Source organism: Lissotriton helveticus, chromosome 5_1 (genome assembly GCF_964261635.1).
Source record: "Lissotriton helveticus chromosome 5_1, aLisHel1.1, whole genome shotgun sequence".
NCBI classification, from domain to species: domain Eukaryota; kingdom Metazoa; phylum Chordata; class Amphibia; order Caudata; family Salamandridae; genus Lissotriton; species Lissotriton helveticus.
In genome coordinates this window covers 1,617,122,179-1,617,194,267 of record NC_136065.1, presented here as the reverse complement: position 1 = coordinate 1,617,194,267, position 72,089 = coordinate 1,617,122,179, and the positions used below count along the sequence as shown (strand labels likewise).

General features: G+C 44.3%; 1 protein-coding gene across 1 annotated transcript; it reads right to left on the bottom strand.

Annotated features, from left to right (window-relative positions):
- Positions 1–23,428: 23,428 nt before the first annotated feature.
- LOC144752735 (vomeronasal type-2 receptor 26-like) lies at positions 23,429–64,591 on the bottom strand. The gene is made up of 4 exons (XM_078640595.1): positions 64,406–64,591; positions 53,273–53,500; positions 42,440–42,563; positions 23,429–24,577 (listed from the first exon to the last, which is right to left on the bottom strand). Exons 1-4 carry the CDS (start codon positions 64,589–64,591, stop codon positions 23,661–23,663), a joined length of 1,455 nt encoding a protein of 484 aa, XP_078496721.1. The 3' UTR covers positions 23,429–23,660.
- Between the last annotated feature and the right edge of the window lie 7,498 nt (positions 64,592–72,089).

Here is a 72,089-nt window from a genome sequence, read left to right as displayed (position 1 = left end):
GCTGGACACTAAACTTAATACCTTTACTATTCCCATTTCAATTATTATTATTATTATTATTTTAAATTTATAAGGTGCACATTTACCCAAGGGTTTCCCGGCGAGTATTAATTCAGGGTAGGTACTGGAAACTAAACGTAATTAATTGACTATTCCCACTCCAGTTAGCATTAATGCAAGGTAGGTGGTGGACACTAAACTTATTTAATTTACTATTCCCACTCCAGTTAGCAATAATGCAGGGTAGGTGCTGGACACTAAACTTAATTAATTTACTATTCCCACTTCAGTTACCATTAATAATTGGTACATGGTGGACACTAAACTTAACTAATTTACTATTCCCACTCCAATTCGTACTTGTTCAGGGTAGGTGCTGGACAGTAAACTTAAATATTCTGCTATTCCCACTCCAGTTAGTATTACTTCAGGGTAGGTGCTGGACACTAAATGTATTTAATTTACTATTCCCACTCCAGTTAGCATTAAATCAAGGTAGGTGCTGGACACTAAACATAATTAATTTACTGTACCTGCTCTATAAAGTCAAATAATTGACAGACACTAAACATATCTAATTTTCTTTTCCCAATACAAATGATATATTATCACTTACTATACCCTACATTGAAATATAATTATTTAATAAGTCCTGTAATATTTTGGTACACTATATATTACAATTATTTTAAATATTAATGTTATAATATTAATATAGTTATTTTAAAATATGTGTATATTTCTCTAAATATTATAATTGACATATAAGTAATATGTTATCTGTATACTATACCGAATACTTAGGCCCCCATCCTCGCAGAAAACGGGACCACCCGCGAGCTGTGCGGCGGTCCTGCCTAGCATATTATGATGCGCCCGCCACAGTGGCAGACGCATCATGCATTTATAACATTGCGGCGGACAGCATCCGCCGCAATGCTATAGATGCTTATGATGCTTGTGATGCATACACAAAGCGGCAGGCACCGCGCGGTGCCTGCCGCATTGCGTATGCAAATGTGCACCCCCCTCGCTTTCACCATGGGGGCCCACAGGGGGCCCCCAAAGTGAAGACAGCATGCCTTTGCCACGGAAAGGAATCTGATCCTGGCCATCCTAATATGGCTGACAGTGTCTGAAAGACACCGCCAGCCATATGAACCCTTTTCTGCCTCGGCCGCAAGGCGACCGGGGCGGAAAAGTGGCGGACGGTGTTTACGTCCACGGCGGTCCCCCCGCCATTATAATATGGCGGGGGGGAAATGGGTGGCGGCCGGTGACAGATGTCGGGCGATCGCCACCGCCTGCATGGTGTTGGCCTTCCGCCCGCCATCCTAATGGGCCCCTTAATATTAAAATACTATATTTTTTACATATTTAATAAATGTATATTTTGTATTACATACTACAAAATAATACAAATTTATATATATATTGCTATCATGTTTTCATTAAATAATGTAACACTTCGGGCCTCATCCGCCCGCCATCCTTGCAGTAGTAGGGACCGCCCGCCATAAGGGTCGTTGCAAGGCGACCGGGGCGGAAAAGCGGCGGCCGGTCTTTCTGTCCGCCGATGTCCCCCCGCCATACTAATATGGTGGGGGGAAAACAAATGCGGATGTCGGGCGGATTGCCTCCGCCAGGATGGCGGTGGCCACCGCCAGCCTGGCGGGGGCAATGCCCAACATCATAATGGGCCCCTTAGTATTGTGCATTATTAATATTACATTATGTAATCTTTTAATATTTAATTATTAATATTAATTAATGACATTTAAATATTATTTAATTAAAAATATAGACAACGAACACATCTTAATTTGTAAATATATATATTTTTTATGATATATTTTTTTTAAAATATTTAAACACATTTTGTAACATACTCCCCAAACTTATAACCTATCAACACAACTTTTGATTCCTAAAACAATCATTTTAAAATTAAAAAAAAAAATTCTGAATTAAAATAAAAAATTTCGATTTTATGAAATATTTAAATAAAATATTTTAAAACACTCCCCACCCTTATCCCATATAAACCCAACATCCTGCTCCTAAAACAATATTTTTTAAATTTCAAAAATATATTTTCAAAATTATAATTTAAAATTTTAAATTTATTAAAAACATAATTCAATTATTTTAAAACACTTCCCACCCTTATCCCCTACACACCCAATACCCCGGCCCTAAAGCAATATTTACTAAATTCAAAAATATATTTTCAAAATTATCATTTCAAATTTCGAATTTATTAAAAATGTAATACAATTGTTTTAAAACACTGATCACCCTTATCCCCTATACACCCAACATCCCACTCCTGAAAAATATTATACACATTTTATTTTTATAACATTAACTAATTACTATTATACTAAAAGCAAACTTTACATAGATTAAAATATAGTATAATAATGATATTTTAACATAACAATATTTTTACAGTCGACATCACAAACTCAAAAACAATATTTTTAACATCGATAAACATTACATTTATATTTAATACTATTGATATGCTAAACTCGATATTTATGTATATCGATATTAAAACATCGATATTATGTCTACTTACCATCATGCCACTCTAGATAAAGCCCTCTTATGCGAATCACTACGGTACAACCTCCTCAAGGGAACAGAACATCCGGAACTTCGAGGTGAGCCTCCCTACAGACCTGACCACAAGGGAATGACCGTGTCTCCTTCAGTACCAGCTAGGGAATCATTAGTTTCCACAAAAGTGACTACTGCTCCACTAGTACCTGAGGAAATCAAAGTGGATACCATAATTGCCTTTTGAATTGCCTTCCTGTGGGTGATAAAAACTTCAATAAAAGCGAAAGGGCACAGCTTGAGTGTGTTACATGCCAGGAGGGCGTGGGAACTCTGATACGCCCATAAATCTGGGAAGTATATACAGATCTACCTCCACATTGCCATCCTCCCTTGCTACTTCACCATGTCAAGATTTGAGTAGCAGCCCAGTCTGCGTGCAGGAGTTAGATGATCTGCTGTCATAAGCAAAAGTAGGAATCCTATCATCTGATTGGCAGTATCCCAGCATCTTCCCAGTCCTGTTACTGGAAACCAGGTCTGGGTTGTAGGAACTCGGCAAATGATTGCTACTTAGTTCACACACAATCTCGAAATAGTGCCCAAAGTGCAGCATTGTCTAGAAGCTGGAGAGCACCAATATTTACATTTTTTGCAAATGCTTCCATAAGCATAAACAGTTCTTATTTTTAGGTGATCCAATGTGTGCCTACATTACCATGTTCTTGCATGTTATCGATTTTGCTTTCTATCATTAATGTGTTCATTCTATTTCAGTGCACACTTTGTTGCTTTTTGTCTGAAGGTGTCCTGCCTTTCATATCACATGCCCTCAGATCTCAACCTTCTATTCTAGCTATCCCTTTCTTAACTTTGATCATCTCTACAAGTGTAGATTCCAAGTCTTTGTTTTTCTCCTCTAATGTCCAGTATATGGTATCTGATTACTGTGAATTACATCAATATTTACCTAACCCGGAGTGAATAAGAATTGCCTTTGCTGGGTCCTAAATGCTCAGCCTGTGCCCTTGTATGTCCTCTGTCTTGCCTTTAAAGAACCGAGGGATGATTCAATATAATGTGGTCTATTTTCATGATTTTCATTCTATTTACATTGGTCACTCATTTTGAAATAATGGTGAATACATCTCTGCTTTGCAAAATGGTTATAATTGGTGTTTCTCTTGTCTGGACTCCTGGAAATGTGTTGTATTTTTGGTGGGAGTGTATGGGGGGGTTAAGAAAACATTAATATACATCTTTGTAAGTATGTATTGGTATTTATATAACACAAACCTAGCTAGAAAGCAACAGAGCGCTATACAGTACATGGAGGTTTGGGAGATGATCCAATAGAATGTGTACATCATTAGGAAATAAACAAACACATGCCATACATTACATTTCATATTTTGTATACAGGGACCTTGTTTGAGTTGCCCGGAATTCCTCTTTGTTAAAATTGTTGAAGACACAATTAGAACCTGGGCAGCAAGGGTCCAAAGTCAGCAGCTTTAACCACTAGGCCCCAACTACTATGTATACTTTAATACAATTCACTGTTTCTTTTTTGCTAATTTTTCCGCAGTAATACATATTTCCTAATTGACTAGAAACAAGAGTGTCTAGATCGCATTGCTAGTCTTCAGGTTGATTTGTGATCCATATGTGCTCTTTTCAGTTTTCCTTCTATAACCAATAGTAAAAAACTCATACTGTTGTGGCCTGTGCCCTAATTCTTGTTTTAGCTAGGCAGTGTCCATCTTTGCTCAGGTGCAATGCTTTCCATGCATTTCTTTTAAAGACAGGTGAGAAAGTGGTTCTGACCATATGAGCCAGTCAGATTTTTTGCTTTTTTGATCACCTGATTTTTTACCTTTTATTGTGGGAAAGTCTCTTAACCTGGGACTCACCCACAGTAAAATGGACTGCTTGTGTTTTCCACCAGTGCCCGGCTTGTGAAATAAGGCCACTGTAAAGCAGCAAGGGTAAGATGCACTGGGCTGGTTACATCTGAACATGTGTGCACACATGTGTGCCGATGTGTAATGGCTACGCAGGAGAGATTCCTGTCATGCGCAGCCCAGGAGCTGTGTAGAGGTAGCCTGGCATGGTAGGGACTATGCAAAGTTAAGTGGTGACCTGGAACAGGTTTTATAATGGGGGTACACATGTAAGGAAGCCAGTGTATTTTACTGTCTGAAAGGTAGAAACACTCCATGATATTTCTTTGGTAAAGGCTGCCTTCAGGCACAGATTCTGTTCCCTTGGGCCTACAAAGTACACTGTAAACTATGTGAAAACCCCAAATCTGCTATGTCCAAAGCATATCTGCACTGACTATGGGTCATCCAGAAATGTGACTTACCTCTGACTCAGCTCAAAACCAGAGCCATGACCTTGTGGGACCCTGCCAGGATGGATTAATTACTTTTGTCCCCATGCTTTAGCATGAAAGGCCTAGATATTCATGGCAAGCATTCCACAGGCCTAAGGTCAACACTCCAGGTGGAAGCCTGCATGACACCATATCGAAGTATCCCAGAAGTCTGTCCAGGAAGATGGACACAGGAGAGGAGCATGTGGCACCACAGGATAGGCCAGAGATGCATTCCTGTCAGCACCATGTGCCCCCTCCTTAAAAGGTCTTGCTCAGGCAGGGGGGCTCACTGTGATGTGCCCTTGCCAAGGAACACTGAGACTGGAGGCTGACGCCATAGCCAATTGAAAGGAGGAGCTCCCTAACTGTTTTCAGGACCTCTGCATCTGATTGCCTCCAGGACTGGTGGAAGAAGAGCTGGGCTTCCATGCAAGGAGAAGAGAGGCTGAGAAGGAGAGCAAGGTAAAAGTCTGGCGCAGGGAGCCAGTGAAATCAGCTCCCAGCTGAAATCGCCCTCTTGGAGGCCATGAAGGCAGAGGAAAGTGCTCCAGATGGCTACAGCTGACCACCAGGAGCAAAAAGAGAGGAAGAGCATTGAGATTGGCACACTGCGGCCTCAGACATGACCCCCATATCTGGGGCCTCAAAAAGCAGAGGTAGTCAAGAAACACCTTTGTGTTCCCAGTGAAACTGCCCAGCATGAGAGGGGAGGAGGGTGAGCAGTGCTGTGCTCTTCCAGGTGTCTGCTGGCCCAGCTGCCCAGTGCGCATCTTTCCGCAGGAGTGGTCCTACCAGATTAGAACAGGCTAGCTTCTGCAGCAGCACACAAATGTGCTGGCCACCCGGGGAGCTACCGAGAGCAGCTGGAGTGGGCTCCCCGAACTGCTGTTCAACATCCTACCTGTACGTGGGGTACCCTGTACTTGGGTGACCCAGAGAAAAAGTGAAACGTGAGGCAAGGCTACCCAGAATTCCAGTGCAACTTTCTCCAGAGCAGCAAGGGAGCTGCTGCTCAAGTACGCACACTCCTGATGGAGCGCCCCAAAATGTCCTGCAGGGACTGGTCCATACTATGTGAAAACACTGGTCTTTTGTGGCGTGTGATGACCCAGGAGGATGGAGTCACCAGCAAAGTGAAGCAATGGTGTGGGGGGAGCTGCAGGAGCAGTGCATACTCTCTCCAAAGAGTTGGAAATGCCCCAGCCTAAATCTCTGGTGACTTTTAGAATATAACTCTGTTAGAATAAAAATTGTTTGTACTTCTGCATTGCTCAATGTAAGTTAGCATTCGCTGCGCCATTTTCTTTGCATGTGCCATTGTAAGCTGTTCGAAACTGATCTCGTTTAATTCAGCGAAATATCCCCTTAGAGTTTCATTTCTTATACCGCTGTTCGGCCTCAGTAATAAATACACTGGGCCATATGCAGGTAAATACTATTTACCGATTCTAAAATACCGAATTTTACCGATTCGGTATTTTAGAATCGGTAAATGGTATGTAACTAATGATTTGGTAAATTTTACTGAATCGGTAACATTCGGTATTTACCGATTCGGTATATACAGAATTGGTAATTCCCATTCATTCCTATGGGCCTAAAGGCCCTTAGGAATGAATGGGAATTACCGATTTGATAAATACCGAATCGGTAAGAGGGTGGCAGGGTGTCACATTGACACCCTGTTGCACCCCTGAATAGTGCATCGGTGCACATGTGGCACATATACATGCCCTAAGCTTGCGGCTTGGAGGCGGAGCTTCCGGCTCGGAGGTGGGGATTTTTGCCATGCTGAAACCTCCAACTCTGGGCCAGCAAGCTCCGACTCCGGGCCGGAAGCTCCGCCTCCGGGCCGGAATTTACTCCCCGATTTTGGACTTAGAGTTAGTAGTCTTAAATCTATTCTGTGAATACCGAAAGTAGTAAGTTTATTCTGTGAATCCCGAAAGTAGTAAGTTCACTCTGTGAATCCCGAAACTGCATTCTGTGAATACCAAATAGTAGTAAGTTTAGGATTTAGTCTTAAGTTCATTCTGTGAATCGGGCCCAGTATGTCTACATCTTCTAATAAAGTTTAATAAAGTTTTTTCAAAAGGGCACTTCACAGAGACATTTTTATAATTTTTCCACATCACATAGAGCACTCACTTCACATCACAAAACCAGTGGTGGGTGGAATTTGCGTAGCCGCGATACGCCAAGCTCCACAACACGGTAAAAAATCTCTGCGAGCAATTAAAAGTTCCACTAACACACGGAATTGCTTGTTCCGCCCGTTCGGGATGCTTTTTTTCTGTTTGCGAACGCTGTTTGCATGCTCGGTAGAAATATCTCGCGTACATGCATTTTGAAAGCACGAACAAGCAAAAAATTATACCAAGCCGCGGATCGTTGAATTTTTGGCAATTTCGCGTTATCCACAGAACGTGAAATTACCCAAATTTAGCAAATTCCGTGAGCGGAACGGAATTTACCACCCGGGCCTACACAAATCCCGCTCCCCTGCTGCTCTGGAGAAACTTGCGCTCTCAGGCATTGTAGCACAGCTTGGTTGTATTCGGCAGCCCAGCTGGCACGTCAATGATAAAGCATGCCACGAACTAGGTTGGTAGGTGAGGGGTCTTTTTAATCCACTGGATTTCTGTGCTACTGTACAAATTAATGAGTCACCTGAAGTGACCATATTTCTTTGTGGGCTTGTCCAGGTTGTTTATTCTAATTAATTTGGGGAAGAGGACATAGCCCCACTTGTTTCTTTTCTCACCACCTTGTTGTTTATGATATAAGAAACGAAGTAGGCAGTCAATGCTTGGTTCTCTCCGAACTTGGCCGAAGGAAGCTAGGCTGAGATGGCTCATGATGGAGAGAGATGCACGGAAAGGGAGAATGCAATCATTGACACAAAGGCTGTAGCATAGGATAAAGAAAAACAGGAGACAGGAATAGAATGTGAAAATAGAAGGTTTCGGTTGCACATTGATAAGTCTTATTTGGCCAAAGAGGAAAATGACACTTTCAGGAGTTGTTAGATACTCGACTCTCGCCTCCCAATGCTCCGCAGAGGATATACCCCACTGTTCCTTCACAGTCACAGCAGCCTTTTTTGTCTGATTCAGTTGTTCCGTAACTACGGATGTTGTTTCCCCAGCTTTGGCTATGGCACCTTCCGCTCCTGTTTTGTCTTCATCGTCTTTGATGACCGTGACTTCTAGTACTTCTACTGTTCCAACCACTGTGTCCTCTGTTCTTTCTCCTCTGGTACACAGATGTTATCTTCTGTTATACCTCCTATCTCTGCCACTTCTCCTTCTATGGTTCTTAAGCCTCCGATAATTTTGGATGCAAACACGCCAGTAAGAGGGTTTGAGGACAGGGATTGGGCAAAAATTAGAGAACGAATGGGACCATTGGTGAATTCTGGAATACATGAGGATAAAAAAGATGTATTAGCGAGGCTGGCTATGAAGTGGGCCAGTAATCTGGTTTATGATACTGAGGATATTTGGCAAGCCATGGGTGACTTTGAGCCCTTTTTACAGCAGCATGTTCTTCAACACATGTCCACTAAATTGATTGGTCTTTGGCGCACACACATTAAGATGGAGGACCCACAAGTGTTATTTGATATTAAGGGTTGTGTTTATGTAGCTGATTTAGATCCAGGTCAGGTGCCTGCAAATATTGCTACTATTGTTTCTTACTGAGGTCGATTGTATGATGAGAGTCCCACTAAAATAACTCAGTTCCCTAAGAGTACAGTCTACCCCATTTATCATCCAGAGTTAACATATCAGCTCGGTAATGTCACTAGAGCAGGCGTAGTTGCTTGTTTCCAGGAGCAATGTATCTATACCCTGTGGAAAAGGAGTGAGGTTTTAGCCTTTGAGACTACTCTGTCCGACCATAGGAGAAATCCTACAGCTTATTATAAGGAATTAACAGAGGCTGCTCCTTCTACTGTTATGACTCTTGCTGATATTGAAATGTTTTTTGGTCTACTTGTTTCGGTTGATATGTGGAGACAGGTGCATACTCAAGATCATGTTTCAGAATTGTGCGGTACATGGGATGTTATTAAAAGATGGGTTCAGGAAAGGAAACCAGGTGATAAACCCCATGCAGAAATACTTGCTTTTCCTGGTCGTATTATTACATACATGCACACACTTATTCCACCTAAGAAGGTCAGTTGGGACAGATTGACGCCTTGTCGACATAAGAAGGATGAGAGTGTGTCTGATTCCTTTACTCAATTTGAAGATACCCTTTTGTCTACGGGGGGAGGAGTCCATTTGATGGTTGATATATTTGTTACTAATCTTCTTCCTGGGATAATGACTCATTTGCAGGTGTCAGAAAGTACATGGTCGGCCTCTTTCCCCTCTATTATTTTGAATATGGCTGAATATTATGAGCATCTATATCAGAAGGAAAAGGATAACACAGATAAGAAACATAAAGATCAAAAGACGAAAGTATTGTTGCAGCAGGCGTTTAGGGGAAACAATAGGGGGCGAGGAGGTCCTTCTAGGCAACTTCCACGTACTAGGCATCCTTCAACAACACCTTTGGGCCAGAATCAGTGTGCATATAGGAGAAAGGTCATTGGCATAGCCAGTGCCCTGTGCTTTTACAGAAGATTGCATCCCCTAGAGTACGAAGTTCCGGTGGAAGAGGCCATTGGATAGATAGAAATAAGACTGTTGCAGCTTCTCAGGGCCACTCTGATAATAATTATATTGATTACCCGAGAGATGGACAGTATTACCATGATGATTATGACCTGGATGATGTGATAGGTATGTCTTATAGCGAGGACAGCCAGGGACAGGGCAAGGGACCAGTTCTGATACCTGTAGATCAGCATGGTCCTTATGTCACCGCTGATTTGCAGGGTTTGACTAATGAATTTTTGGTAGATACAGATGTTTTTCTTCTCGACATATGGTCCCTGGGGTGGCTCTGTCTGGCTACAATAATGTTTTGGTAGGTTTTTCAGGTGTACCGGTTGTAAGCCCTATTTCTCGATCCCTTGTACTGACTCTTTGTCCTTTTACAGTAGAATCCCCATTTTTGTTGACATCTAAGTGTGGTGAAAATTTGGTGGGTTTGGATTTGTTGAAGAACTTGCATACTACTATTTCTTGTTCCCCTGCAGGTGTTTATAATACTATGGGTCCGGATGTCAGTATTCAACAGAGTTTGTCTCAAGATGCACCCCTCCCCACTGAATTTGCTGAGGTCCCATCCACACTGTGCAAAAACAACAAGTGATGGACTGAATGTGGATCAATGTCACACACTCCCCCAGTCAAAAGATCTGGGCCCAAATCCATCGTTTTTTTGCACTCCACACCACCCTGGGTTAGACAATGGCGATATGCAAATCAGCTCTGACCCTGTTGCCCCATGGGAACAGTCCAGTCCGAACTACAAAAGCCATGTCCTTCCCAGAACGGAATCAAGCATCCGAGGACCGGACCGGTTTCGAGGTAACACCTCTCTTCAGCCCGGCTAGCTTGACTCCAAGTGGTGTGGAGTGCCTGGGACCCACGTCTGGGCATCCCCAGCGCACTTAGGGCGGCAATTGCAAAAACAACAAGTGATGGACTGAATGTGGATCAATGTCACACACTCCCCCAGTCAAAAGATATGGGCCCAAATCCATCGTTTTTTTGCACTCCACACCACCCTGGGTTAGACAATGGCGATATGCAAATCAGCTCTGACCCTGTTGCCCCATGGGAACAGTCCAGTCCGAACTACAAAAGCCATGTCCTTCCCAGAACGGAATCAAGCATCCGAGGACCGGACCGGTTTCGAGGTAACACCTCTCTTCAGCCCGGCTAGCTTGACTCCAAGTGGTGTGGAGTGCCTGGGACCCACGTCTGGGCATCCCCAGCGCACTTAGGGCGGCAATTGCAAAAACAACAAGTGATGGACTGAATGTGGATCAATGTCACACACTCCCCCAGTCAAAAGATCTGGGCCCAAATCCATCGTTTTTTTGCACTCCACACCACCCTGGGTTAGACAATGGCGATATGCAAATCAGCTCTGACCCTGTTGCCCCATGGGAACAGTCCAGTCCGAACTACAAAAGCCATGTCCTTCCCAGAACGGAATCAAGCATCCGAGGACCGGACCGGTTTCGAGGTAACACCTCTCTTCAGCCCGGCTAGCTTGACTCCAAGTGGTGTGGAGTGCCTGGGACCCACGTCTGGGCATCCCCAGCGCACTTAGGGCGGCAATTGCAAAAACAACAAGTGATGGACTGAATGTGGATCAATGTCACACACTCCCCCAGTCAAAAGATCTGGGCCCAAATCCATCGTTTTTTTGCACTCCACACCACCCTGGGTTAGACAATGGCGATATGCAAATCAGCTCTGACCCTGTTGCCCCATGGGAACAGTCCAGTCCGAACTACAAAAGCCATGTCCTTCCCAGAACGGAATCAAGCATCCGAGGACCAGACCGGTTTCGAGGTAACACCTCTCTTCAGCCCGGCTAGCTTGACTCCAAGTGGTGTGGAGTGCCTGGGACCCACGTCTGGGCATCCCCAGCGCACTTAGGGCGGCAATTGCAAAAACAACAAGTGATGGACTGAATGTGGATCAATGTCACACACTCCCCCAGTCAAAAGATCTGGGCCCAAATCCATCGTTTTTTTGCACTCCACACCACCCTGGGTTAGACAATGGCGATATGCAAATCAGCTCTGACCCTGTTGCCCCATGGGAACAGTCCAGTCCGAACTACAAAAGCCATGTCCTTCCCAGAACGGAATCAAGCATCCGAGGACCGGACCGGTTTCGAGGTAACACCTCTCTTCAGCCCGGCTAGCTTGACTCCAAGTGGTGTGGAGTGCCTGGGACCCACGTCTGGGCATCCCCAGCGCACTTAGGGCGGCAATTGCAAAAACAACAAGTGATGGACTGAATGTGGATCAATGTCACACACTCCCCCAGTCAAAAGATCTGGGCCCAAATCCATCGTTTTTTTGCACTCCACACCACCCTGGGTTAGACAATGGCGATATGCAAATCAGCTCTGACCCTGTTGCCCCATGGGAACAGTCCAGTCCGAACTACAAAAGCCATGTCCTTCCCAGAACGGAATCAAGCATCCGAGGACCGGACCGGTTTCGAGGTAACACCTCTCTTCAGCCCGGCTAGCTTGACTCTAAGTGGTGTGGAGTGCCTGGGACCCACATCTGGGCATCCCCAGCGCACTTAGGGCGGCAATTGCAAAAACAACAAGTGATGGACTGAATGTGGATCAATGTCACACACTCCCCCAGTCAAAAGATCTGGGCCCAAATCCATCGTTTTTTTGCACTCCACACCACCCTGGGTTAGACAATGGCGATATGCAAATCAGCTCTGACCCTGTTGCCCCATGGGAACAGTCCAGTCCGAACTACAAAAGCCATGTCCTTCCCAGAACGGAATCAAGCATCCGAGGACCGGACCGGTTTCGAGGTAACACCTCTCTTCAGCCCGGCTAGCTTGACTCCAAGTGGTGTGGAGTGCCTGGGACCCACGTCTGGGCATCCCCAGCGCACTTAGGGCGGCAATTGCAAAAACAACAAGTGATGGACTGAATGTGGATCAATGTCACACACTCCCCCAGTCAAAAGATCTGGGCCCAAATCCATCGTTTTTTTGCACTCCACACCACCCTGGGTTAGACAATGGCGATATGCAAATCAGCTCTGACCCTGTTGCCCCATGGGAACAGTCCAGTCCGAACTACAAAAGCCATGTCCTTCCCAGAACGGAATCAAGCATCCGAGGACCGGACCGGTTTCGAGGTAACACCTCTCTTCAGCCCGGCTAGCTTGACTCCAAGTGGTGTGGAGTGCCTGGGACCCACGTCTGGGCATCCCCAGCGCACTTAGGGCGGCAATTGCAAAAACAACAAGTGATGGACTGAATGTGGATCAATGTCACACACTCCCCCAGTCAAAAGATCTGGGCCCAAATCCATCGTTTTTTTGCACTCCACACCACCCTGGGTTAGACAATGGCGATATGCAAATCAGCTCTGACCCTGTTGCCCCATGGGAACAGTCCAGTCCGAACTACAAAAGCCATGTCCTTCCCAGAACGGAATCAAGCATCCGAGGACCGGACCGGTTTCGAGGTAACACCTCTCTTCAGCCCGGCTAGCTTGACTCCAAGTGGTGTGGAGTGCCTGGGACCCACGTCTGGGCATCCCCAGCGCACTTAGGGCGGCAATTGCAAAAATAACAAGTGATGGACTGAATGTGGATCAATGTCACACACTCCCCCAGTCAAAAGATCTGGGCCCAAATCCATCGTTTTTTTGCACTCCACACCACCCTGGGTTAGACAATGGCGATATGCAAATCAGCTCTGACCCTGTTGCCCCATGGGAACAGTCCAGTCCGAACTACAAAAGCCATGTCCTTCCCAGAACGGAATCAAGCATCCGAGGACTGGACCGGTTTCGAGGTAACACCTCTCTTCAGCCCGGCTAGCTTGACTCCAAGTGGTGTGGAGTGCCTGGGACCCACGTCTGGGCATCCCCAGCGCACTTAGGGCGGCAATTGCAAAAACAACAAGTGATGGACTGAATGTGGATCAATGTCACACACTCCCCCAGTCAAAAGATCTGGGCCCAAATCCATCGTTTTTTTGCACTCCACACCACCCTGGGTTAGACAATGGCGATATGCAAATCAGCTCTGACCCTGTTGCCCCATGGGACCAGTCCAGTCCGAACTACAAAAGCCATGTCCTTCCCAGAACGGAATCAAGCATCCGAGGACCGGACCGGTTTCGAGGTAACACCTCTCTTCAGCCCGGCTAGCTTGACTCCAAGTGGTGTGGAGTGCCTGGGACCCACGTCTGGGCATCCCCAGCGCACTTAGGGCGGCAATTGCAAAAACAACAAGTGATGGACTGAATGTGGATCAATGTCACACACTCCCCCAGTCAAAAGATCTGGGCCCAAATCCATCGTTTTTTTGCACTCCACACCACCCTGGGTTAGACAATGGCGATATGCAAATCAGCTCTGACCCTGTTGCCCCATGGGAACAGTCCAGTCCGAACTACAAAAGCCATGTCCTTCCCAGAACGGAATCAAGCATCCGAGGACCGGACCGGTTTCGAGGTAACACCTCTCTTCAGCCCGGCTAGCTTGACTCCAAGTGGTGTGGAGTGCCTGGGACCCACGTCTGGGCATCCCCAGCGCACTTAGGGCGGCAATTGCAAAAACAACAAGTGATGGACTGAATGTGGATCAATGTCACACACTCCCCCAGTCAAAAGATCTGGGCCCAAATCCATCTTTTTTTGCACTCCACACCACCCTGGGTTAGACAATGGCGATATGCAAATCAGCTCTGACCCTGTTGCCCCATGGGAACAGTCCAGTCCGAACTACAAAAGCCATGTCCTTCCCAGAACGGAATCAAGCATCCGAGGACCGGACCGGTTTCGAGGTAACACCTCTCTTCAGCCCGGCTAGCTTGACTCCAAGTGGTGTGGAGTGCCTGGGACCCACGTCTGGGCATCCCCAGCGCACTTAGGGCGGCAATTGCAAAAACAACAAGTGATGGACTGAATGTGGATCAATGTCACACACTCCCCCAGTCAAAAGATCTGGGCCCAAATCCATCGTTTTTTTGCACTCCACACCACCCTGGGTTAGACAATGGCGATATGCAAATCAGCTCTGACCCTGTTGCCCCATGGGAACAGTCCAGTCCGAACTACAAAAGCCATGTCCTTCCCAGAACGGAATCAAGCATCCGAGGACCGGACCGGTTTCGAGGTAACACCTCTCTTCAGCCCGGCTAGCTTGACTCCAAGTGGTGTGGAGTGCCTGGGACCCACGTCTGGGCATCCCCAGCGCACTTAGGGCGGCAATTGCAAAAACAACAAGTGATGGACTGAATGTGGATCAATGTCACACACTCCCCCAGTCAAAAGATCTGGGCCCAAATCCATCTTTTTTTTGCACTCCACACCACCCTGGGTTAGACAATGGCGATATGCAAATCAGCTCTGACCCTGTTGCCCCATGGGAACAGTCCAGTCCGAACTACAAAAGCCATGTCCTTCCCAGAACGGAATCAAGCATCCGAGGACCGGACCGGTTTCGAGGTAACACCTCTCTTCAGCCCGGCTAGCTTGACTCCAAGTGGTGTGGAGTGCCTGGGACCCACGTCTGGGCATCCCCAGCGCACTTAGGGCGGCAATTGCAAAAACAACAAGTGATGGACTGAATGTGGATCAATGTCACACACTCCCCCAGTCAAAAGATCTGGGCCCAAATCCATCGTTTTTTTGCACTCCACACCACCCTGGGTTAGACAATGGCGATATGCAAATCAGCTCTGACCCTGTTGCCCCATGGGAACAGTCCAGTCCGAACTACAAAAGCCATGTCCTTCCCAGAACGGAATCAAGCATCCGAGGACCGGACCGGTTTCGAGGTAACACCTCTCTTCAGCCCGGCTAGCTTGACTCCAAGTGGTGTGGAGTGCCTGGGACCCACGTCTGGGCATCCCCAGCGCACTTAGGGCGGCAATTGCAAAAACAACAAGTGATGGACTGAATGTGGATCAATGTCACACACTCTCCCAGTCAAAAGATCTGGGCCCAAATCCATCGTTTTTTTGCACTCCACACCACCCTGGGTTAGACAATGGCGATATGCAAATCAGCTCTGACCCTGTTGCCCCATGGGAACAGTCCAGTCCGAACTACAAAAGCCATGTCCTTCCCAGAACGGAATCAAGCATCCGAGGACCGGACCGGTTTCGAGGTAACACCTCTCTTCAGCCCGGCTAGCTTGACTCCAAGTGGTGTGGAGTGCCTGGGACCCACGTCTGGGCATCCCCAGCGCACTTAGGGCGGCAATTGCAAAAACAACAAGTGATGGACTGAATGTGGATCAATGTCACACACTCCCCCAGTCAAAAGATCTGGGCCCAAATCCATCGTTTTTTTGCACTCCACACCACCCTGGGTTAGACAATGGCGATATGCAAATCAGCTCTGACCCTGTTGCCCCATGGGAACAGTCCAGTCCGAACTACAAAAGCCATGTCCTTCCCAGAACGGAATCAAGCATCCGAGGACCGGACCGGTTTCGAGGTAACACCTCTCTTCAGCCCGGCTAGCTTGACTCCAAGTGGTGTGGAGTGCCTGGGACCCACGTCTGGGCATCCCCAGCGCACTTAGGGCGGCAATTGCAAAAACAACAAGTGATGGACTGAATGTGGATCAATGTCACACACTCCCCCAGTCAAAAGATCTGGGCCCAAATCCATAGTTTTTTTGCACTCCACACCACCCTGGGTTAGACAATGGCGATATGCAAATCAGCTCTGACCCTGTTGCCCCATGGGAACAGTCCAGTCCGAACTACAAAAGCCATGTCCTTCCCAGAACGGAATCAAGCATCCGAGGACCGGACCGGTTTCGAGGTAACACCTCTCTTCAGCCCGGCTAGCTTGACTCCAAGTGGTGTGGAGTGCCTGGGACCCACGTCTGGGCATCCCCAGCGCACTTAGGGCGGCAATTGCAAAAACAACAAGTGATGGACTGAATGTGGATCAATGTCACACACTCCCCCAGTCAAAAGATCTGGGCCCAAATCCATCTTTTTTTGCACTCTGGGCAACAGGTGATACAGATGTAGGTTTGTTGCTTGTACCACCAGTTTCTTTTCAAGTTAAAGATAATGCTATTTTACCCCGCATTCCTCAGTACAAGATACTGCAGAGAGGAGAGCTTGCCTTGCTGCAGGTTATTCAGGGTTTGATATGGAAGAGATTAGTTGAAGAAACGTCTACCAACATTTGTAATAGTCCTCTTCTTCTGGTTCTTAAAAGGACACCCTCGGGTTCCTCTGAGACCCTCGACAATGTTTACCATTTTGTGATTGATTTACGCAAGGTTAATAAAATTGTATTTCTGCAGTTTCCTGTGGCTCCTGATATCACTTCACTTTTAACAATGATTTCTTCTACTGCTAAGTTCTTTTCTGTCACTAATCTGAAAAATGCATGTTTTAGTATTCCTATTCATTCAGACAGTAAGTACTTGTTTGGGTTTACACTAGCCGGCAAAAGCTTTTAGTTCTGTTGCGCTACTCAAGGCTATACAGAGAGTCCTACTATTTATAGTCAAGCATTAAAGAGTCAGTTGGATTTATTATGGCTTCCTCTAGGTAATGTATTAGTGCAGTATTTTGATGATCTATTAATAGGTTCCGATACAGAACAAGGTTGTAAAGACAGTACAGTTAAATTGTTGATGCACTTGGCTCATCATGGACATAAGGTCTTTCTTTCTAAAGTTCAGTATTATCGACAGAAGGTCACCTATTTAGGTCACCTACTGTTGGAGGAGGGTAGGTGACTGACCACCGAGCATATTAGTACTATTGTTAAAAAGCCCATTCCATACACTCAAAAACATGTACTCTCTTTTATACGTATTACTTCTTACTGTTACCTATGGATCCCAAACTACTCGCTACTAATGAAACCTCCGCTCACATTAACAACGAACTAAGTGAAGTGCCTTGGATGCCCGAATGTTAGCAGTCTTTTGAGCAAAGACAAACTGTGCTTTGTTTGGCTCCGGTGCTTTGGTGAAGCTGAACTATAACAAACCGTTTGTGCTCTATGTTCATGAAATATCTGGTTGTGCACTCTTTGTCCTAACACAGAAATTTGGGGATAAACAGAGGCCTTGTGCTTATTTTTCTGCTGTGCTTGACCCTGTCGCCAGAGCTCTCCCAAGCTGTCTGAGAGGGGTCGCTGCTGTGGCCAATTCAATCAGACAGGCGGCTTGACTCGTACTTGATACTGACCACATAGTAATAGAATATTCTGTGTTGCTTGATTACCTTGGCCAGTTAACAAAAGTTTACGCTCTATTCAACAACTGGTGTGGGAGTCCCCCCTTCTACACCAGAGGGACCCAGCCACGACATTTTGCCTAGTGACTATGGGGTCCATTATGATGACTGGCATTGGCGATCCGCCCAACATCATTCCCCGCCTGCTCTTCATTTCCCCCCACCATACTACAATGGCAGGGGTTACAGCGGCGGATTGAAAGACCGTCCGCCTCTTTTCCGCTGGCAAGCAATCATTCCGATTGCCTGTTGGGTGGAACTCGGGCTTGTATGATGGTGGTGTCTGGAATACACCGTCATCCATTACAGGATGCCTGGCGGAGAAGGCCTTTACATGGCATTGATGCCACCATGGCAGCCACATCTAATGGGCACAGCGGGACCGCCACACCTCTGGCGGTTGGTCACATTCACTGTTATGGGCCCCTAACTGTTGCTCCGCAACTTTCAGAGGAAGAAAAGTTTGGAGCAGTGCTGGAAAGGCCCTGAGCAAGTTCTTTTGGTGGCCGGACGGCTGCAAAGGTTGCTGGTCGGTAGAACTGGGTACATGCTACCCATTGCCAGAGGATTCCTTTGCCATATGATCAGTGGGTCAACGAAGGTGTTAGCGACACGGAGTGTGAACAGGTGGCCAGGTTTGTTCCTTCCAGTGATGCCTAGTTGATCTGGATGCAGACGGATTAAGAGAACATGTATGTGTTAAATGAGACTGTTCCCCCAGAAATATAGCTATCCAAGAGCCTCTGTTTGTTGATCACACAGTGCCTGGGGCTACGAGGTACAATTTGCACCCTCGGCTGAGGGATACTGAGCCCAAGGAAAAGAAATATTAGGGATGGACTGCATAAGATAGCTGGTACTGAATTACAGTACCAACAGAAATGAGTGAAGAATGTTGTGCTTATTTTGCTTTAGTTGTTTTGAACATTAGTTAGGTAGAGTTAAAGTATACCTTGAAGGTATACCATCTGTATCAACATGGGATACATTAAAAGAGCTTAGGACAGAGCAACTCCACTGAGGTGCACAAGAGCGTCAACTTATTGGTGGACAATAGGAGCCTGTACCAGTGAGGCTCAGACGGACACTAGGAATTTGTATATTTCCTCTGGATTTTCACCTTTCTTCTATAATGCATTATGCATCCCTTTGGTAGAAAAGTTGCTGACGAAGAGCAGCCACTGTTTCTTGTTACACAGTATAATGTGATATGGTCACGAAAAAACAAAATCATGTGTGTTGCTCCTTTGAATCTGTTGATAATAATATTATGTGGGGTGTCATGGGTTTTGGACAAGGAGCAAAGTGTGCCTTCACTTAACAAGAATAAGGTTATCTCCCTGAAAAGAAGCAAACAAGCAGTCCAGAGTAACGTATTTTTAGAGGCGCATGAGAGGTTCTTTGGAGAGGGGACTGCTTGTTACCCTACTGAATCTGTCACTAGTTTGTGGACTGCATACTCATTGTCACTTGTCAATTATTCTTACACTTGACCACCCCACTTTACAGAAGTGAGAGGAGTATTTGGTTTTGTTTATGCAGGACTATGTCTATATTCTAGAAAGCCTAAGGGAGTGTGTTATCCAGGTTGTGATAACAATACATATTGCGATAATTTCTATATGGAAAAACAAAATGTCACATTGGTGGGTAGGCATTACAATGAACTGATAGTACATGAGAGGCTGGTTACTACCCTGCTTTTTGCCCCATCATGAATAGTACTGAACACTTCGATGTACATAAATTGTTCAAGAATAATGATAAACAAAAATACGATTCCCTTAGTAAATGCTGAGGACCCAAGTACCTTCGGAATGAACTCCAGGTTTTCAGCAGTGGATTATGAGGCACCAATTTATGCACACCCAGGGTTTTTCTTTTTGTCTAATGGAACATATTCTAATTTCACAATGGTACAGATTATGTAGGTCTTGGAATGATATTGCCTTTGCCTGTGCCTTGTAAATATGCCAAACCTAGTATACGGTGGGTTAAACGGACACTGACTAAAGAATTCTGTGAGGGAGTGACCGATATAGAGGTCAATAATTATAACAATGGGATCACTTAGGTCAATCTATCTTTCATATTTACATTTGGTGGTAGTGCTATGGCCAGGGATGAGAAAGCCCGAGAATATTTTAGATGCAAGCTACAAATGTTATCCAATACTACAGTGGCAGCTTTGCATGACATCACCACTCAATTGGAGAGCATGCAAATATATTCGGAACACCCCAGATATGGAGTAGATATTATTTTAGCTTAGAATGGTGGTGTATGTGCGGTACTAGGCGATCAGAGTGTATTCAGGATCAAGAATAGGGAAAAGAATATCACCAAACACATATTAGACAGCCTTGAAAACATCAAGAGAATTGAGAGTGGGAATTGGAGCAGGCCTCTATTTGGCAGCTGTTGCTGGATTCTCGAAAAAAAGCGATTTATTTTATGGTGGTATTGGTTGTTGCTGTGTTCTCGTTCAGTGTCTTCCCTTTTGTTTTTCTTATCACACGACACTCCTCACGCCCAAAAAGAACATATCAATCCATGATACCAATGCCGCAATAATGATACAAAAGGATATTGAGGATCTTATGAATATCAACGATGGAATTTTTGAGAATTCCTCCCTCCTTACGGTTTCAGTTCCTGAAGTTTATAATATGGAGTGCTCATAATGCTTTATTATTGAGAATTCTTATTACTGTTAATGGTTCTTTGTTTTTTGTTGCTGTTAGAAAATGTTTTAGCTCATGCTAAAAGGAGGATCTGTTAGAATTAAAATGTTTGTACCTCTACATTGCCCTATGTAAGTTAGCATTTGCTGTGCCATTCTCTTTGCAGGCGTCATTTACACTGTTCAACACTGATCTCATTAACTCAGAGAAAGCTCTCCTTAGAATTTTGTTTCTTTTACCTCTGTTCTGCCTCAGTAATTAATACACTGTTCTTATTAGCACATACCTTTCTCACTAGCTAGAGGCCCTCTTCCCTTGTCTGGTGGCAGGCTCCAGATGGAGTGACCTTGGACTCACATTTCTTTTTGTAAAATATGAGGACGGAAACCGTTTTTTCTGTTTTTTACTGTTTAGCTGCAGCTGCCTGGAAAATTCCACTGTGGGCGTGTTCTTGCCCTGCTATGAAACATACATAATGTATCTTTATGCTTGTTGACTTCAGTCCTCTCTGTAGCACTCCTAGCGACTGTGCAAATGGGGCCCCACTCAGAGTGCACATAATAAACCGTTATTGATTTGTATTCTCTACTGATCGACTCTTCATTCGGTACAAAATGGAATGCTGAGTGGTGGTCATGCAGTGACCTGGCTGGCTCTAAACGGGGCACTTCATTCAACCCCTCAAGGGTTTTTAAATGTTTTTATGCCTTCCTGACGCTGGAGCTTTTGTTTTATAGCTGTGATGGATGAAGAGTATGGCTACACCGAGTTGTGGCCTGGAAACAATTGATATGAGTTTTCGTATTGGAGACATCCTCTGAGGTGTTAAATGGTAATTGCACAGGTGTGCATTTACATTAATGTTGTCCCTTGGGGACTTGGTTTCACATGCAGTATGTTATGCTAAATGTGATTTTTGAGTATATGTTGCTAGCATCCTTTATGGGTGCCTGATTATTATTGGCTAGTCATGTAATTGTAAATGTGATGCCGTATAGTGTCTGTGATTGAATTGCATTATTCATGCTAACAGTAATTATAAGTACACCTCACCTAAGTCATTTATTCTGGCTAATACTTAAATTGAATAACAAGACTGTCAGCCACTGGGAATAGAGTTTGTATATTTTATTGTAAGCATTAGGTGCTCTTGGTCAGGGTTATGTAGAACTATTGCATGTATTCCCATAGCGAAATGCTGGTTGAAATAATGTGGGGCAGCCGCTTGCTTGGTGCAAGTGGTGATGGCCCTCACTCTAAGTTATGGTCAACCCTTGGTATTTAGGGACAAAATAATATTTACACATGAGAGTGGTGATACTAAACTCCTCCCCTGTGTGTGTGTTGGGGGGGATGTTTACACAATGTCATCAAGAAGTATTTCCGTCAGCTTATGTATATTTGTAGATTGTTGCATAATATTGAGTTGTACGTGTGTAATAAATGTACTGTTCATTTTTTCTAAAGAAAATCCAAGACTGGACAGTCATTTATTGAGTGTTATTATTGTGTATGTGCGAATGGTGACTATTAGCCCACACAACCTCCCTTGAGTAGGCCTTGGACTGCTCTGCAACACTACCCTATGAGAGTCAAGCACTACAATGGGTTGTTTTGTTTTTAGTTAAGGACAAATGTAGACCCATTACTTGTGCAGGCCAAACAAGTAATGCCTCATTTGCCAAATTTACATTTGTTTTTGCTTAATTTTACCAGCAGGAAACATCACTCCCTTAAATTTTAGTGCAGCATTTGAGGGAATGTTGGGGAAGGTCCTCTAACCATTACCATTTTCTATGCCACTCAAGTCCTCTCATACCTTTTAATTTAAACGTTTTGCTGTACATGCTTTCTGACATAATCATGTCCTCTTTTCTTTCCTGAGAGTGGTCTAAGCTGCTTTTCATTCGAGATGCCAGTGTAGTGCAGCTTATCAGCCTCCAGGTCAGTGACTAAAAGCCCCAGACTTCCAACCCTCACACTGGTGCTTCTTGTTCCTCGCAACTACCTTCAGCTTTACTGTGGTTTGGGTCTTTGGGCATAGCAACTTACAGTGTATGGAGTGTGGAATCATGCATTTCCAGGCACCATAGATTGCAATTTCCAGTCTCAGTCTGGGAAATGAGGGGCATATTACCAACAAATATCGATATTTATCGCTAAGTAGGCTTAGCGGCAATATTTTTATCGCCGCGCATCACCGTTTTTTATCGCTGAGATAACTTGCTATTAGCAAGGTTTATCTCAAAAGCGATAAAAATCTAGGCGATAGCAGCGAAATGCGTGAATATCGCTGAGAATACAGCGATATTCACGCATTAGCGACAAAATGCTCTTAGCCATGTTATCCACCTCCCATTGGATAACGTGGCTAAGAACTGGTCTGGGCAGGTGTTAGTATTTGGAGATATTCGCGCTTAGCACGAATATTTCCATCGCTACGCCTGCCTTGCTAATAGGCGATAGTATCGTTATCGACTGCTTTCAGTCGCTAACGGGTTGGGTACGCCCACTTTGCATGTCATTAGCGATAAATATCGCTGACATGCAAAGCGGGCCCCAAACCGCTCGCTATCGCCTACAAGCTGTCGCTAACTGCTGTTAGCGACAGCTTGTGAATAGGGCGATAGAATTATCGCCGCTTAGCAGCCGAAAACGGCCGCTAACACTGCGATATTCGCCTACCGCCCTCCTTGGTAATATGCCCCGGAATGTCTACTCTATTCTACGTACTCCACTTCCTCCATTCTGCCTTTCAGGGTTGGTTCTCCGCAAAGGGCTTGTACCCATTGTGCTTACTCTATCCTACCTACTAATGTTCACATTGAAAAATAATAGTCCTGACACAGTGGTGAAGGCTGTTATCTTGGAAGATGTTTATAATTTTTTTTTAACTTTGCAAATACTACAATATAATTGTTTTAATGGATTATTGAAATCGAAGCTCAACATTGGTCCTGCTAAACTAAGCATTTTGCACAGAACTACCAGCACAGTATTAAATTGATGGTTTTAAGGTAAGATCATCTTATCACAATATCCATTTGCGTAATATTTCCAATGATGGGTAACAATAATGGAAATATACATGACATTTTTGCTCCTTGATGATATAAATAGGCTCATTTCATTTTATCTTTAATATGTTTCTTATTAAGTAAATAACTTTTTGTATTGAGATCAGGCCTTAGAAGGATAATGTGAACCTTAGGAAAAAATATACAAGCCATTAGGCCCGAATTTGAAGCAAGGACCGCAAAGACCTCAACGGCTACCATGTATTTTCCATCTGTGATGAGATACGCTGGGATAAATGAGAGCCACACACTTACAAACACAAGCAGACTAAAAGTAATGTTCTTGGCTTCATTGAAGCTGTCTGGTAATTTCCTGGCGAGGAAAGCCACTAGGAAGCTTACAGATGCCAAGAGACCCATGTATCCCAACATGCAGTAGAAAAGTACTAGTGATCCGTCAAAACACTGTATGATTAGTTTCTTTGATGTTGCAGTGTTAATTCCAGAATAAGGAGTCTTTGTGAATATCCATACTGCACATATGATTAGCTGAACAGTGAAACAACAGAGGACAATGTAGAAAGGTGTCCTGGGGCCAGCACAGTTTCTCCACCAGCTGGTAGGGTTGGTGGCATTAAATAAAACAATAACTGTTATTGTTTTAGCTAAAATGCAGGACACACTGAGTGAGAACAGAAGCCCAAATGCCATCTTCCGAAACATGCATGTCCATTTCATGGGCCGTCCGATAAACATGTAGGAACAGAGGAAACAGGACATGAGAGAAACAAGAAGAAGGTAACTTAGATCCCGGTTGTTGGCTTTTACAACTGGAGTGTCCTGATGTCTGCGAAAGATCCCCAGAATTAAAATGTTTAACAAAGACAAAACCGTTGAAATAGAAGCAAGAGCTGCACCCAGTGGCTCCCCAAAAGTCAAGAACTCAATAGATCTGGGTACACAGGAATTTCTTCTGTTGTTGGACCATTGATCTTCTTGACAATTTATACAAACTGTAGCATCTATGCATAAAGAGAGACATTTGGTTTAATATTTTTTTCATAAGTGCATGTGTTTCACTTTTAAATAGTGTCTGTATAATCTACATCACTCAAAAAGGCAAACATTAAAATGGGATATTTGTTCAACAGCTAGAAACCACTAATGATGCCACTAGCGGTGAGACCTGCACAATCAGAGCAGGGTGTGTGGTATGAGGAAAAGTTACATAAAACATCTGAGTGCTGTTGAGTATGAAGCTCGGGATCTGTCAGGTTAAATGTAATGAGTCAGAGATAACGTGTAAGCCACAGTACAAGATGCATGTAAGAACTATACATTAGTTGAAACATGGACAAATGGAGTGGTTAATTTGGAAAAGGCTACGCATTTTTAAATATATTTGGAAAATACAGTAAAGCGACTCCTCAATATGGGTTAGGGGAGTATACAATAAACGAGAATAAACTATAAGATAACTTCATGATCTCCTGACGGAAATAGAGGTCTAATTAGTTTGAACAAATGCAAGCATGCAGCAAGGAACTCTCATGATGGGGAATAAAAATATATACATCTATCATGTTCTCCACATGTGTATTGTCATTTATCTCTCTTGCCTGACACTTCAGTTGAAGTAGTGGATCAATGATTTTGCCATAGATCCTGGCAGTTTCTTTTCTATTGTCACCATTGTAAAGGCCAGTTATGAGCATACCAAATGCTGTTAAAACATCAGTGCTGCCTGTAAAAAAGTTAAGTTTTAGCACTTATATACTGCTGCATATTAGGTTACAATAAAAAAGAATCCTAAACATAAAGTAATGAATGGTTATGTACTCCATCCCTCCCCTCGCCCCGAAGTCCACCAGCAAAACAGCTACAGGTTGGAAAGTATCTGCTAAAAGTAAGTATGACTACAAAAGTGCGGAAGCAGTTGCTCAGTGACCTGTGTGAAGCGGAGGATCGCCTGCGGAGTTGCCAGACTATTTCGGACCCCGACGACTTGGATTTAGAGTCGGAGAGGTCGGCCAGGGAGGAAGTCATGACATATTGACCAGGCTAGATAAATACACTATAGGTCAGTATCGTCAGCGCCTCCATCGCGAAGGGGACAAGGCTTGGAGATTGCTGGCCTGGATCCTTAGGAGGGAATTCGCTCCGGACCGGATAGCTGCTCTGCGCAACCCTGCGGGGGACTTGGTGCACTCAGAGGCGGGTATCCTTGGGGTCCTACAGGCCCACCTGCAGGCGGTATATGCTGCGGACCCCTCGGTGACTGAGTCCGCTTCTCAGGCTTACCTTCGGGGATTGCCCCTCCAGACCTTATCGGAGGAGGCAGCAGAGGAGTTGGAGGTGGCCTTGTCGCTCCGTGAGATCAGTCAATCTCGCGCTAAGGCCCCTGGAGGCGATGGGTTTACGCCGGAATTTTATCAGGCGTTTGAGGAAGCCCTGGCCCCACGGCTACTGCAGGTCTATAGTGAGGCGCTGGAGTGTGGCGCCCTCCCGCCTACTATGAATCAGGGTGAGGTGTGCATGATTCTCAAGCCTGGGGGCGACAGTTGCGACCCTGCAGCGTATCGGCCCATTACTCTCATCAATACCGATGCTAAAATCCTCACAAAAGTATTGGCCAATCGCCTGGTGCCACACATGGCGCATCTGGTGCATCAGGATCAGTGCAGATTCATTCTGGGCCGCAACACCGCGCGGGGAGAGGAGGTGGCCTAAGGGCTAGGGCGCTCGACCTCGGACCTGGGGATCTGGGTTCATGTCTCGTAACGACGCCAAAACCTCCTGTGATTCTGGGCAAATCACTTAATCTCCCCATGCCTAAAATGAAAGTGTGTCCTCATGTAACGTAACTGGAAAATATGTAAAGCGCTCTGATACCTGATTCGGTTCGGGTCTAGTTTGCGCTATATAAAACTCTGCAAAATAAAAACAAACAAAACAAACACCGCGAGGAACCTCAGACGCCTGAACCATATTCTGCATGAGGTGCGGGATAGACAGGACCCCCGGATCCTAGTGTCCATAGACCTGGCCAAGGCATTCAACACAGTGAACTGGGGATATTTGCTGGAAGTGCTTCATCTGGTGGGTCTGGGCCTCATCTTCTGTAACTGGATCCGGATCCTTTATGGGAAACCTCGAGCTAGGGCTAGACTCGGCGCAGTACGTTCGGAGGACTGGCCACTGGGCAGAGGCACGCGGCAGGGGTGTCCCCTCTCGCTGCTGCTCTTTGCCTTGGCAATTGAGCCTTTGGCGGTCCTCGTGAGGATGGAAATGGCACAGTGGGGAATCCAAGTAGGTGACACCGTAAATGTGGTCTCCCTGTATGCAGATGATGCTTTGTTTTTTTTAACGTCCCCCGAGCGAGTCGCTGCCGCTTTTATTACGGCTATTGGATCGTTTCGGCGCGGCCTCGGGTCTGCGGATTAATCTTGGTAAGTCCCTCATTTTCCCCTTGGCGGGTTATGGCCCCAACCAGTGGGTGGACCTCCCGCACCTGGGATTACGATGGGAACTGGATGCCTTTCGGTATTTGGGCATCCAGATGGCATCGTCGGATGACCAGTTGCTGGCCCGTAATGCCGGGCGAGTGGTGAGCTCCCTTCAGCAGTCAGTCTCGTTCTGGAGCACACTTCCGCTTTCCCTCATGGGACGATTGGCGGTGGCTAAAATGGTGATGCTCCCGCGTCTGCTATACGTCCTACAGAATTCATTGTGCCCGATCCCGCCAGGCCTGTTCTGCACGCTTGACTCATTACTTACGTCGCTACTCTGGGCGGGTAAGCGCAGTAGGGTTGCTTTGCGCACTATCGTCCGGAATAGGGAGGAGGGAGGTCTGGAGGCTCCGAGATTTGACCTGTACTATTACGCGGCACAGCTTCAACCAGCTGCATGTTGGTTCGCCGGCACAGCAAATTGGGAACTGAGCCTTTTGGCGGGTAGAGCAGATGAGGAGACTCTCCAGTTGGCACTGATGCAGGGAAGGGGAGCTGATACGTCTTTGCCTTATGTGGTAAGGCATGCTGCAGGGATTTGGCAGAGGTTCGTAGAGAGAATCTTGAGGCGGGTCCCTTTCCATAGGGAATTACCGGTGTGGATTTTGGCACCTGTGGTGTTGATGGACCCTACAGTAGCTCTCCCCAGCGAGGCAACTGGGGCTGCGAGCTACTTTTTACTTCTGGAAAACTGTGGTGAATTGTAAAATAACGTGGATACTTTGAAATACGCTTTGTGCTAATTTTAAACTTATTTGCTTTTTAGTCCTTTATTCTTTCTTAATTTGGGGGACTTGCTTGTAGCTAAGGGGAAATATTTTAGTAGGCACACTGACACCGCTACCACCCTAAAATCTCTATTTTCCGCCATTCCCGCTTTGTTCTAACACCGGCGACGGTGGGCGCCATCTTGAGGGAGGCAGGGAGAGCGCTCTAGTCGCGCTATACTCCCGCCCCCTTTTCTCCCTATATCATGTGCAATCCGGCCAGACGGCGCAGCGGGCTGGCGCAGCGGGCGCGCCGGACGCGCGCCGAAGCCGCGCCTAAGCCAAGCCCGTCTGCGCCCGTCCGCGACCGGATCGCGCTGGGCGCAGGGCATGCTGTCGGTCCAAAGCCTGTTATCAGGTATGACAACATTCATTTACTGTCCCTACGCCCTCCACCCGCCCCCCATGGTTATGTCTGCCCCCATTTAGATCCCTCTTCCAGCCCTCTGTTATGTCCTTGTTGTAAATGGACACCTTTGACACCTACAAATGGCTTCGACGATATGCACGTCCCTCCAAATACTCGCCCCACCCTCTTCAAGGGAGGTCTGGTTAATGCCAGGTCCTTAGCCTGCCATTGCCAAGACGTTCACGACCTAATACTAAATCAAGAGCTGGATGCCTTGTTTGTTACGGAAAGTTGGCTTAACGATTCTTCCAACCCCGATCTGGCCATTGCCCTCCCCCCAGGGTACACTATTTTTAGAAGGGACAGACCCTCAGGTCGAGGTGGTGGGATAGCATTAATAATCAAGGATATATTTCCTTGCCACACATTCGACCTATACCATCTTAAAGACGTTGAAAGTCTGGGGTTCTTAATCAAAATTACTCCATCGTTCTCTTTCTCAGCCGGACTCCTTTACCGTCCCCCGGGCAATCCCTCCTCTTTCCTCAACTCTCTGGACGAGGCCTTAGGCACACTTATGTTACAATATTCAAATTTCATGCTCCTTGGTGATATGAATCTGCACATGGAATCTTCCACTGATCCCCACGTCATTTCCTTTTTACAGTCCCTGAACATCTTCAGCCTCCCCCAACTTATTAATATGGCCACCCATAGTGCTGGTCATACCATTGATGGCATCTGTTCTAATATTCCTTCCCTTTCCACCTCCCCTCCACTGCCCTTAATTTGGACCGATCATTTTTTTATCCCCTTTGACATTATGACACCTACTGCTCCCTTATCTAACCCCAGACACACCCAAGCCGCTTATACAGTCAACTGGAAGAAGGTGGCAGAACGTATACAGCTTGAGTCCAAACCGTTGCCCCTACCCCCCGCACTAACAGGAGATGTCGAAGCCGACTCATGTAACTTCCACACCTGGATGTGCCAAATAGTTGCGGTTAACTCTGAACCCAAAAGTAACCAAGGAAAGGGACCCAAGAAAAGAAAACCCAATGCTCCATGGTACACTAAGACCCTGGCAGATAGCCACCTCCAATGCCGGAGACTTGAAAGACAGTGGAGACAAACATATGATACGACCTCCAAAACTCGTTATGTTCAACAGAGAAAAGTATATCTCTCTGACATCAAAGCAGCTAAAAAGGACTATTTTACTAATCTTATAATGGAAGCGCACCAAAATCAAAAAACAATCTTCACTATAGTCAAGTCCTTTACCCACCCAAAAGCTCTTACCGTTGACATACCTCCGTCAGAGAGTCTCTGCAACCAAATTGCAGACTACTTCGTTGACAAAATTGTCAACATTCAGAAAGACTTTCCTCTACCCCCGACGACCACCACACAAGTCACAGTTAATCACCTCCCTCTCTCCAGTTTTAAACCAGTATCCTTGGAACAGACACGTAAGGCAATCCGCGCCTGCAAATCAGGAGCACCCACGGACTCTTGTCCCCCTATCATCCTCCATCACCTGATTGATACAGTCAATCCCCACATCAATGGAATCATTAATGAATCCCTTGCATCTGGAATTGTACCTGTCAAATGGAAGAAGGCCACTGTCAAACCTCTGTTAAAAAAACAGAATAAACCACCTACAGACCTGACTAATATGCGGCCTATCTCCTTACTTCCTTTCCTAGGCAAAGTCACGGAGCATTTAGTGCACGAGGAACTTAAAACCTTCACAGAAGCCCACAACATCCTGCATCCACAGCAATCGGGCTTCCGCTCCGGTCACTCGACAGAAACAGCCTTGATCGAGCTTACCGACTCTATTAAATTCCTACAGGATGAGGGCAAGCAAGCTGTCCTCATCCTGTTGGATCTCACAGCGGCATTCGATACCATCTCACACGCTATTCTAATCAATCGAATGCGAGAGATCGGTGTGACAGACTTAGCCTTGGCCTGGATTTCATCTTTTTTATCAAATAGGTCCCAGACTGTAGCACTTGGACCCTATCTTTCCAGCGAAAAGTTAATTACATCTGGAGTGCCCCAGGGGTCCGTATTGAGCCCCCTATTTTTTAATATCTACATGGCACCCCTCTTAGCTGTGATAGAGTCGCATGGTATCCTGGTTACGTCCTACGCTGACGACACACAATTGGTCGTCACCATCGACAAACAGCGTACGGACGCAGAGCTTCGCTTTAAAAACTGCCTTTCCGATGTCTTTGCATGGCTAAACACTAACCATCTCAGATGTAATAGCGCAAAGACAGAGATTATTCCAATAGGTAAGAATATCTCTTTCTCCCCTAAAGACTGGTGGCCCACAGGCTCCGAGGCTCCTCCTAGTGCAGTTACAGCAGCCAGAAATCTGGGTGTACAATTTGATTCCTCCCTCACTTTTGACGACCACGTCAAGATCACTGCTGGTCGATGTTTTGGACTAATAAAATCTCTGAGGAAATTCTTTGATTTCCTCCCAATCGCAGCCAGAAAGTCAGTCGCGGTAGCCCTTCTACTCTCCCGACTTGACTACTGCAACGGCCTTATGGCTGGGGTGAAAAAATCTACCCTCAGGAAGCTGCAGAGTTTACAACATGCTGCAGCTCGATTGGTTTTGCAACTCCCCAGAAGGTCATCTGCATCTGCAGCCCTGAATTCACTTCATTGGATGCCATTACACAAAAGAATTTTCTTCAAACTGCTTCTTACAGTTCATAAGACCATGCAAAATACAGGACCCCGCTATTTTGTAAACCGCTTCAAGCGCTACAATCCTTCGCGCTGCCTGAGATCTTCTGGGACTAACCTTGTCCAAATCCCCAGATTTAAATATAAGACCAGAGGAGGAAAGTCCTTTAATGTTCTGGCAGCTAAAGCCTGGAACACCTTGCCCATTGACCTCAGAGTCATCAATAATGAGAACAACTTCAGGAAACTCCTTAAGACATGGGTCTACAAACTCTCCGATTCCTCTGTCCTGGCTGCTATCTAGTTCCATTTTTTATTTCACCACGTATTCCAGTTATTCCTCCGTAACTTGCTTAGCGCCATGATGCTCCCCTGGGAGCGAACGTTCGCGCTTTACAAATACCCACAAATAACAAATGGAAGACCATATGTCCTTCAGGACCTGGAGGGGGGCTGGCTGCGAAACCTTGGCGGACCTGTACCCGGATGACTCCTTTGTGACCTTTGAGGGGGCTACGGAGGCCTTTGGACTGACGGAGGGGCACTACCTCCATTATAGGGGATCGCAGGACATGGCGCGGGTGACCTGGCCGCAGTTCCCAGAGGCGCCTCCGATGTCATACACCCTCAACATCCTCCTTTCTTGTGGCTGAGGCCGACGGCTGATCACATTGTTGTATTCAGCCATGCGAGGGACTCGGATCCACCAGTTTCCCCGGCTTGGGCTGCATGGGAGGCGGATCTCGAAGTCGCCCTAGAACCTGGCCAGCGCAAACGAATCGGGGCATTGACCCGTACGGTGTGATGTAATGCGCGGTTCAAGCTCATTCATTTCAATTTTATGCACCGCACCTATATGACCCCGGTCTCCTTACACCGCATCTCAAACGACAGGCGGGATGACGGCCCTAGATGTGGACTGAGTGGAGCGGGATTTCTCCATCTGGCATGGGAGTGCCCGCCGGTAGCTGCCTTCTGGCGGCAGGTGGTAGAGCGCATCCGGAGGGTCACGGGTCTCCGGATCGCCTTGGACCCACTACATTGTTTGTTGGCCCTGGTACCCAAGCCTAAAAAGAGAAAGTTACCCTATAAGCTGTTGCAGCTACTATTGGTGCTGTCAAGGCGTAGGGTGGCTATCACTTGGATGGGAGGTAGAGCCCCGGAGATGTCGTTCTGGCTTAGAGACTTCAGGGAATGGTCCTTGGCGGAGGAAACACATATGCAACACACACGTAGGGATGAGAAGCTGCAAGAGGACCTGCTTACGTGGCGCATGATGTGTGCTGTGGGGACTGTAGATAGCGACTCGGACGCCACCAGTGCTGAGCTGTTCACCCCGCAGGGTTCAGATTCCGGGGATGAGAGGGGTGGGAGTAGGGATGGTGTGGCTGTTATGGGCTAGTGTCTTGCCAGTACCGCGCGCATAATGTCTGTAACTATGTGATTTGCTCTGAGTCCCGAATGGATCTGTGTTTGATTTTGATTTTGATACCTGTGCCCGGATGGGCCCTGACGACCTGAATGGACTATATATGCCTGTGTTCTCACTGATGCCAAGTTTGTGGGGAGGGGAAGTTTTTGTTATTCTTGAATTTTATTGAAGTTATCATATGTCAGTATTTCCAAAAAAGTGATGATGTACTTTCACCTGGCTGTTTAAACGGCATGGTTGTCGCTTTATCATGACTAGGGAGTCCGTGTTTCTGATATCATACTGCCGCCCGGCCCCCGGGATGTGGACTGAAAGGCTGTGTTCTGTTGGTTAACATCCAGGTCTTCGGATCGAGGATGAGCCACGTACTGGTTTACTCCGATGTCTGTCCTTTCATCACAATCAAAATAAAGTATTTTAAAAAAAAAAGTATGACTACAAAATCTTAGCACTAGCGGTCCTAAATGGTTTTGTGTTGACAAAGCTTTAGATTTTTAGCCATAAAAGAATGAATGTACTGGCATATGCATCTCCCTCCAAAGCCAAAAGCAAACTGCTGAGATGCCCGTGCTTCAGGTAAGTATGGCTTCCAAAATTATTGGGCCAGATGCATTAAACATCTAAAATAGCTACCAAAATCACAGGCTATCTGTCTGCTAGAGCATTTTATAAATCAAGAAAATGATGCAGCTAATGATAGTGTGCAGAATTAATGTGAAAACTAAAATGGAAAACATAATGGGTTTAAATACGAAAATTGTAGTATGTAACCATATTTACTCTGGCTAGGCCTAAATAGTTAAAAGCAACTTTGCCTGACAAGCTGACATGACTAAAGAATGCTGAAGTCATATAGAAATGTTTATTTTCTGACCTTCCTACAGAAATGTTTTTTCATAATGAATATTAGTTGCATAAATGTTTCAATTTCATTCTGCAAGTTTCTATTTACACAATGTTCATTGATAATAAATTGAATACGCTTGTTATTGAGAAAGATCAATATGAAAAGTTCCTCATGGGAAAGCAGTTCTCAACAAGAGATAGAATCACAAAGTAGACCAGATTAAACCACTAGATGATAAGAAATAGTTACAGCATTAATAACTGTTTTGTGGAATTGTTGTGTTCCTGTGAGAAGACAAAGATTGATCCTGTTCCCATGAGAGCATCGAAAAATGATAAGTTGGTGGAAGAAAGAAGAAAAACTCAAACTGCAACATTGATACAACAGATCTTTGCTCTTTAAGTTCTGGCAATGCCCGCACACAAAATCATTCTGTCTACAGAATTCAACTGTTATACATTAGAACATCCAATACTAGCAGTATCACTAGAATGAAAGTACTAGACATCAGAGTACTACTAATAAATTAGTGGCAGCTACTGTTAGCTTCTGATAAGTAACTCTGGATGATGATTAGGTCCATCTCTGACACCGCAAACAGACAACAGGAAGAGATTGGCTATGGGTCTCCTGAAAGACATGAATCTTCTCGAATTTCTGTTTCTTCTCCTTCTCAAATGTCTTCCTCCTGGCATTTTCACAGTAATTGAATAGTTAGCTCTGGTGCTCCAACTACATTTAGAAGGAGGAACTGAAATTACTTGTTTCTTATATCTCCTTTAATTTGCATCTTTCTTTAAATGAGGAGCAGTCTTCAACAAGTAGTGACTATTTCCAATTTTCACATATTTCTTGTGAATTTTTAGAGGGAATGAAAGGATTCAGAAAATCATGCTGTCCCTAGATTCATTGGGAGGCTTTACCATTAGGCTGCCTGAAGAGCATAAAGTAGGTTGGGTATTGTGATTAGACACATGATGTGCCCCAATCTGAAAGTATACATTTACTCAGTTTAAGAGAATTGAACTACCAAGTGTAAAAACAGTTCAACAGTGAGGCTACACTTGGGCATGATGTAAACAGTTGTAAAGAGAATATGATGGCCTGCATGGATATAATTTGCTCTAATGTAAAGGACGTGGAATGTGGAACCTTGGCTACGGTCATGCCACAATTACTCATGTGCTCCTGTTATAGAATTCACACCTTTAGGTTTGTAGTTTGTAATTAGGCTATGTCCATTTTAAGCTGGTGTGCTGTTTGTTGCTTTGATGCGATCAAGGCTTCTGGGAGATGCAATCTAATCAAATCATTAACATAGAAATATATGACAGAATGACTTGTTTACTTCACTTGTATCTGGAGCAAGGAGAGAGACTCAATGTTGCAGCACTGTGATATGAGCATGTGCTGATGGAAAATGAAGCATCAAGGGGCTGTCCACCCACCCATGCTATGAATGCATAGGAGAGGGGCGCAGTATTAAAGGTGGCAATGCTCTAGAGTTCATTGGAAGTACCTCTTAATCTGTGTCTGTAAAAGGATTTGTATTAATCCATGGGCAAGTATTTTAAGTGAGACACAAGGAAGTATGCAGAAATTAAGTGGTTTCAGCTGTCACTTTACTTTTTATTCTACATAGTTTAGGAAAGGGTTAGTTTGTGTTTGTGCTATCAGAAGTATATACATGTGTGGGGTGAATGCTGTATATCAAGAACTGTGCCAAGACAGGCTTCTGACATCTCTTACTATAACTGCACAGTTTATACAAAGCATATATTAAGAGAGGAATGATTGTACGTTCTTAAACACAGCAACCGATACCAGATTACTTAAGGCAGCACATGTATTTTGGTGTACCAAATGCTCAAGGGAATAATGAAAAAATGTGTTTTTCACTGTAGTATGTGAGGAAGAACATCACTCTTAATATATTAACATATTTGCAATAGTTTCTAGTTTAATAGCAGGTTGCAATCTTGGTACCTTGTGGATAGGTCTGTCTATGTGTCTGAAAGTTTGCTGAGTGTAATGGCAGTACTGTGTTGCAGGTGATATTCAGAAATATTTTGATTATGTAGGGGTAAGCTTTGATATGTTGGTATTGTCTAGCAATCAGTTGCTGCTTTGTGATAGTTGGGGGAAGTGAGTGCCGGGATGGGTCATTTACTGCTTGCCTTTTTACGCTGGAAGTATTGTTCTTGAGTTGATATTTAAAAGTGGGGTGCATTCTACCTTTCATACATGCCATCGTTGATTTATCCTAAATAAATGACCTTCTGTATTAGTCCATTCCTCCATAATGGGTACCGCATTAAATGTGTTTTTTACAAAAAGAGGGAAAGTAAATCAGTATTTCCATTCCTATTCATTTCCCAAACAAAAACAAAAACAAAATACATTAATATCAATTGGAAAAAAAATATCCTGGCTGGTATGATCATAAATGGTTTATTATGAACATGATCAGCTGGGTTTGGGAGCAATAAGTATTTCATTTATCTTCATCAGGAAAATGTCAATTACCATCAACTAAGTTATTCAATAGACCTCATTTAGTGAACATTTTGAGACCTTGACTTCTGAAATGAATCAACCATACTACAGACAACATAACAGAAGTCCAACAGAGTTGGCTAAAGAATCAACAACATATAATGTATCACTCTTAGATAAAAGGATTAGGTTGCTAATTGAAACCGATATGCATTTAATGGTATTGAATGAGCCTTCTAGAAGAAACCAGTAACATAAATTCAGATTGAAATATGCTCCTCAAACATAAAACGATATGCAAAAGACAAGTGTAATTCAATGAAAGTATAAAAGCACAAAAGGGAGAAAGGTGAAAAAACAAATCTCATTAGATAACTACGTCTTTTGTCTTTCTATATGTGTGTATGTCATTTACTCTCTTTTTCCAGACTATACAGATTCCTCTGATTTTTAGGTAAATTCCCACAACTTGTTGGTTTGTTCTTTTTGTTTTTCTTGCACCTCCTAGATTTTACTCCATTTTTTAACTTTCACATCCTCAGGTTAGGGTGGGCCTTAGCGCGCCCATACCGCCGAGGTACACTCCCCAAGGTCCTGATGAATGCCCAGTAAATTACACGTAAAGGGCAGAAACATGTTGACCCCACTTTAAGTGGAAATATCAAAACAATTTATTTGGTAATTTCCCAACACATCGTTTTAATATGTCAGATTGGCCACAGAATAAATTTTTATGTGAGACACAATCTGGAATTTTTTTACTTTTTCACACAACCTTCACAAATAACCTGCTCCGTAGTATCCTGGCGTGGTAGCACACCGGGGAGGCATTTGGCTTCTCCCGGTTGGCCCAATGATGAAGCATGTCACCAACCAGGGTGGTGAGTGAGGGCTTTCTGTAAAAATCTAATGAGATTTGTTTTTTTTCACCTTTCTCCCTTTTGTGCTTATATACATTTATTGAATTACACTCTTCTGTTGTTTGAAATACATTTACCTGGGGGACTGAGAGTGTACTCCTCCCTCCCTCTCCCATTGTTAAGATATATTGAGCAGCGCACAGCTGTGAGAGCTATAAATAAAATTAAAATTAAAATTAAAATTAAACAAGAGACAACACCTCTCTTTTGGTGACATATATCTCTCTCTTGTCCTCTGTACCCTCACTATCATTTACCATGGCGAATTTGGGACTCACATACTCCGAAGCAGAAGTAGATGCTATCCTAACAGATTCCGCTCTATTTGCGGACCAAGCTATTTCACAGGCAATATTCCACACCACAGAATGGGAACAACTAACTGAGCAGAAACGTGACCGAATTAGAAACATACTTCATGGAACTATACTAAAACAATACCTTCTAACCAATACCGCCCCAAAGGGACTCCTTGTGACCAATACCCTGTGCATTTTTTTGAATGACGCAACCTTTCGTAAGGAATGGGCAATGATAGCATGGCATTGCACTCGAGATTGGCTTGTGCTGATCATTAAAACAGCAGTCCGTCTCTCCAAAGCACTAATGGTGGAAATTCAACAAACCGAGACGCATTTCAAAACAACTCTGACAGACTACAAAAAGAAGTTAGATTAAACTAATAGAGATATAACTGAATACAAAGACTCCCTGATGCAATCTAAGGTGACCAAATTTCAAAAAGATCTCAAAAAATTTGAATTCTACAAAGTGTACCCTTACGCAGACCCGGCATATGCACCGCCAAGCAGAGATTCCAATAAATCAGATTACTCTGACAGTAACTCATCGGACAGTAGTGGATCTAGTGATAATAGCCAGAAACAAAGATGAAGACGAGGGGGCAGAGGCAGATTTAATCATTACAATTAGCAGCCAAGGTGGCCACCCTTTTCGACACCGGGTAGCGGGCCGCCCCCCCAGTACTTTCAACAACCCCCCCCCCTTCCCCCTGATGGGTTGGAATCCATATATGCAACCACCGGCTTTCCACCAGAACCAATTCCAAACGCCTTTTTTAGAGAGGCCGGAGATGAAGAGGAAGGAGGAGGGGCAACAGCCAAGTCACTTGGGAACCGGAGGATCCAGTGGGCAACCACACCCGCAGCAAAACACCAGTACCGGGCACAAGTGCCCACGGAGTCTGATTACTAATCGGTCTAGCAAGGAACTGAATCCGGTGGAAATCAAGGTCCTAGAGAAGGGCCTGGGCTTTGTCCCTACAGAGAGACCAGACAAATTTAAATTACTCAGTGAGCTTTCCGAATTTTTCAAAAAGTTCAAACTCAAATCCTATTTTGAATCTAAAGATAAATCAGAGGCAGAAACTCACAGAGGTGACACCAACCTTGAGAGTTAAGTCTACTTTCGTACCTCCTCCCTACACAATACCGGCTGAAATAACAGCCTTTGAGCAGGCGGTTTTCAATGATATGGAAGCCCTACAAGTGCCCACAACTTTTAAGAACTTCATTGCACTAGAATATCAAGCTCTTCAAGACCTACAGAAAAACAAAGACATTACCATCAAACCTGCTGATAACGGGGTGGTATTGTCATCCAGAATACATCTGATTATGACAAAGTATGTCTTACCCTTCTGGATAATAGAACCAACTACACCCCTCTTTCGATAGATCCAACACCAGAACTGAAATCACGCATTCATGACCTAGTTAAGGAAGCAGAAGAGAACGATTATGTCTCCAGACATAAGGCGGCGTTTCTTACGGTGGGAGATAATGTAATACTGTATTTTTACACCCTGCCGAAAACGCACAAGAACAAAACCCCCCCACCAGGTAGACCGATTGTGTCGGGGATTGGGTCACTCCTGGAACCACTCTCAGTGTTCTGTGACCATTTTTTGAAACCCTTAAAACAGAGTACCACCCCCTATCTCAAAGACACCAAGAGTTTACTACAACTCCTACAAAACTTTACTTTTGAGGAAGGATCTATCATTCTTGTAACACTAGACATAGAAAGTCTATACACAAGTATTCCTCAAGATGACAGACTTAGAGTTTTGGGATCAGCACTCGACTCCACAACTTGGGAATATACAACACCTAAAGACTTTATTCTGCAATGTGCAACTATAGCATTGAAAGAGAATTACTTTGAACACAAGGGCAAACTATACCTACAAAGCGCTGGGACTTCAAAGGGCAGTACATTCGCCCCCAGTGTAGCAGGATTGTATGTCCATGATTTTGAATCAAAGTACATCCTGCCCACAGGTAGCCGCTTTTTCTCCTCCATAGGATTATGGAGGAGGTATATAGATGATATACTCCTCATCTGGAAAGGCGATGAAACCCTACTGGAACATTTCTTTGATTGGCTAAACACCTTAGACCCTAATTTGAAATGTACACACTGCAGGAGCAAAGAGGAAGTGGTGTTCTTAGATGTGGTTATTACAGTGAGTGGTACAACCCTAACCACCAACACACACTACAAGCCAACTGCTAAAAACAACCTACTGGAGTTCTCGAGCTTCCATCCGAGACCGCTTAGGGAAAATCTACCATATGGCCAATACCTAAGGATCCAGAGAAACTGTAGCAACACTAAGGACTACCGGGAACAAGCCACTGACCTAACCTAAAGACTAAGCTCAAGAGGCTACCCCATAAACATTTTAGACAAAGGCAATCAATTATCTTTGGAACCTGGCAAACTCTGGACCCAAAGAGTCCACACAAATTGTAACTCCACCAATGTGGTTTATTTGATCACCTGCCCTTGCCAGAAAAGATATGTGGGCATGAGCACTCGCAAAATTAAACAACGTATTTGCGAACACCGCAGCAACATCAGGTGTCGCAAGGTGACAACAAAAATGAGTGAACATTTTCTCCTCTCCAATCACACCCCAAATGATTTACACTGCACCATCATCGAACAAGTGTCTTTTGGGAAAAATATCACCAATGCACTATTCGAAAAGGAACAGCGCTGGGTGTTCCGATTGGGGACACACCTGAATGGCCTGAATGACGGGATACCATGGTCGGCAGTACTTAAACACCAATAATCCAGTTTCTTTGCCAGACCATGCACTAAGTATCACTACCTTTTTTGGAATAACTTATCTTTATTGGAATAACTACCGTAGTGTCCTTTTTTCAACATGTAGTTTCCTCTGTTTCTGGATAACATATCCTCCTTTTGCCCTTTATCAATTTCTTTGCCCAAAATGAATATATTGATGAAATTGCCATGACCCATTCGCTCCAAGCATTTACTGAGGAATGGGAAACACAGGAACGAGACTATAACTTAGATTAATCTAATGTCATCCATAAGTAACAAGTTAAGAATGATTACATTTCCACACCACAACAAGCAACTTTTTTCATGTTGCACTTGCGGTAAGGCTTGTGCCCCCCCTAACATATAACCACTGTTCCTTTCGGGACACACCCCTACTTAGACTAACAATTAGGTAGTAAAGTTCGATTCATTTGATATAATATACCTCTATTCGGACTAACGATTAGTCAATACATTTTGATTGATTTATATAGTCCATATCTAGCTCTGCACGCTCCATTTGGTACCAGTCTCACTCGTTCTGATCATCTAACTAGTACTAATGTCTAGCTTAAACTCCATAACAATTTTGGAGCACTCCACAATCATTTTTCGTTTCATAAAGTTTTTGCCCATTGATACCTCTGACACCCAAGAAGGTTAGCACTCTAGCCTTTTTTTCAGCGCAAGCACGAACACGGCCCGTGATTGGGTGTCCACGCGCAACACACGCTCGCTACCACGGACCGCTTCCGGGTCGAGCATTTCCATCGCAACTACAATAACGATGCCTCCTCTACCGACCCACATCCACGAGGTCCGGTTAGAGGCAGTACGCAGGTATCGAGCGGGTGTCAGGCGTTGCGGGCTTCAGTTCTACTTCATCCCATTCGACAGCTAAGTTTTCCACGATGCCTCGTGCATCTTTTTACAGAGTTTAGTTTAACTCCTTTTCTGTTATTTTATTGTCCTTCCTTCCTCCCGAGACCTATGAGGCGTGGATCTTTTACTTGACAAGTGAGAGTCCATATGTTATAATTGCCGTTACGACTGTGCAGGGTCAATTTTTAGTCACCTTTTATGCACTGGCCCCGCATTTTGGCCCATTGATCTCTAACCACGAGTATCGATATAACGCCATAACCGGCGTGGAGGGCCACTCTTTACGCCATTCTTCTTGCATTGTGCATGCTTTGTCACCGGTCTGTCTCTTCAAGGCCAGTGCATTTACCACTAAAATATTACTATGGCATTATGGTCACCATTGAGTGACTAGTCACAAGCACATCTCTCAGAGATCGGATTTTTAAGAGAACCAACGTGACAGACTTGACTAACGACGTGTTTTGTCTTTCTATATGTGAGTATGTCATTTACTCTCTTTTTCCAGACTATACAGGTTCCTCTGATTTTGAGGTAAATTCCCACAACTTGTTGGTTTGTTCTTTTTGTTTTTCTTGCACCTCCTAGTTTTTACACCATTTTTTAACTTTTACTTCCTCAGGTTAGGGTGGGCCTTAGCGCACCCATACAGCCGAGGTACACTCCCCATGGTCCTGACGAATGCCCAGTAAATTACACATAAAGGGCAGAAACATGTTGACCCCACTTTAAGTGGAAATCTCCAAACAATGTATTTGGTAATTTCCCAACACATCGTTTTAATATGTCAGATTGGCCACAGAATACAATTTTTATGTGAGACACAATCTGGAAATTTTTTACTTTTTCACACAACCTTTACAAATAACCAGCTCCGCAGTATCCTGGCGTGGTAGCACACCGGGGAGGCATTCGGCTTCTCCCGGTGGGCCCAATGATGAAGCATGTCACCAACCAGGGTGGTGAGTGAGGGCTTTCTGTAAAAATCTAATGAGATTTGTTTTTTCATCTTTCTCCCTTTTGTGCTTGTATACATTTATTGAATTACACTCTTCTGTTGTTTGAAATACATTTACCTGCGGGACTGAGAGTGTACTCCTCCCTCCCTCTCCCGTTGTTAAGAGATATGCAAAAGACACCTATGAAAAAGTTCATGAAAAAGTCCAAATTATAGCTCAATGAAAATAATGATTGTTGAAGATACAATCAGTCAAATGTAGACTTCATTTGTAGAATTGTTACATACGTAAAGCTAGATAAAAGTGAAATGGTGCTTATATAATACATTTAGTCATATGCTTAGAAATTACAACCAAGTATTGTCTAAAAGAATCACAGTTAAAGATAGTAGAGTAAAAGGCAATTTTGGATTTAAAAAAACTTGATTTGTGAAAGAACTACATTAATCTCTTCACAAAAGATAATACCTGGCATCAATGGTATGGAACCTGAATATGCCAGACATTAAATATTGGTTTTATCATGTATAGAGGATTTTAGTAATACATTTATAATGCTGAAGGAATCTTGTCCTCCTCTTCTTGCGTCTAACTTTTGTGTATTTCACATTTTTTGTTTGTAAATTTAACTTCAAGATCAAGTGCATTGAGATGTTTACAATATAATGGAAGGAAATTTAATTTTGATTGCTAAATATTAAAAGTTACAATTATGTTTCATTGGAACTCTCTCATGACATGTTTTTCGGTGAAACATCTTTAAATTATTCCAAATCATTCCAATCACATCTGTGTTCTCATTTAAGAATTTCATTTAAATAAAGAAAGCATGATAAGGTAATGCAAGAGTTATGAATCTTAGTAGTCTGTGCGAAACTGTATAGTAGTAAAACCATTTCTCACCAGTTTCATTTGTGATCTCACCATTAGCACATGGAACACAATCAAAACAGCAGGCTGGTTGACCTTGAATGGCAGACTTGCGAAACCCAGGAGTACAGCTTGCACTACAGACTGACTGTGGAACCTAAAACATAATTGATATATATCAATAAGTTCTAGAACATGCCACATTTGTCACACAGGATTTCCTTAGGATGACAAGACAGCTACATTGCAAAATAGGAAAGAAACGTATATTAGTGATCAAAGCTTTAAACCCTTCCATGCTGCTGTTGGCCATTGGCGGACAGCAGCACTACCTGCCCAGTGCTGCCGTCGGCCAATGGCCGACGTGGCCCCGCCCGTTTTGTGGAAGTGCCGCACTTCCGCAAAATCGGCGGCGCATGAAACGGGTTATAGTGGCTTCACAGGCAGTCATTCACTATCAACAAACATCAAATACAGAATAACCCAAATTGTCTGTTTGATAAATGAAGTTATTTGAATTCTGTCATCATTAATTGTAATTATTTGCAAACTGAAAACTATACTTAATGACTCTCATCAATAGATATATGTAATTATTAGTATAATTATATATGCAAACTTCCTTTTAGTTCTCAGATACAGTCAGCTTTAGCTGTCTCATGACCAGAACTGCTGCTTCCAGTGCCTGTATTGAATGTGGTTTCGGTCAGCCTGTTGATCATGATTGGATGGATTTGCTGTCCGTCTCACACCTTTGTTCTGAATCCATGCCTTAAATCAAGGTGATGTGTTAAATTCTCTATTGCATTTGCTCAAAAGCTGTGCTCAGAGAGGTAATTGGGTAAAGGTGATTAATAAAACCACAGAAAATAACTGAAAAAACATGAAGGTTAAAGTCTGATGAGAGTTATGAACCCGAAACTGGTCCCAGGCTGCTTTTTCCAGTCCAGGGAAGACATGGCTTGGCAGTTTGGGCTCGACTGTTCCCATGAGGCACAAGTTCAGACTGATTTGCACATGGCCATGTCTGAACTTGGGTGGTGGAGTGAGCTAAAGAATGATGATGGATTAAACCCATATCAGTTGACTGGGGTGAGTGTTTGATTTGCTCAAACACTCCATCCATCATCCCATTTGGTATCGCTTTGTTCGCCCTAAGTTAGCAGGGTATGCTCAGATGTGGGTCCCTTGCTCACTCTGCCACTGGATTGAAGAGGTATAAAACCTTTACCACGCAACTTTTACAACGACCTACCTTTACCACGCAATTTTTACAACGCAGGATCCATTACAACGAAGTACCATTACAACGCATGTTTTCACAACGCAGATACCTTTACAACGCATACCATTACAACGTAAGTATTGGTAAGTATATAATTTTATTAAAAATATTATAGGTTCGGGTTTTTGGGTGAAGGGGTATTTTTAGGGTTCAGGGCTAGGTTTGTGTTTTTGGGTAAAGGGGTATTTTTAGGGTTCAGGACTAGGTTTGGGTTTTTGGGTAAAGGGGTATTTTTAGGGTTCAGAGCTAGGTTTGGGTTTTTGGGTAAAGGGGTATTTTTAGGGTTCAGGGCTAGGTTTGGGTTTTTGGGTAAAGGGGTATTTTTAGGGTTCAGGGCTAGGTTTGGGTTTTTGGGTAAGGGGGTATTTTTAGGGTTCAGGGCTAGGTTTGGGTTTTTGGGTAAAGGGGTATTTTTAGGGTTCAGGGCTAGCTTTGGGTTTTTGGGTAAAGGGGTATTTTTAGGGTTCAGTGATAGGTTTGGGTTTTTGGGTAAGGGGGTATTTTTAGGGTTCAGGGCTAGGTTTGGGTTTTTGGGTAAAGGGGTATTTTTAGGGTTCAGGGCTAGGTTTGGGTTTTTAGGTAAAGGGGTATTTTTAGGGTTCAGGGCTAGGTTTGGGTTTTTGGGTAAAGGGGTATTTTTAGGGTTCAGGGCTAGGTTTGGGTTTTTGGGTAAATGGGGTATTTTTAGGGTTCAGGGCTAGGTTTGGGTTTTTGGGTAAGGGGGTATTTTTAGAATTCAGGGCTAAGTTTGGGTTTTTGGGTAAAGGGATATTTTTAGGGTTCAGGGCTAGGTTTGGGTTTTTGGGTAAAGGGGTATTTTTAGGGTTCAGGGCTAGCTTTGGGTTTTTGGGTAAGGGGGTATTTTTAGGGTTCAGGGCTAGGTTTGGGTTTTTGGGTAAAGGGGTATTTTTAGGGTTCAGGGCTAGGTTTGGGTTTTTGGGTAAAGGGGTATTTTTAGGGTTCAGGGCTAGGTTTGGGTTTTTGGGTAAAGGGGTATTTTTAGGGTTCAGGGCTAGGTTTGGGTTTTTGGGTAAAGGGGTATTTTAGGGTTCAGGGCTAGGTTTGGGTTTTTGGGTAAAGGGGTATTTTTAGGGTTCAGGGCTAGGTTTGGGTTTTTGGGTAAAGGGGTATTTTTAGGGTTCAGGGCTAGGTTTGGGTTTTTGGGTAAGGGGGTATTTTTAGGGTTCAGGGCTAGGTTTGGGTTTTTGGGTAAAGGGGTATTTTTAGGGTTCAGGGCTAGCTTTGGGTTTTTGGGTAAAGGGGTATTTTTAGGGTTCAGGGATAGGTTTGGGTTTTTGGGTAAGGGGGTATTTTTAGGGTTCAGGGCTAGGTTTGGGTTTTTGGGTAAAGGGGTATTTTTAGGGTTCAGGGCTAGGTTTGGGTTTTTAGGTAAAGGGGTATTTTTAGGGTTCAGGGCTAGGTTTGGGTTTTTGGGTAAAGGGGTATTTTTAGGGTTCAGGGCTAGGTTTGGGTTTTTGGGTAAATGGGGTATTTTTAGGGTTCAGGGCTAGGTTTGGGTTTTTGGGTAAGGGGGTAATTTTAGAATTCAGGGCTAGGTTTGGGTTTTTGGGTAAAGGGATATTTTTAGGGTTCAGGGCTAGGTTTGGGTTTTTGGGTAAAGGGGTATTTTTAGGGTTCAGGGCTAGCTTTGGGTTTTTGGGTAAGGGGGTATTTTTAGGGTTCAGGGCTAGGTTTGGGTTTTTGGGTAAAGGGGTATTTTTAGGGTTCAGGGCTAGGTTTGGGTTTTTGGGTAAAGGGGTATTTTTAGGGTTCAGGGCTAGCTTTGGGTTTTTGGGTAAGGGGGTATTTTTAGGGTTCAGGGCTAGGTTTGGGTTTTTGGGTAAAGGGGTATTTTTAGGGTTCAGGGCTAGGTTTGGGTTTTTGGGTAAAGGGGTATTTTTAGGGTTCAGGGCTAGGTTTGGGTTTTGGGGTAAAGGGGTATTTTTAGGGTTCAGGGCTAGGTTTGGGTTTTTGGGTAAAGGGGTATTTTAGGGTTCAGGGCTAGGTTTGGGTTTTTGGGTAAAGGGGTATTTTTAGGGTTCAGGGCTAGGTTTGGGTTTTTGGGTAAAGGGGTATTTTTAGGGTTCAGGGCTAGGTTTGGGTTTTTGGGTATAGGGGTATTTTTAGGGTTCAGGGCTAGGTTTGGGTTTTTGGGTAAAGGGGTATTTTTAGGGTTCAGGGCTAGGTTTGGGTTTTTGGGTAAAGGGGTATTTTTAGGGTTCAGGGCTAGGTTTGGGTTTTGGGGTACAGGGGTACATGGTAAAAATGAAATAAAATAAAATTTAAATTAAATTAATTAAATTAAATTAAATTAAATTAAATTAAATTAAATTATATTAATTTTAATTAATTTACATTAAAAAAAATATTATAAACTTACCAATACTTACGTTGTAATGGTATGCGTTGTAAAGGTATCTGCGTTGTAAAAACATGCGTTGTAATGGTACTTCGTTGTAATGGATCCTGCGTTGTAAAAATTGCGTGGTAAAGGTAGGCGTTGTAAAAGTATGCGTTGTAACGTCATACATCCGATTGAAGATAGCCTGACTGATGAGGATTATGAATCCAAAACCGGTCCTAGGATGCTTGTTTCCGGTCCAGTGAAGACATGGCTTGGCAGTTCGGGCTGGACTGCTCCCATGAAGCACAGGGTCAGACTGATTTACATGTGGCCATGTCTGAATGGGGTGGTGGAGTGAGCTAAAGAATAGTGATGGATTAAACCCAGATAACTTGACTGGGGGTGAGTGTTTGATTTGCTCAAACGCTCCATCCATCATCCTCTTTGGTATCGCTTTGTTCACCCTAAGTTGGCAGGGTATGCCCAGACGTGGGTCCCTTGCTCACTCTGCCACTAGATTCAAGATAGCCTAGCTGATGAGGATTATGAATCCGAAACCGGTCCCAGGATGCTTATTTCCAGTCCAGTGAAGACATGGCTTCGCAGTTCGGGCGGACTGCTCCCTTGAGGCACAGGGTGAGACTGATTTGCATGTGGCCATGTCTGAACTGGCGTGGTGGAGTGAGCTAAAGAATGGTGATGGATTAAACCCAGATCAGTTGACTCGAGGTGAGTGTTTGATTTGATCAAACGCTCCGTCTATCATCCCCTTTGGTATCGCTTTGCTCACCCTAAGTTGGAAGGGTATGCCCAGACGTGGGCCCCTTGCTCACTCTGCCACTGGATTCAAGATAGCCCGGCTGATGAGGATTATGAGTCCGAAACCGGTCCCAGGATGCTTGTTCCTGGTCCAGTGAAGACATGGCTTGGCAGTTCGGGTGGACTGCTCCCATGAGGCACAGGGTCAGACTGATTTGCGTATGGCCATGTCTGAACTGGGGAGGTGGAGTGAGCTAAAGAATGGTGATGGATTAAACCCAGATCAGTTGACTGGGGGTTAGTGTTTGATATGCTCAAACGCTCCCGTCCATCATCCCCTTTGGTACCGCTTTGTTCGCCCTAAGTTGGCAGGGTATGCCCAGACATGGGTCCCTTGCTCACTCTGCCACTGGACTCGAGATAGCCTGGCTGATGAGGATTATGAATCTGAAACCGGTCCAGGATGCTTGTTTCTGGTGCAGTGAAGAAATAGCTTGGCTGTTTGGGCTGGACTGCTCCCGTGAGGCACAGGGTCAGACTGATTTGCATATGGCCATGTCTGAACTGGGGTGGTGGAGTGAGCTAAAGAATAGTGATGGATTAAACCCAGATAACTTGACTGGGGGTGAGTGTTTGATTTGCTCAAACGCTCCATCCATCATCCTCTTTGGTATCGCTTTGTTCACCCTAAGTTGGCAGGGTATGCCCAGACGTGGGTCCCTTGCTCACTCTGCCACTGGATTCAAGATAGCCTGGCTGATGAGGATTATGAATCCGAAACCGGTCCCAAGATGCTTATTTCCAATCCAGTGAAGACATGGCTTCGCAGTTCGGGCGGACTGCTCCCATGAGGCACAGGGTGAGACTGATTTGCATGTGGCCATGTCTGAACTGGCATGGTGGAGTGAGCTAAAGAATGGTGATGGATTAAACCCAGATCAGTTGACTCGGGGTGAGTGTTTGATTTGATCAAACGCTCCGTCTATCATCCCCTTTGGTATCGCTTTGTTCACCCTAAGTTGGAAGGGTATGCCCAGACGTGGGTCCCTTGCTCACTCTGCCACTGGATTCAAGATAGCCCGGCTGATGAGGATTATGAATCCGAAACCGGTCCCAGGATGCTTGTTCCTGGTCCAGTGAAGACATGGCTTGGCAGTTCGGGTGGACTGCTCCCATGAGGCACAGGGTCAGACTGATTTGCATATGGCCATGTCTGAACTGGGGAGGTGGAGTGAGCTAAAGAATGGTGATGGATTAAACCCAGATCAGTTGACTGGGGGTTAGTGTTTGATATGCTCAAACGCTCCCGTCCATCATCCCCTTTGGTACCGCTTTGTTCGCCCTCAGTTGGCAGGGTATGCCCAGACATGGGTCCCTTGCTCACTCTGCCACTGGATTCGAGATAGCCTGGCTGATGAGGATTATGAATCCGAAACCGGTCCCAGGATGCTTGTTTCTGGTCCAGTGAAGAAATAGCTTGGCTGTTTGGGCTGGACTGCTCCCATGAGGCACAGGGTCAGACTGATTTGCATATGGCCATGTCTGAACTGGGGTGGTGGAGTGAGCTAAAGAATGGTGATGGATTAAACCTAGAACAGTTGACTTGGGGAGAGTGTTTGATCTGCTCAAACACTGCATCCTTCATCCGCTTTGGTATCGCTTTGTTCGTCCTAAGTTGGCAGTGTATGCCCAGACGTGGGTCCCTTGCTCCCTCTACCACTGGATTCAAGATAGCCTGGGTAATGAGGATTATGAATCCGAAACCGGTCCCAGGTGCTTGTTTCCGGTCCAGTGAAGACATGGCTTGGCAGTTTGGGCTGGCTGCTCCCATGAGGCACAGGGTCAGACTGATTTGCATATGGTCATGTCTGAACTGGGGTCGTGGAGTGAGCTAAAGATAGAGTGGTGATGGATTAAACCCAGATCAGTTGACTGGAAGTTAGTGTTTGATCTGCTCAAACGCTCCGTCCATCATCCGCTTTGGTATCGCTTTGTTCGCCCTGAGTTGGCAGAGTATGCCCAGACATGGATCCCTTGCTCCCTACCCCACTGGATTCAAGACAGCCTGGCTGATGAGGATTGTGAATCCGAAACCGGTCCCAGGATATTTGTTTCCGGTCCAGTGAAGACATGGCTTGGCAGTTCGGGCTGGACTGCTCCCATGAACACAGGGTCAGACTGATTTGCATATGGTCATATCTGAACTGGGGTGGTGGAGTGAGCTAAAGAATGGTGATGTATTAAACTCAGATCACTTGACTGGGGGTGAATGTTTGATTTGCTCAAACGCTCCATCCATCATCCCCTTTGGTATCGCTTTGTTCGCACTAAGTTGGCAGGGTATGCCCGGACGTGGGTCCCTTGCTCACTCTGCCACTGGATTCAAGATAGCCCGGCTGATGAGGATTATGAATCTGAAACTGGTCCCAGGATGCCTGTTTCCAGTCCAATGAAAACATGGCTTCGCAGTTTGGGCTGCACTGCTCCCATGAGGCTAAGGGTCAGACTGATTTGCATATGGCCATGTCTGAACTGGGGTGGTGGAGTGAGCTAAAGAATGGTGATGGATTAAACCCAGATCAGTTGACTGGGGGTTAGTGTTTGATATGCTCAAACGCTCCCGTCCATCATCCCCTTTGGTACCGCTTTGTTCGCCCTCAGTTGGCAGGGTATGCCCAGACATGGGTCCCTTGCTCACTCTGCCACTGGATTCGAGATAGCCTGGCTGATGAGGATTATGAATCCGAAACCGGTCCCAGGATGCTTGTTTCTGGTCCAGTGAAGAAATAGCTTGGCTGTTTGGGCTGGACTGCTCCCATGAGGCACAGGGTCAGACTGATTTGCATATGGCCATGTCTGAACTGGGGTGGTGGAGTGAGCTAAAGAATGGTGATGGATTAAACCTAGAACAGTTGACTTGGGGAGAGTGTTTGATCTGCTCAAACACTGCATCCTTCATCCGCTTTGGTATCGCTTTGTTCGTCCTAAGTTGGCAGTGTATGCCCAGACGTGGGTCCCTTGCTCCCTCTACCACTGGATTCAAGATAGCCTGGCTAATGAGGATTATGAATCCGAAACCGGTCCCAGGTGCTTGTTTCCGGTCCAGTGAAGACATGGCTTGGCAGTTTGGGCTGGCTGCTCCCATGAGGCACAGGGTCAGACTGATTTGCATATGGTCATGTCTGAACTGGGGTCGTGGAGTGAGCTAAAGATAGAGTGGTGATGGATTAAACCCAGATCAGTTGACTGGAAGTTAGTGTTTGATCTGCTCAAACGCTCCGTCCATCATCCGCTTTGGTATCGCTTTGTTCGCCCTGAGTTGGCAGAGTATGCCCAGACATGGATCCCTTGCTCCCTACGCCACTGGATTCAAGACAGCCTGGCTGATGAGGATTGTGAATCCGAAACCGGTCCCAGGATATTTGTTTCCGGTCCAGTGAAGACATGGCTTGGCAGTTCGGGCTGGACTGCTCCCATGAAGCACAGGGTCAGACTGATTTGCATATGGTCATGTCTGAACTGGGGTGGTGGAGTGAGCTAAAGAATGGTGATGTATTAAACTCAGATCACTTGACTGGGGGTGAATGTTTGATTTGCTCAAACGCTCCATCCATCATCACCTTTGGTATCGCTTTGTTCGCACTAAGTTGGCAGGGTATGCCCGGACGTGGGTCCCTTGCTCACTCTGCCACTGGATTCAAGATAGCCCGGCTGATGAGGATTATGAATCTGAAACTGGTCCCAGGATGCCTGTTTCCAGTCCAATGAAAACATGGCTTCGCTGTTTGGGCTGCACTGCTCCCATGAGGCTAAGGGTCAGACTGATTTGCATATGGCCATGTCTGAACTGGGGTGGTGGAGTGAGCTAAAGAATGGTGATCGATTAAACCCAGATCATTTGACTGGGGGTGAGATTATGATTTGCTCAAATGCTCGATCCATCATCCCCTTTGGTATCGCTTTATTCGCCCTAAGTTGGCAGGGTATGCCTAGACGTGGGTCCCTTGTTCACTCTGCCACTGGATTCAAGATAGCCTGGCTGATGAGGATTATGAATCCGAAACCGGTCCCAGGATGCTTGTTTCCAGTCCAGTGAAGACATGGCTTGGCAGTTCGGTCGGGACTGCTCCCATGAGGCACAGGGTCAGACTGATTTGCATATGGCCATGTCTGAACTGGGATGGTGGAGTGAGCTAAAGAATGGTGATGGATTAAACCCGGATCAGTTGACTGGGGGTGAGTGTTTGATTTGCTCAAACGCTCCGTCCATCATCCCCTTTGGTATTGCTTTGTTCGCCCTAAGTTGGCAGGGTATGCCCAGACGTGGATCCCTTGCTCACTCTGCTACTGGATTCAAGATAGCATGGCTGATGAGGATTATAAATCTGAAATCGGTCCCAGGATGCTTGTTTCCGGTCCATTGTAGACGTGGCTTGGCAGTTCGGACTGGACTGCTCCTATGAGGCACAGGGTCACACTGATTTGCATATGGCCATGTCTGAACGGGGGTGGTGGATTAAACCCAGATCAGTTGACTGGGGGTGAGTGTTTGATTTTCTCAATGCTCCGTCCATCATCCCCCTTGGTATCGTTATAATATATTTTTATGGTCAACATTTCCAAATTTGTTTAGCACTAATCTGTTACAAAAGTTACTTAAATATGTCACAAATATGGAAACCATTTACATGGTAGTCTCCAGTATTTGCATATTCCATCGGTCAAATCTTACTTTGAGTATTAAGATAAAGTGAGGCAAAAAAGGGTCTGTGTTCTAAATGAAATTCCAACAACATGTGAAGGGATTAGTTATCGTTGTCATGTGTTTTCGCATTTATTGCACAGGGGCGCACCATACAATTCACCTCCTCATCATCATTTTAAAGCCTCATTAAAAAATGTTGCTTTTTTACTGCTATTCTTATTATCGTATGGCAATGTGTACTATGTATTTTTTGAGGTTTTATAAGATTCCAATGGAATCCATACTTTTATATTTATTTGATGGATAGTGTTTAATATCAGTAAAGAGAAATTGCATGGGGAAGATTTTGAATTGTGTAGATTGGTAAAATGCTGCAACAATTTTCATGTTTTTTCTCTCTTGTTACACCACTTATGGGCCGATTCTGATCTGGGTCGGAAAGCTCTCCAACCCAGCCGGATCTGGGGTGTTTTTCTACTGATCCGGACTCCTGCAGTCCGACCGAGCAGGTACTATGTGGCCGTATGCAGTCGGGCTAGGTTCGGTCGGACTCCCATACAAGTCAATGGGAGCCGGTCGTACGACGCGTATATGGTCTCCCATTGACTGAATGGGTACGTCTCGCGCAAGGGCACCCCCAACAGTGGGTACGCATTGGTGCCATCCGCCATACAAATTCTAGGTATCCTCTCATGGTAGAAGACCTTTTACTCTAATCATTATAAGCTAGGATTTTTTAAAAAGGCATGTTATATAACAGTTAAACATTGGTTTTGTAAAATTAAGCCTGTGTTCATTCAGAATCTCCACATTTTACACCACACCACACCACACATATAATGAGTGCCTTTCTCAGTTAAGGAACACCTGGGAAATTGTATTCATACATCCATCCCCGGACTAAAAGAGCTCCCTTGATTATCAAGGTTGAGCCTGCCTGGATAGGGCCTGCCTATGTGAGGACTCAATGATAAAGTATGCCCTTAGAAAGAATAGTGGGTGAGGGTCCTTTTACCAAGTCGAAGGGATGTCCGAGCCGGTTGGGTGAAAGCTAAAATATTTGTATTCAGTGTGTTCTCTCTGTGGAGAGAACCTAGGAACATCTGTGCAATCCATCTTCATAACTACATTAGTTTTAATACTGTTCATCTTGCTGCTGAATAAACAAATGTATCCCCAGAAATGTAATCAGTTACACATTTATTCTTTCCCCTTGGACATAATTTGAAGAGCTTGATGGACTATTTCCATATGCTTTGCGTCTCCACTGGGTTATATTGTCATGGAAAAATAATATGATATTATCACATATTCCAAAAAAGACTTCACTTTTCAGGCATTAAATGGACCTTAGGGATATTTTGTCACTTAGTCGGTTTCCAGACGATATCTGCACTGAGGTCTAATACTTACAGTTTGAAAGTGGCTAAAGTGTGAGTTATATTCCCTGTCAGGCCCAAAAATATTTTAATATATGATGGGATGTATTATGCTTAAATAATCCGTACAGTTCAAATTGTCAACAATTCTTATCGAATGTTCAATCCATGAGGTATGTTAATTCATTTGGAAACAATCAATTAATTTTGCATGGGACCATATTGGATCGCTTTTTTAAGATTACACAAACATGTGAAATTAGGCAATAATACATAAATGACAGAGTCAGATTCTGCTTTTTAGCTTCATGTGAAGGAGGAATGTAATTTCATGTGTGGTACCGAGTCAGTCTAGTGCATAGTTATTTGAAAAGACGGAATTACAACTACTTACTCCTGAATCCACTGAATACCAAAGCAATGCCTCTGGATTTATAGAAATGTGTTGACCTGGCTCCCGTTGATAATCAAAACGTCCAACTGTCAAAAATGTGTCCACTCCATCTGGAAACATCTGCCAATTCACAATATCATATAAAGCTGCAGGATCTCCATTCTCATCGAAGAATATTTCCTCTCCAGAACTAGTGAAAAAATGAACCTTTCTAAGGTAGTGAAGTACCTACAGATTTAGAATTTTAGGAAACATAAAATACCGTTAGAGACCTGTCAAATGCCATCTTTCATAATGGCCTGTGTGGTATGATAACACATGTTTATCTGAAATGTGACTTACTATCTAAGGCACTGGAACTTCATTGGGCACTTATTCACCAGAAGAACTTTTACTTTGTGTAAGACAGTAGACGCCTGATCCATGCCTTTTGCAAATAACTAACACTTTTTCATTTTTTTTATAAGGTAATATCAGTGATTCAGAGGAAACATAACAAGAAACAGACTTGAGCTTCAGGATTAAAAGTGGCACCACTGAGCAAAAGCATTATCTTCAATATTTTTTACAAATACGAAAGATAATGTGATATTTAAAGAGCACAGGGCAAGCTGTAAACATTTCTAGACATACACTCTCTTGACCCATATTTGAATACCAACCTCGTGTTAGTTACCACAATACCAACAGATATCTAGCCATTATTAGCTCATGATCTAGGCCCACCTCAAGTAATATTAACATTCTTTGCAGGGTGTACACTCAAAGTCACTGAATGAACCTGAGCTCAACCCTTTGGCCATAGCGCACACAGGTTTAGAGCAATTTGAAGTATTTATGCCGAACCAAAACAGTAATAAAGTCAAAACAATGAATACAAAAAATCAAATTAGTAAACCAGACTAAGATTTCATTAACATAAATATGCCAAAACAACAAAACTCTGATAGAGGAAACTTGAGATATGCAAAAAAGCACAAAATGCAATGATAGTCTATGGCAGCGGTAGACCAGGATCGAAATAGCGATTTGAGGCTGAAAGCATTAGAGCCTTGGTTGCATGCAATAAGTAGATTGGTTCAGGTGAAAAGAACGGAAGTCAAAATGGTCAACTTTCACTTTTTTTAACAATGTTTAAGTCCCAAAAAGTCATTTAAGACCCTTTTTAAGAGGAGAAATCCTCCCTGAGTAGGACACCTCTGAAATTGTAGATGCTGCAGTGGAACCGAAAGCCAGGATACTTGAAGCAGGTTGGTCCTGCTGGAGCTCAGGCATGTTGGAGCATGGGAGATTTATCTCTGATAGTTTTTAACACAATCTCAATGCAGTATGGTACTTAGTTGTTATTTTTTCAGACATGCTGAGAACCCTGAAGGGAGGAAGCTGAAATTCAATTAGACACATTGGAACAGCCAGTCAGATACTTTGTCTGGCGGGTCCAACGGTGAAAGTAGAGCTCTGAAGGAAAAGTTTTCAAAATTTGTAAAACTTTCTTCTGGTCCCCAAATAACCACAGGAGTACATTTCTAAGGCACCTGGACCACATGGGAGAAACTTAGAGACTCTTAGGGTGCCAAGCAGAGGACAGCAGCATAGTCCAGTCCAGGTCCAGTTGCCACTAGTCGGTGTATAATTCTGGACAAAGGCATCTTGCACATTGTTTTGTCACGGTAGACACACAGGAGGTCAGCCATCTGATACTTGGAGTTCAGTTTTTTGTCTTGGCTACAATAGGGATCATATCCACTCCAGAAGGGATCCTTACAGGTCAGAGACATCAGGTCTAGTCCTCTTCTGATCTTCAAAAGGTCCAGAAAGTGTTCTGGAGATGGTGCTTTGAGGTAGCACAGTTATGCTTGGCACTATCCAGTGGATAGGAGTGACTCCTGGGGAATTCCTAACAAATGGGGAAAATGTTCCTGTGTGGCAACTCTAACTACTAAAAAGCAGTTCCTGCTTGCCAGACTGCAAACAATCCAACAGTGCCCCTCTGTTATGCCACATGCAACATGCATGGTGCACATTCAGCAGTCCGGTTGAGAGGACAGGGACAGGAGCATGTTGATAGTGCTCAAATTCTTTATTTTTCTTAGTTACCTGAACTCAATGTTGGATTCTTCTCACGCCGGCCTCCCGGCATGATCAAGGGCAGCTTGTTAATGGGAAGGGTTATGATGCACTATAAATATCATAGACAGACTCAACACCATGCTTAGCTTCAATTCTTTGGGCTCCTGTGTTCCCGCCCCCACACTACGTCCTGTGATTAGACCTTGGAGATTGACGGTCTAGTTGTTGTCTACCGATCCACTTCCTGATTTCCAGATCTTTTGTGGTTCTTGCTAGGGTATCATTTATGTTGTAATCCAAATAAGCAGACAGGGAAGTTGATAGGAAGTTTATTGTAGAGAGACAGCTTAAACAACCACCTCCAGCAGAAGACAAGTTATAACAGTTACATTGAGCACATAAAGAATGTTACAGCAAGAATGTACTATAACAATTCCAATAGAGAATGCTACAGGTATCAGTCACAGTTTTGTGCTGGAACCTCTGGCACTTTTCAGCCTTGTTATTTTGCTACCTACTGTGAGTGCACAGTTCCCGTACATTGTTGCCCACTTTGAGTGCACTGCCTCTGATTATTTCCAGTTGAGAACAGGATTTTACACATCATGTTTTGGCCACTCTGTTTTCCTTTTATATTGCTCTGAATGCACAGGATGGGACGGTATATTTTCATGAACCCGTACCCTTTGTGCTTAAAATACCACTGATGAAATAAGTCCAGGGAACTTGTGGAAACCATATATGTGATGGTGGGTCCTTTTCTCAATCATATTATTTGTCTAGTTATTTTATACCCTTTTGGGCAGCCTTACTTCCTGGTTATTTTTGTATCCCTTGGATATTGGCAGTTTGCCTATTAAAAAGAGGACAAGTGAGGTTAACTATCCTCCTATTGATGCCAGTTGGAGACTTTATTGGTTGGAAGATAAGCAGAATCCTAAACAGAGACATGCCAGTGTGGGTGGGTTTATAGGAGGCATATGTATACCAACTAATGGGTTTTCATTTTTTGCTTTATTATCAATAGCATATGCCAGAAAGGATTCCTTGAACAGCCTTGATAGGGGTGTGACCATATCCTGGTCCGTTGTGGTCCTTCGCTTATCTCCTCCATTCTTCCTAGAAATGGTTACTGCACATATGTTTTTGTTTCTTCAATATAATGGGTTGGGACCGGTTCCGGGGGAAGATAGGCTGGGCCATCTTCACTCACTTTTGTGGATGCTCAGGTCAGTGGGTTCTTGACACACTCACTCTCAAAATTCAAGATGGAAAAATCATTTCTCCCTTGCGCAGAGCCTGTGTGCCCACCAGGTGTATGGCCAGTGAAACAAGCAGCCCCCTCCTCAGTGTTTAATGTAAACCATTTCTGGGGATAAAATCCTTCCCAGTGGGTTTAATGCCATCGATGTTAGGGGGACAGAGGCTGTTTTTTCAGGTCTACTCTTCGATTTACTTGTGAAAGGGCAAAACCCCTTAATGAAGTCCTTGTGTCCAACCTACCTAGTCTTCCTGCAAGAGAAAGTAAAACACCTCCCCATACCCAGGACATTTTCTCTTCTCTGGTTGCAGTTTTCACCCCTCTTTGCACTTCATTCAGGACAGTCACATGCTAGGCAGTGGCTGTAGAACTAATTTAAATTAGTCTGCAGCAGCTTCAGGCAAGGTGAAGGTCTCTTTCTAAAAGTTACATTTCCCATATATTTAATACAAATCTGACTCTACCATTTGGTGTGAGAAATTGTGTTGTTTTACTGACTGGGCTGTTAGCCTTTGTCAAACAACAGCGACAATCCCTGGCACTTTGAACCACAAAAAGTCACTAAATTAACCTGTGCTTAACGCTGGGTAGCTTGCCACAAAGAGCAGCAGGCTTAACTTAGAGCTAATACGTAAAGTATTTGTGCTGCACAAAAACTGTTATAAAGTGAAAACACTAAACATGAAAACATCTCTCATCAGTTTACAAAAATAGAGTACATTTAAATACATTATGTATGTTTAAAGGTAAAAGTAAAAAAATATGGCTGACCGAGATTGAGCGGGAGTTGGATACAAGAAGTGGTTTGGACCCAGTCCGCAGTTATCTTCGGACTTAGAAGGAATTCTGGAAAATGTTCTGAGAAAAAATTCATTTAGGTAGAACCAAAGCCATAAATCTTAATTGCAAATGGAGAGATTCTCTTGGAGCCGTATGTTAGAGTGAGAAAATAATTGATACACATTTTATACTTTGCCACGCCATCATATTCACTTGAAGAACAAGTATTGCGGAAAAAGCACAAGACTAAGGGCCATATGTATCAAGATACCCATTTGCGATTCCCAAATTGAGATTTTTAAGAAATCGCTATTTGAGAATCGCAAATTGGTATGTATGTACAAAATCACATTTTTTTTTGCGATTACTTAAATTCCTTAATTGCGATTAGCAATTTGCGAATCGCAATTAAGGCATACTTTCCCATTCATTTCTATGGGCCAGGAGGCCCATAGGAATGAATAGGAAGTTATTCTCAATTTGCGATTCGCAATTTGCGAATCGCAAATTGAGAATAATTTCAAGAATGCGGGGGTGTCCAAAGGACACCCTGTTGTACCCCTGAAATATGCATGGGTGCACATGTGGCGCACATACATGCCCTAAGGACATGTATGTGCGTCACATGGCACTTTAAAAAATGCAAAAATGTGCATTTTTCAAGGAATTCGCAATTTACCACTAACTAAAAGTTGGTGGTAATTTGCGATTCCTTAAGGGCATTTTGCTAAATTTTTTTGCTACATACATTGCATTTAAGGAATCGTAAAATTTGAGATTCCTTAAATGCAATTGCAAAATAAGGAATCGCACATTTTGCGATTCCTAATTTTGCACCACATTTTGCTTAATACATTCCATTTAGCAAATTCGCATTCGCAATGCAAATGTGCTTGATACATATGGCCCAAATTACCTTTACTCTGTGGCATTTTGGACTCTGAGTAAAGGAGCTACAGAATATCATAACAATTGAGGTCAGAAATCATTGTGTGTATTTGGATAAAAAAAAACATTTAAAGCATTGCATTAAAGCCTATACAATGTAGTGTTGAACATAGAATAACTCATCACATAGAGACACAGATACGGGTAAGCATGTTTAATTGTCCTGCAACTGGTATGGAGTCTTCAGACATAAATGACTATAGCATATAAAAAGAAATTATGTTTATCCGACCTTCCCCTCCAGCTTCCTACAACCCCATCGCTGGCAGACTTCAGAAAGAGACTCGAGACCTGGATCTTCAACAGAGACACAGCACCCAGATATTTATTTATTTATTATTTAAGTTTATAGAGCATGACAGCTACCCCTAAGGGTTTCCTGGCGCTAAGATTGTGCAGCTAATAGAGTCAGGTAGAGGCGGGTGCAATTATTGATCAAAGAGCCAGGTCTTAACGGCTTTGCGGAAACAAAAGTGATTGTCCTCCGACCAAATGATCAGAGGGAGAGAGTTCCATAACTTAGGCCCCAAATAGGCAAAAGAATGGCCTCCCATTCTTGAAAGTTTGACCCTCGGCACAGAGAAAAGAATTTGGGAGGAGGATCGGAGGGAACGGGTAGGAGAATACGATTTCACCAAGGTCTGAAGATAGCTTGGGGCCACCTTCTGCCTGATCTTGTGCATATAGGTAAGTGCCTTGAACTTCACACGGTTTTCCACCTTCAGCCAATGAAGTTTACGAAGGTGGCTGGATACATGGTCGGTTTTACGGCATCCGCTAAGCAGACGCGCTGCGGCGTTTTGTACCAACTGGAGGCGGCGCGTGACAGCCTTGGCCGCCCCCAGGTAAAGTATGTTACCATAATCCAACCGGGAAGTGACCAATGCACTCACAACTGAACACCGGGTGTCCACAGGCAACATCCACAAGATCTTTCTCAACCAACATATAATGGTGAAGCATGTGGATGATACCTTGTTTACTTGGCATTGCATTGTCAGATCCCTGTCAATAACAACACCAAGATTACGGACCTGTTCCACAGGTGCTGGAAGGGGGCCTAGTTCGATAGGCCAGTGCCTCGAAGTCCATAGGTCAAGTTTAGGACCCAGGACAAGGACCTCGGTCTTACCCCCATTCAACTTAAGAAGGTTATGGTCCATCCATTGGCAATTTCACTAAGTCCAACTGAGAGGAGAGAAGTGGAGGCATTGTCAGATTTGGTGAGCGAAAAGACAATCTGCGAGTCGTCAGCGTACGTAAATAAAGTAAGACCGACGCTGTCTGCTATATGGGCTAGAGGGGTGACATACAGATTGAAAAGAAGGGGGCTGAGGATAGAACCTTGAGGGACACCGTGAGGTTGGGGGTAAACATTAGAGGTGCGGATTGGGAAAAGATTTGAAAGGTGCGATCAGCAAGAAAAGAGGCCAACCGACGCAGGGCCAATCCTTCAACGCCCATGCTGGCTAAGGCTTCCAGGAGGATTTTGTGGGAAATGGTGTCAAACGCCGCGCTGAGATCAAGTAATATCAGTGCGGCCGTCTCCCCTCTGTCTAGCAAAGAACGGAGATTCTCTGTAACGCCTAGGAGCGCCGTTTCTGTTTAGAAACCTGACCTGAATCCTGACTGCGAAGGATGGAATAAGATATTAGAAGTCACAAACTGGGTCAGGTGGCAATGAATGTGGCGTTCGAGCACCTTAGAAAAAGCAGGTAACAGTGAAATAGGGCGGTAGTTTGAGAGAAGTTCGGGGTCTGCAGAAGGCTTTTTCAAGAGTGGCGTGACCATGGCGTGTTTCCAAATGGCCGGAACTGTGGCAGTCTTAAGCGATACATTCAAAGTAGAGCAGATTGCTGACAGTTGCTGAGAATCAAGGGACCTAAGTACGGCAATGGGTAAAGGATCCAAAGGGGAACCTGATTTTATTTTACAGAGAGTATCAAGGAGGCCGTCAGGCTCTAGGTCAGGCCAAGTCAGTAACGGACAAGGGATATGGGCCGGGTGACGAGTGGCCTCCTTGAAGAGAGTCGGTTGTACCGTAGGATTGTGTCCCAGCTTACAAATGGAGATCTCCTGGTGGATCTTGTCCACCTTATTTATAAAAACTGGGCAATGTCATCGCATCTTTGGTTTGACAAGGGGGGAGCTTTAGCTGTGGTAAGAGACCCTGCAAGGTTTTTGACTAGGCCGAGCAAAACTTTGGATTTGTCAAGGGCCTCTTCTATAGATTTTGCCACAAAATTGGCCCTAGTAGAGGCACAGGCTGTGTGGTAGATTTTTAAGGCGCTTTTGTAGGCAAGAGCTGATGGCTTAGAATAATCTTTCCGCCAAATGCGTTCCAGCTTCTTACAGCGGGATTTCTCGGCCTTTAGCGTCTCTGTATACCAAGGAGCAGGAGTCTTGTGAGGCACACCTTTCTTTAACGAAGCAGGGAGACAAATATCAATGGCAGTTTTTAGCCAGGCGTCCATCGAGGAAGCTGCGGTTTCCACATCCACTGACATAAGCAGTTTTGCAGGCAGATACCACTAGTGGGTAACAGAGTGTACTTTACAAATGCTGACTGATTGATTTTGAGCTCAAGGGGTATAAGGTTACCTATAATTCACCAGAGTGCATAAGTAATGAAGATAGTGTGAAAGATACACGTGGCAGCTTTGAGCTTAAGGCACTGAATTTTGATATTGCAATGTAAGGAAAAACATTTAAAATTGGTTATTATTGCACCTTGTGAATAGCCTATGTGGATGAACTCACTTTTGGGAGATGGCTAGTTTAAGAGCAGTCCATTTGCCGCTGTAACTCTACTTGACTAGATAATATAGTAATGAACTGACTGGCTACATTGTACAGTATCCTAAAAATGAATTTATTATTTGGGCTCCAACCTATCACATCACTGCACTTTAAACATTCTGCTATTATCCTTACAAATACTGTTTTTTTTGGTTTGAATATCGTTTTCTTGTTTAATGATCATTAGAGATACAATGGTGAGGGTTATTGTACTGAAGTTTTAATTTTTGTTAACAAAATGTTGAAAAAAACTATTTTACTTATTTAATATTAATGATTCCTTCTTGATCCGTACAGGGCTAGCTTGGGTCATGTGACTTTGAATGATTGAATGCGGTGTTTTGTATAGCACAACAGCTGCTCCAACCGGAGCATCCTGGTGCTACTTTGATGTAGATGTTATGTAGATATATGATGTAGATATTAGTAAGAACCATCCAATAGCCTGGAGAAAAGTCCTAACCTAATATGCAATACCCTTCTAGAATCAGGATCTTTCCCCTTCCCATGGAAAGGGTCTTTGCTGCAATCCAAACATACATGGGCGATAAAGATGTGCGATACATATATTGTCTAAAAGTGTTATTGGGCATAGACGGCAACGTTTTTGAAAACAAATTCTCAAAAAGAACAATGTAAACTATTGCACTCAACAGGTTTTCGTAAAGGATGTTCAACATTAGATAATATCGGGATCCTCTTGATGCTGGAAAGTTGGGAGGAGCAGCTGGTAGAAATATATATGCATCTTATATCGATTAATCACTCAAGTGACAGAGTTGACAGAACATGTAGGACTGCAATGATATGGCTGAGGCACAGGCAGCTCTCACCTTAGTTAGTAATTGCACTTTGCACTACAGAGTACTAATTTGGTGAGGATGAGACCAACATATTGCTTTCTAAATTGAATACGACAAATAAACTTAAGCAGGGTTGCTTGCTATCCCCTCTCTATTTTGCTTGTCTAAGGCACTGACTTTCGATAAACTCTTAGTAAAAGAATCAACTACTCACCACAAGTAGGCCCAAGTCTAGAAATTAATTTTATACATGATAAGGCTTAGGACTAAGCGGTAAGGGCGAGATGGGGGGGTAGCTGGGGCTTAGGGACACCGAAAGAGGGAGTTAGGAATTTAGGGGGTTTAGATTAAAGTTATCCACTACAAATCTACTAAAGAGACATCAGGAGCTGTATCAAGGTGTGTATTTGTGCTCAGCATTGCTGTGTGTTTTTATGCATTTGCTCAGTCTAGAGAACATGCATTTAACTCAGAATTTCTTTGATTCAATGCATGCGAGAACCAAAATATGAGAGAAGCAATCACGACTGTTACTGAGCTGTGCTGTCTGCAGCACATTTACTAATTCACTGAAATTCTAAGTTTATTTCTGCCTTTTAGAAAGTGGCTGAATAAAAACACAGGTGCTCAGCTGTGGCCTCCGCACAGTAACTTGATGATGCATCCCCAGATCTAAAATCAAGTTTTTTTGGGATCTTAGATGCTTACAAAACTAAATTTGGTGATTTAGTTGAAAAAAGGAAACACCTACACATAGACATTTAACAATACCAGTTTGAAGGTCATCAGCAGTTCCTTAGACTAATTATTGAATCAGATATATTGGTTAAGACTTACTAACACTTTGCAAACTCAAGTCAAGTCAAATTAACTTCATTTGGCACACAGCCATAAAAGTTTCCACAATCAAGCAATACAAATTTAAAATACACATTTTTTCTTAAAAAATATTAATAAGATAAAAGTTCCTTTATAAGCTAAAATTATACTTATAAATAGATGTAATAATAGCCGTAACATTTATTGCACTTCATAGTGTTTCCTAATGCCCATTGCTGTTCTAATAAAATTTAAAACAGCAGTGCAAATAACAGGACTTGTAAGTGATTGCAGATATCTGTACCCCTCAGGATGTGTAGGTGGGCGAATACTCAATAGTAGGAGTAACAAAAATCCTGAGAAAGGATGTGGCAAGTAATGGCCTGGTGACTGACAGAAGCACCAACATATAGAGAAAAGCAGGTCATTACAAGGTCTGAGAGGGCTTCAAACCTATTAGGGGGAAAGGAAGAGGGGCTTATAGGGGCATCAATGATGTGTCTAGACCGATTTGCGTATGCTTGGGGGTAAAAGCTGCCTTGGAGGGTAAAAGAAATGCAAGGGTTGTGCCTTTATCTGTTCGGTGGGTCAGTCTTTCAACTGGCTTAGTACATCAAAGACACACTTTGCGTCGCTAAACTTAAGCATGACACAGTCCCCTCCAATGTTGCTTTTCTTAGTGCCACCAATCCAGCACACCCGCCTAGACATAATAATATATTCAAACCAATTAGAATGAGGTAGTGTTTTTTTTTTAGCACCAATGAGTCGCTTTATTTATAAGACTCTGGCAGCTTTCTTTTTGATTGGGAAATAACCTCTGGACTCCCGTTAGAATCAAAGTATAGGGGGTGCTTTCTGGGGGCAGTTGTAATCGGTCTAGAATTCGACTCGAACCCCGGATACCAAGTAAGTGACTATGGGACTGTATGTCTCTAGAGGGTGCTCTTCCACCATCCCTTACATTAGAGGTATTTGGGGACGGACGCCCTGACCCAAATGTTGTCTCTGCGGGAGGGGTTTTTCATGGGGGACAGGATTCTCTGTTAACTTCACCAGTGTACTAGTGTTTGTGATTTCTTGTATGCGGCCACTGCTTGGGGGGATAACGCTAAGAATAAGTGGTGCTTTCCTAGGGGCCGTCCCATTAGATGTAGCCTCGGATCACCTGACTCAATTTCCTTTGGCTATACCCCTTGCCGTTAGGCCCCTTTCAGTTAAAATATGTGGCAAAGTTAATCCTACTGATGCTGGTACTAGGGCTTTACAAACAAGTTAGTTGCTCCTCAATTTTAGTTAGTCTTGCCAAAATTGGGGCCAGGGCCTCCAGGATTAGGTTACTCAGTTTTCCGGTTAAGGTATCAAGTCTATCCTGCCCACCACTATCTATCCCTCCACTAGATGACTAAATAACTTTTTCTGCAGTATGAATTTGTTTGGGTCTTTTAGCTTTGTTCACTTTACCGACAGTCCCTCCCTTCTCTGTTTCCTTCCTCTTTCCTCCTGTCACGGGCAATTTAGCAGGCTCTGTCGATGTTATGCAAGGGCTTTCTTCATTATCCCATAGCCCTTGTGTCTTGCCCAGTGATAGAACAATTACAATGGGAACAATAGGGACTTGAGGCCTATCGTCCGAAGTACTTTCTACTGTACCAATATGGGGGTCCTTGTTTGGAGATAATGGCTGGTCAACAGGTGGTAGTTCAGGTGGTGGAGCCAGGGATAGTCTGCTTCCACGTGCTCTATCTCTTTGTTAAAAGCTCCCACCTCCTTTTGCAGAAAGCCATCAAGACTGGTATTGGTGGATTTTTTGGCTAGAGTGGGCTTTCGCTTCTCCATGTTGTGTTAAACTGATGCCTCCAAGTAGCTGGCAATCAGGAGCTAGTGCAATAACGTTACCTCATATGGGCCTTTGGAATCTTCACGGCGGATAACATCACAAGTCGTTGCATGTAGCCTGTGTTGACTGTGTTGCAGTGCCAAGCGAGTAGGCGCAGCCCAGCCCCAGACGGATGCAGACGGGCCCGCCCTTGACCCAGGACTGGATTTAAAGCGCCTCCTGGTGCTGCCTGATGATGCTGGCAGCCGCAAGGGAGCAAAGCAGGCTAGGCGTTGTGGTCCCCCTGGGCCAAGGATTCCTGGCAAGAAGTGGCAAGAAGTGAACGTGTGTCCCCAGACTCAAGGGGCCACCAACCTGCAACTGCAGTGGGTCACAGGTTTCATCTAGAAAGTGTGCTGGCTCGGATTCACTGCACCTCAGTCGTTCCTTACCGTGATGTATGCACCACTGGAAACAATCGTATTCAGCCAGGCCTCCTGTTTTACACGCTGCTGAGCCACATCAGTTCACAACAAGGGTCTCAATCCCTGACTGGAGTTCAGTGTCCTTTGAGCGCCCGCATATATAGGCACCCAGAGGAGTATTTTCCCGTCCTACGTCGTGACCGTCCAAAGGCTCTCTCGTCCCAAGCCTCACCAGGCAACTGGGACTCTCTGCCTTCCAAAGCCCAGAGGATCAGGGCACACTAAAAATTAAGGGCTGCCAGACTTCCCTGGGAACTGCTCGTCACCTGTGTCTCCAGGAGCCCTGCAACAATGGGGAAACAATATGCGATACGATACGATACACAATACGAGTCACGCGGAGCAGCACAGATAGAGCGCGGCTAAGCCAGATGGAGAAACACCGCAGCCGCCTACGTCCTCTGCCTCGTCGCTGCTCACTATACCGTCTCCGCTTCCATTGTCCCTGCAAAGCGCTCACCACCAGGGGGCACAGGACACATGATGGTCACGAACAAGTCAACGTCCTTCCACGCACTACGGGGCATCCGTTGCATCCTCAAGGAGACCAAGCGCGCCCCACTGCAACTCGCAGAGGGATGCCGCAGTGGAGGTCCAGGCCACTCACAGATCTCCGCAACAGACCCCAGTGGCGTTTTCAGGCAGTTTGCCATTCTTGGGTGTCTAGGAAGTCACGGACGGGGAAAAGGGGCAAAAATATCAGGATTGGGAAGTAGGATTTTGCAGGATAGCAGAGCGGGCTAACGGATGCGCTACTGTGCACTACGCGAATTGCACCTAGCACAGTGTAAAACTGCGTAGCTTGGCAGGATTTTTTGCTTGCTCACAGTCCTCAACATCAAGTTGCTGACCACGAGCGAGCAAAATCAACATCCTGGCGAGACTTTTTCCTCATTTGCGATCAGCAGCATCAAGTGCAAAGTCCCATTTTCCTTATACCTCACCCAAACTCCTCCTTCTCTCCCCAAAGCCCTAGGTTTGTGAAAAATGTTAAAACCTTCCCGGGAAACAATACCCAGTTCCACCAGGGAGTCTGTACGTGTCCAGGTCTCTGTGAGAAATAGGACATTCAGATCTATATTCTCTACCATGTTGGAAATTTCACTGGAGGCAAGCCCGTCTGCGCCTGTCCACGCACCAGCTGCGCCTAGCGCCGGCCATGCTGCTTTACCTAGTCCAGATCAAGGAAGGATAGAATATTCCAGGGATAGGCTGCTCAGTATCAGGAAGAGGGAAGAGGAGGGGAATTCTCAACTACGAGCCTCTACGAGGGCTGATAACAGCCTCCTAAATTGTGGGTTGATGAAATGCATATCACTGATAAAACACCACAGTGAGATTTCCAGGATGGGGGGCAGAGCCTTTGGCGTGGCGGCCGCACAACTTTGGAATGACTTGCCCCAGATCATCAGACAGGCCAATTTGCTTGGCTATTCCCAAGGGTGGATAACTATACCTTTCACTGCCAATTTAGGCTTGCTTAAGTGCCATCTATTCTGAAGTCTAAGCACCAGGATACCCGTAGGGTGACAGTTTCGGGCTATATAAATTTACTATACAATACAATGCAATACAATCTAGTGCACCTAGTGGTGCTTGCATTTAAATAAATGAATATTCCTGAGTTTAGAAGCAGGCGTTACAGGTAAAACAATAACATAAATTTGCAATAATAGGAAGCAATATGTTTAGGAAGGAGAACATTTTTTTTTTCATTACCGAACAAACACAAAACGTGCATTGAAATAAGTAAATGTGTAAACCCTTGACAACTATCTAGATGGATTATTTTTGCCCTTGATGTATTTAAATATAACACTTTAACAAACACATACATAGTCAAATCCAGTCATTGCCAAGCTAAAGGAATAGACACTAAGGGGCAGATTTACAAGCCCCTTGCGCCACTTTTTCGTCACTTTTCCCATGTTAAAAATGACGCAAAAGTGGCTCAAAGAGCTTGTAAATCTGCCCCTAAGTGCTTGATTGTTTGCTACCAGCATGCTCGGAAGAAAGCCATGCGAAGAGAGGCACCTCTGGGTAACTGCAAGCCCCCTCACCCTTGTGACAGGAGCTGGAAACCCCGGGAACAACTTTAAATGGCTTCCTGCAGAGAGCAGTGGTTGCCATCAAAGAAATCACGTTAGCAGAGAGAAGATTATCGCTATTTTCCCCCATCTACACACCTACTACCTTGGTAGCTCGAGATGATGTCCCATATGATGCCCCAGAGGTCGGGGAAATCTGTCCCTGATAAAACCTGTTAGTGACACGCCTGGTATAGTGTTGGAAAGCCAACCTAAAGGGACAGCCGCTTTAGACCCAGCAACTGACAAAATCGGGACATCTAAGCTAACTAGAGGAACGAGAGAAAGAGAAGAGGGAGTTAAAAAACCAAAAAGACAGAGCCTTTGTCCCCATAAGTGACCTCAAAACCATGATGTGAGCGCCGATACCCAAGTGTGTTCAAATAAGTAAGTTAGAGTGCATCGCCTGACAGGGAAGCTCAGTATTTGCGTGTCCGCATCTATTAGGGAGGCCCTTTCTGTTGCTTAAACTCCTATCATAACCCACTAAAGTAAAATTGAGGAAAAGTTGTCCAAATGATCTTCTGTTTTGCTGGAGGGACAACGTAGTGGCCCTTCTATTTCTGACCAAACTAGACTGATACCTAAAACCGTAACATTCACAACAATGACATATATCTCCAGTGGCTAGGAACCCCAGAAACGTTGCTAAGAAGGAAAGTAATCTACCGATAAATTCTGCAGGTGACAGAGGGCATGGTAATATGAGAGTGAGACCCTCTAGGTCTCCATATCACACAAAAGTAATTGGTAAAATACAGAAGAGGACCGATACGTGTGCCACCCTTGACAGGTTCTAATCTCAGATATCAACAGCATTCCCGGTTTTGCATCTTCCTCCATGAGTTATTCCATACGTAGTGATATTGGAAAGAGTCCAGACATTAATGGAAAACAAGACAGAGGGCTATAATCAACTTTGAAACAAAGTGGTGCACTGGGAAAGCAGGAGATTGGAAGGCCTGGGCTGCTGCATGACCAAAGAAATCACATTGAGAGAGTCTCATGAGAAGGCCCATTTGGTGCCTGCAGCCTGTTTCCTGGGTCTATTTACTAGGTGTAGTTTTCCTTTTTCTATTCATCCAATAGAGCCACAAAACAGAGGGACTGGAAGTTGGCACGATGGGTCACCCAAGGCAGGATCACACAGCCCTACTTGCACTACAAAGACACTGCCTCAGCTCACACCCAAAGAACCTCATACTAGCCTATTGTAACTGCAGACAGACTGGGACCAGGGCAGGAAGGAAAGAAACTCCAGACACGTCTAAGAAGGGAAAACTCCATAAGGTTCTTCTAAGGATCCACCAGGTATAAATATAGGGCTATCAACCCTACTCTTCAGTTCACTTCTGGACATGGGGAAGGACTCTCATAGTATTTCCCTACTTCCTGTTGTCTGTTGTGTATTTAGGAGAAAAGCCCTGCAGCACTAAGAGGACCACTCTGCTGCTTAAAACCTGCAATGTGTCCACAGAAGACTGCCCTGCTTATTGAGACTTGCTTTCCTAATTTGAACTCAGGACTTCCAATTTGACTCTATTGGCTAGTTGTGTGGCTTCCTGATCAGAGCCACAGGGACAGAAAAGGCTCCAGTCATCTTGAACCTGTAACAGGAACCAGCCTGAGTGAGTCTGGGATATCTGAGAGGTGTCCCATAGTCCTTCACCCTTGGAATCAGAGCTAAAGTGTTGTGTAGTTCCTATATATCCTATTGAGGATCTGTGCATTTGGATAACATAAACTGAGTTTGGTGGCAGACTGGTTCCGAGCAACCCCACCGGAAATGTTAGCCTGTTTGCTTTAGCTAGCTCACAGTGCCACTAGAATCTCCTCTTATCAGGGAGAGAATAGTTTCTGGCAACAATATACTTCTTTCCACTCAGTCACTCATACTCACTTAGTTTGTCTCAGAGATACACAGAATAAACAGTCTGGGCATTTCAATAAAGATTTATTGAACAGTGGTTATTTTAGTGTAGAATAGATTTGCTGTAACAACCATTAGACAGTAGCTGAAATAAATAATTAGCAGTACTATGAAAGTAAAGGGATGGCAAAGTTCTACTATTTTGCAGTAATCATGAATATATACAAGTACATAACAAATATGATAATAAAGTGCATACTCCTACGATGCCTCCCTAACTAGATGCACCTAAATGTACCTAGCATCGGTTGTAGGTGTTATGCGTTATGCCAAAAATCCCTCTACGGTCTATCCACCCCATTACTTGAAAAAGGAGAGAATATGGGACCCCGTCCTGGCCTCGAGTTTGACAGCCCGCGAGGGATGTTAAACCACTGCTAGCTGGAGCCTCTGCATGCAGGAACCTCAGTGTCTCTTGACAGTGTGTCAGCTGGAAAGTCACAGTCTCCTCTCTCTTTCTCAGCAAGACATGATATATATATATATATATATATATATATATATATATATATATATATATATATATATATATATATATATATATATATATATATATATATATATATATATATATATATATATATTGAAATCCAAAGATGCTCTGCTTTGAAGGATCACTGACGGATGTCTTTTCAACCTCGGGAAAGCAATAAATATAAGTGAAAACTTACCTGCAGTTGTGTGATCCTTCAAAGCAGAGCATCTTTGGATTTCAACATTTTGTACGACAGCTGCGTCGTAGAAGGAAGCACCGCCTCGGAAAGGAGGAGGGAGCCGTCGGTGGAGGGGCCATGTACAGGAATTCCCTGTTTACCAAAGGCGACTGCAGGAGCGAAAATTACCGAGGAAGAAAAGCAAAACCGGGGTGCACTGAAGCACCTAATCAGATGGTGTGCCGATAATAGGACACTGCAACTTGAAGATTAAACATGCCTCGGCGGAACCCACTATGGTTACGAACTATTTGGCTAAACTACTGATCCCAAAATGCTGTGCAAAGGATTTTGTACTACCAAGTACATTCCGTGTGTTTTTTACAAAAAGACGGCGGAAACTGCCATTCACAACCGCCCTGCCATGATCCCCTGATGAAAGTGCAGGAAGCACTGAAACGCGTTGGGACGAGTGAAACAATGACGGATGTCTTTTCAACCTCGGGAAAGCAATAAATATAAGTGAAAACTTACCTGCAGTTGTGTGATCCTTCAAAGCAGAGCATCTTTGGATTTCAATATATATATATATATATATATATATATATATATATATATATATATATATATCTCACAAGATGCCCCAGAACATAAGGACGCCACTCCGAGGGAGAAGATTAGAAAATCCTTTATTGAAGGGCCACAAAATACGCCCCGACTGGTACAAATCCCGACGCGTTTCGGTGCCACTGCACCTTAATCATGGGAAGGGAGGGGTTAGGCAAGATCCGGAACTGGAACCTCAATTTATTATCCCACAGGGGCATCCACTCTCCAGTGAGCGGCATGCCGGGATTTGAAGTCCCCAATCTGCCCTTCCGATAGGGTCCGTAATCTTTTGCCAAAATCATTTATCGTCCCAATATGTCTTTAGTATTCTAAGCCCTCCAGTGGGCTTCAGGGCTGTGTTTTTGGCTCCAATTTCGTTCTCTCTCGCTGGCAGGCTGAAACAGTCCACAGCCTCGCAGACCCGCATTGATTTGCCGGCGGTGCATCCTCCGCGGCTTGGAGCCTGCCACGTGTATTCCATCTCACAAGATGCCCCAGAACATAAGGACGCCACTCCGAGGGAGAAGATTAAAAAATCCTTTATTGAAGGGCCACAAAATACGCCCCGACTGGTACAAATCCCGACGCGTTTCGGTGCCACTGCACCTTAATCATGGGAAGGGAGGGGTTAGGCAAGATCCGGAACTGGAACCTCAATTTATTATCCCACAGGGGCATCCACTCTCCAGTGAGCGGCATGCCGGGATTTGAAGTCCCCAATCTGCCCTTCCGATAGGGTCCGTAATCTTTTGCCAAAATCATTTATCGTCCCAATATGTCTTTAGTATTCTAAGCCCTCCAGTGGGCTTCAGGGCTGTGTTTTTGGCTCCAATTTCGTTCTCTCTCGCTGGCAGGCTGAAACAGTCCACAGCCTCGCAGACCCGCATTGATTTGCCGGCGGTGATGATTTGAGATGTCATCAGTGATGTCATCAGTGATGTCACTGACCATGTCATGAATGATGTAATATGTGACATGATCAGCAGTGGATTGCGGGTGCGCGATATATAGTTAGTACAACTAACTATATATGGAATTTCATTGGTTTTGTGTGAGTAAAATAAGCTAATTCCTAACTATATATGGTGTATAACCTATGGTTTTTTCAGTGAATTTTCAAGGTTTTGTAAATGCTAATTCCTAACTATATATGGTCTATAACCTATGGTTTTTTCAATGAATTTCATTGGTTTTTTAAAAGCTAATATCTATAGCTGTAAAATTTATTCTTCTTTAAATCCCAAAATATATTTTATATGTTTATTAATAATTTTTTTTAAATATTTTTTTTGTTTCGCTCCCGGTCCGCGAACCGGGAAGCTTCCCGTTAGCTCAATTTGATTCCGCGATCCGGTCCGCGAACCGGTAAGAAATCAACATAGTGACGGTATCGCGTTGCCGCGTAATGCGTCTTATGACGTACTGCGTTAGCGCACCCGGAAGTGCCCCGGGGCGCGGACCGAGGCGCGAAACGCAGCTCCCCGGAAGCGATCCGCGGCGCGAAAGCGCGACGTATCGCGTTGCCGCGAAATGCGTCTTGTGACGTATCGCGTTAGCGCACCCGGAAGTGTCCCGGGGCGCGGACCGGGGCGCGAAGCTTAGCGACCCGGAAGCTAACCGGGGCGCGTTCCGCAGCGCGTAACATGAGCGTGAGAGGTCATGTGACTTGTTAATAAAACTTTTCATTGGTTCATTTCACTTTTAGTTTCATAATTATGGAAGGCTAGGTCAGGTGACCTAAAAATAACACTTTT

Bases quoted from the DNA above. Each gene is read 5' to 3' on its own strand.
- LOC144752735 (XM_078640595.1), bottom strand. From the start codon at position 64,591: ATGGAGAAGCGAAAGCCCACTCTAGCCAAAAAATCCACCAATACCAGT. The intron at 53,501-64,405 runs GTACAGTAGAAA...CTAAATCTGTAG, and splicing joins AAACAAGGACCCCCATATTG to GTACTTCACTACCTTAGAAA. The intron at 24,578-42,439 runs GTGAGAAATGGT...CTTTATGCATAG, and splicing joins TGAGATCACAAATGAAACTG to ATGCTACAGTTTGTATAAAT.